The 72,089-nt window shown below is 43.5% G+C and overlaps 1 protein-coding gene across 1 annotated transcript; it reads left to right on the top strand.

The window, feature by feature from the left end:
• Positions 1 to 31,478: 31,478 nt before the first annotated feature.
• Positions 31,479 to 69,759, top strand: alpi.1 (alkaline phosphatase, intestinal, tandem duplicate 1). The gene is made up of 12 exons (XM_064952834.1): positions 31,479 to 31,918; positions 45,269 to 45,321; positions 45,418 to 45,543; positions 47,582 to 47,697; positions 48,365 to 48,539; positions 55,465 to 55,637; positions 56,631 to 56,765; positions 62,648 to 62,723; positions 63,360 to 63,494; positions 65,590 to 65,781; positions 65,971 to 66,087; positions 69,301 to 69,759. The coding sequence occupies exons 1-12, from the start codon at positions 31,479 to 31,481 to the stop codon at positions 69,570 to 69,572; spliced, it is 2,010 nt and encodes a 669-aa protein (XP_064808906.1). The 3' UTR covers positions 69,573 to 69,759.
• The last annotated feature ends 2,330 nt before the right edge of the window (positions 69,760 to 72,089 follow it).

Below are 72,089 nucleotides of genomic sequence, written 5' to 3'. Positions count from 1 at the left end.
ATCGTCTCTAAGCGTTACAAGAATGTGGTTCTTTATATAGACAGCAAAACACTGCCCCCATTGGCATTTCTGTCTTTTCGGTAAATGTTATAGCCATGTATTGCTACCACTGTATCATCAAAGGTATTTTCTAAGTGAGTTTCAGAGATGGTCAGAATATGAATGTCATCTGTTACAAGCAAGTTATTGACTTCATGGACCCTGTTTCCCTCGACTGCATATGTTAAAATGGGATATGTTTGTCTGGGTTGCTTGATTGTTTTTAATGATTTACTGGTAAGCTTATTTATATATATATATTAAGCTTAAATGTTACTTGGTAGTGCACGGAGAGCTGCAGAAAGTGGTCTTCCTTCTACTTCCTACTAGTGTCGTCTATCGTAGTCTAGAGTAGTTTAGTGTAGTTTGGCGTAGTGCACATGAATCTGAAATATCTTCATAACAACACCAGAGGGCGCCACACGAGCTCCTCATGCTTCAAAGCCAGACAAGGAGCTGCATTTCCAGTAAAGCCGGAACTGTGGTCTCTTTAAGGGGCTTTAGTTACAGACAGTGTCAGACCGGCAGAAAGTGTTGCCAGATGTGAAGTCCCCAGACGTGCTCTCATCCTGTCTGTGAATCCGACTCGGTGGGCCCCATGTGCCACCTCCAGTTACCGTGACAAACTGGCTCCTGCAACTCCCTGCGAAAAGGACACACGCACGCACGCAGACAGACAGACACACAGACAGACACACAGACAAACAGACAGACAGACAGACACACAGACAGACACACAGACACACAGACAGACAGACACACAGACACACAGACACATAGACACACACACGCTCACACACACACACACACACACACACACACACACACACACACACACACACACACACACACACACACACACACACACACACACACACACACACACACACACACACACACACAGACATAAAGACAGACACACACACACAGACATAAAGACACACATACACAGATAGACACACATACACAGATAGACACACACACACACACACACACACACACACACACACACACACAGATACAGACAGATAAGCACATACACACAGACAGACAGATAGGCACACACACACACACAAACATAAAGACACACACACAGACAGACAGACAGACAGACAGACACACGGCAACTACCTGGATTACTAGCTAATTAATTAATCATTAAGAAGATTTGATATGGTTAAAGGGACATTTCATTGCTGTTCTTTCACTTTATATGTCCATTAATATGGTATTAACATAAAAACATAAAAATCTAGAATTTTACTCAAATATGAGCGTTTCAGCATCACTGGTAGAAATGGACCATCCACAATATCCAGAATTCATAGCGATTTCAGGGCCCTGTCGAGGTGGATCCGTCAACACGTAGCTAACATTACCCACTGGACCAGCCACTCATTCATAACTTGTGTGTGTGTGTGTGTGTGTCAATAACAACTGTACAGTTTAGTCATAGTGTGGTACCAGGTAAGAAGGTGCCGACAGACATGGCAGCTCTGCTTCCAGCAGTACCTGGTTGTACCAGTACCTGGATGTGAAACCTTCAAGCAAGACAGGCTGCTAATATTCCACCCATAGGAGGCTGCTGAGGGGAGGACGGCTCACACTCTTCTCAGCAAACTGGATGCAGTTTATCACAGTGCCATCCGTTTTGTCACTAAAGCACCTTATACTACCCACCACTGCGACTTGTATGCTCTAGTCGGCTGGCCCTCGCTACATATTCGTCGCAAGACCCACTGGCTCCAGGTCGTCTACAAGGCCATGCTAGGTAAAGCTCCGCCTTATCTCAGTTCACTGGTCACGATGGCAACACCCATCCGTAGCACGAGCTCCAGCAGGTGTATCTCACTGATCATCCCTAAAGCCAACACCTCATTCGGCCGCCTTTCGTTCCAGTACTCTGCTGCCTGTGACTGGAATGAATTGCAAAAATCGCTGAAGTTGGAGACCTTTATCTCCCTCACCAACTTCAAACATCAGCTATCTGAGCAGCTAACCGATCGCTGCAGCTGTACATAATCTATTGGTAAATAGCCCACCCATTTTCACCTACCTCATCCCCACAGTTTTTATTTATTTACTTTTCTGCTCTTTTGCACACCAATATCTCTATCTGTACATGATCATTTATCAATCCAGTGTTAATCTGCAATATTGAAATTTATTCGCCTACCTCCTCATGCCTTTTGCACACATTGTATATATACTCTCCACTATTTTTTTCTACTGTGTTATTGACTTGTTAATTGTTTACTCCATGTGTAACTCTGTGTTGTCTGTTCACACTGCTATGCTTTTTCTTGGCCAGGTCGCAGTTGTAAATGAGAACTTGTTCTCAACTAGCCTACCTGGTTAAATAAAGGTGAAATAAAAAATAAAAAAAATAAAAAAATAGTAATGGCTGGGAACGAGTCAATGGAATGTGTTTGAGTTCAATATCTTTCCATTAATTCCGTTCCAGCCATTACTATGAGCCCGTCCTCCCCAATTAAGGTGCCACCAATCTCCTGTGATTTTCTTGTTTACCTTACTAAGAAGTTGAGCAGAGGTGATCTAGCTATCGAACTACATTTGTTTATCTAAACCAAAATCTATCTAGTTTTCAAAATACGCTGGCTAGACATTCCAAAGCAAATCAATGTAATTAGCCAGCTGTTATCTGGCGATATGATTTGTAACTTTGCAAGCTAACGTTAGCTATGTTATGTTAGCTACAGGCTACCGGACTGGATCTAATCGTTAGCTAGCTAACTATCTACCACCGAGGCTAACATGACTGGCCTTTATGTTCTATTTACAGAGACTGAGCCCATCAACAACTGCAGCAGCGTCAACATCAACCTCAGCACCAGGAGCTAATGTAAGTTACCTACCCATGATGAGCAAATAAATACATTGGAGCTAGGCATAAACATGGTCTGTGTCTTGTTGTCATAGTTGGTGTGCTTACAAGTAGGCTACAACTTCTACTGTTGTTTAGTTGATGATTGTTTATGCAAAGCTTGAAGTCTACATTGGAGGAGCAAGGAGGAGATGGTTGACTGACTGGTGTCTGTTGGGGTATTATGTGTTTTTTACAAGTTTACTGACAAGTAACTAAATGATTCCAGCTGCATCAGAAACCAATAAAGTGTTGACTTCAACTTCTGTGTCAATGTCTTGTGTTATTCATGAAATGTATTTGTAAGTAATTAGCTACAATCTTCCTGCTAAAACAAATCAAATCAAATTTCAAATCAAATGTATTTGTATAGCCCTTGGTACATCAGCTGATATCTCAAAGTGCTGTACAGAAACCCAGCCTAAAACCCCAAACAGCAAGCAATGCAGGTGTAGAAGCACGGTGGCTAGGAAAAACTCCCTAGAAAGGCCAAAACCTAGGAAGAAACCTAGAGAGGAACCAGGCTATGTGGGGTGGCCAGTCCTCTTCTGGCTGTGCCGGGTGGAGATTATAAAAGAACATGGCCAAGATGTTCAAATGTTCATAAATGACCAGCAGGGTCAAATAATAATAATCACAGGCAGAACAGTTGAAATTGGAGCAGCAGCACGGCCAGGTGGACTGGGGACAGCAAGGAGTCATCATGTCAGGTAGTCCTGAGGCATGGTGTGAGGGCTCAGGTCCTCCAAATGACTGCAGGGAGTTGGTATATCATTTCAACTATAATTTGTTGGCAAGTAAACATGTTTCAATAAAACAGTAGGTTTTGTCTGTCAATGTATCTCATATGTAGACATGACTTGTATTCAAGACCAAGTTTATTTGCTCTGGAGACCAAGGTGAGTTTACACAGCAGTATGTAGGAATAGTTATGGCAATGTATGACATGTATACAGTAGTATATTGTTCTTCTACTGTATTATCTTTATACTTGTCATGTTCTGACCTTAGTTCCTTTGCTTTGTCTTTGTTTTAGGATGTGTGTCAGGGTGGGCAGTCTGTTTGTTTTTCTATGTTGGTTTTTTAGTTTGGCCTGGTATGGTTCTCAATCAGAGGCAGGTGTCGATAGTTGTCTCTGATTGAGAATCACACTTCGGTAGCCTTTTTCCACCTGTGTTTCGTGGGTGTTTATTTTCTGTTTTGTGTGTCATCACTAGACAGGACTGTTTCGTTTGTTCGTTCTTCCTAGTTGTTATTTTGTTCAGTGTTCAGTTATGATTATATTAAAAATGTGACGACCCTCCCACTCTGTCTGCCGTATTCTCTCTTTGTTGTTTCCTTATTAGGATGCTGGTGGGCGGAGTTGGGAGGGTCGTCAGCTACATGGGAAACACCTGGGCCCGGTGTCTCCCAGGATAAATACACCACTTCCCCATTCATGGAGGAGACTCTCTCCATGCAGACACCTTTATAGATTTTGCTGTGTTTCTTGGTGGGGTTTTTTTTTGGTTGTTTGCTTTAGCATCTTTCAACACCCTGCATTATCACATTCATGCAAAACACTCACTTACACTACTGATTACTGATTACACACACCATTGTATATTATACTTAGTTACTTATTTAATAAATATGTATTTTGTTTCTCCTTATCTCCACATGGTCTCCCTTTTGTTACGGGCTTTGAGCCGGTTTGTGACAAGTGGGGACTCGTCCAGGATATTTGAACTTTTGATTTGGGAGACCGTGTATGTACGTGTTTGGTTTGCATATTTTGTTTGAGTTTGATAGGCCCAGTATTGGTTGCCGTTGTTGTTTGGTTTGTGTACTGTGTTGGAGCGAGTATAATGGTTAGTTTCCAGGCCCTGCCTAGCCTGGAAACTCTTGTTCTACTTTCTGTTGGGACATCAGTCTGAGGTGAGTAATCGGCTGTGTACCTCAGGGGGGAGATTTGGGTAGGGTAGTGGAACTTGCTACCCGGAGCTATAGCCTTTTTCCCCTGATAGGCTTAGCGACGTGTTTCATTTTCTTGGAATATGTTGGGCATGGTTAATGTTTGTTATGTTTGTGTGGTGTCTGTGGACTGAGCAGTTGTCTCGGGGGCACATCCGTGGCTTGGTGGAATTTGCCAGCATGCTGGGGAGTTTTTCCTTGCCAGCAGACTACAGTGCGTAAATTCCCACTGTAAATCTGCACGAAGACTAGGGTTGAGTTATTGTAGGTTTTGGGGAAGTTTTTGTGTGTGTGTGATTATGGTGTCTTATGTAGATAAGTTAATTCGCTTTCCATCGGAGAAATTGTTAGATTTAGGTACTAAAGAACAGCTGTTGAAGGTCGCTGAACACTACAAGGTTGAGATTAGTGATAAATGTCTAAAGAGTTCTATTAGGTTGATATTGAAGGCCACTCTGATGGAGAGTGGTATTCTTGAAGTTACCACTGGGCCAGCCTCTGCTGAGGATTTGTCGTCTCCCAGTAATGTTACAATGGCCATTCCATCAGTTAGTCCTAGTAGTCTTTTTTTGAACAGCAGAAAGAACTGCTTCTGTTACAGCTGGAGCATGATCGTGAGAAGAGAGAGCATGATCGTGAGAAGAGAGAGCATGATCGTGAGAAGAGAGAGCATGATCGTGAGAAGAGAGAGCATGATCGTGAGAAGAGAGAGCATGATCGTGAGAAGAGAGAGCATGATCGGGAGCATGATCGTGAGAAGAGGGAGCATGATCGGCAGCATGATCGTGAGAAGAGGGAGCATGATCGTGTAAAGTATGAAAAGGAATTGGCATTTAAACACGATATGGATGAGACAAAGGTGTCTCTGAATCATTTGCGTTGGAGTCTGTGTTACCCTTTTCTGCTGAGACTGATTCGGGGAATAGGTTTGAACACTCTGTTAGTTCCATTGCATAAACTGATGTTGGATTGTGGGCTGGTGAAGGGTGAAGTTGTTATGGGGGTGCGTCCTTCGTTGCCTATTGAGGGTATCGACGTGATCCTTGGGAATAACTTGGCTGGTGAGCGTGTATGGCCTGTCGTGTTTCCATCTCTAGTGGTTTCCACTAAGCCGTCATTTGTTGGGATTCCTGATGAGAGTGTACAGAGTTTCCCAGAGGTGTTCTCTGCGTGTGCAGTGACACGTTCTATGAGCCGTGGCAAACTGGTCACTGCGCCGACTAATGATTATAATACAAAGTATGTCACTGTTTTCCCTGTTATCCCGTTATCTGTAACCCGTTCAGATCTAATCAATGCACAACGGAATGACCCCAGGTCGGAAGAGTTGCGTGACCAAATTGTGCCTGTGGAACAGTTGGGAGATGTCGCCCATGGCTATTTTCTCCAAGAGGATGTCCTGATGAGAAAGTGGGTGTCTCAATATAGTTGTTTACTGGGGGAGGCAATTAGTCAGGTTGTTGTACCAGTCAAGCTTTGTGAGTTGGTGTTGGAAACTTCTCACAGCGACGTTGCTGGACATATGGGGTGAGGGAAAACCTACAATCGCATATTAAGACATTTATTTTGGCCTAGATTAAAGAGGGATGTTTCTGATTTTATCAAAACTTGTCACACTGTCAATTAACTGGTAAGCCTAATCAAGCTATTAAACCAGTACCATTGTTTCCTATCCCTGTACTCAGCCAACCTTTTGAGTATCTGATTATTGACTGTGTGGGTCCTCTGCCTCGTTCTAAAAAGGGTAGCAGTTACCTGTTCACTGTGATGTGTCAGACCACTAGGTTTCCTGCTGCCTATCCTCTCCGATCTATCACGACTAAATCTGTGTTAAAAGCTTTGACTCAGTTTCTCTCATTGTTTGGAATCCCTAAGGTCATTCAGAGTGATCAAGGATCTAATTTCACCTCTAATCTGTTTAGTCAGGTTCTTCAACAGCTCCATTCCAGTGCTCCAGTCAAGGAGCACTGGAACGTTTCCATCAAACACTTAAGTCTTTGTTGAGAGCTTATTGTACTGAGATGGATAAGGATTGGGAGGAGGTGTTGCCTTGGTTACTGTTAGCCGCTAGGGAGGTTTCACAGGAGAGCACGGGTTTCAGTCCAAATGACCTTGTGTTTGGACATAGGGTGCGTGGACTTTTATCTGTTCTACAGGATGACTGGAAGTCTCCCGAGCCTCCTTAGTCCCTGTTATCGTATGTGTGTGATTTCCGGCGACGGCTGTACGCCGCTGGTGAAATGGCTAAAGAGAAGTATCATCTTCACAGGAGAGGATGAAGGGCATATTTGATCGCCGAACTGAGCCTCGTCACTTTCGTCCGGGTGACCAGGTTCTTGCTCTGCTGCCAATTGTTGGTTCTCCTTTTCAAGCCAAGTTTCAAGGTCCATATACAGTGGTGCGCCAGTACACTGAGCAAAATTATCTAGTTGTCACTCCAGAAAGGAGGAAAGCACACCAGTTGTGCCATGTAAATCTGTTAAAACCCTATTATTCACGTTCCTCTGAGACTGAACAGTGGGATTCTACAGAGGACGGTAAACCTGTTCTTTTGGCTGATACCATTGTTTCCTTGGGTTCTTGTCGTGCTAGATCTGGGCATGAGGAGGAAGATGTTCCTGGTCCTGACGATTGTATATTTCAGGGTAGATTGTCTAAAATATCCAGTGTTTCTGATTTTTTCAGTCTTCTCACTCACCTACCTGTTGATGGGCGGAAAGAGATGGTTGGTCTGATTCAGAGGTTTCCAGGTTTGTTTTCTGATTACACCTACAAACTTAATAGAACATGATATTGGCATTGGAGATGCTGACCCCCTTCGTCAGCGGTTCTATAGAGTTTCTTCAGAGAAACTACATTGTCTGGATGCTGAGGTCCGGTACATGCTGAAGAGTAAGATAGCAGAGCCTTCTTTCTCCAGTTGGGCTTCTCCCTGTATCTTGGGCAGTAAACCGGATGGAACAAACCGATTTTGTACGGACTACCGTAAGGTAAACCGTGTCACAAAGCCAGATTCATTTCCTCTTCCTCGAATGGAGGACTGTGTTGATCAAGTCGGTGCAGCTAAGTTTGTGAGCAAATTTTACCTGTTAAAAGGCTATTGGCAGGTGCCACTGACGACTAGGGCATGTGAAATCTCTGCCTTTATTACACCCTTCGGTCTGTACTCGTATACTCTTATTCGGTTATGAGTTTCGGGGGACTGAACGTGATTGCTGATGTGCTCTCTCGTGTGCACTGTTCCTAAATGTTTACGTGACTGACCATTGTTTCGTATTGTCATGTTCTCTCTGTCCTCTCTGCTCCCTCCTGGTCTTGTTTTCTTCTTTCCTCTTAAATGTTGCTTCCTGTGCGAAGGTTGCTGAGGTCTGGGGAGGAGGTTGGCTGGGGCAAATTGTAAGTGTGAACACGTAAACCCTCATCAATTTGTGGCGCAGAAGCTGTGTCAATTTAGAACTCAGAGGATGGTTTTTGTTCCGGGTCCTTGTTGGTCCCCAGTTTTACGGGGGGGAATGTGATGACCCTCCCACTCGGTCTGCCGTATTCTCTCTTTGTTGTTTCCTTATTAGGATGCTGGTGGGCGGAGTTGGGAGGGTCGTCAGCTACATGGGAAACACCTGGGCCCAGTGTCTCCCAGGATAAATACACCACTTCCCCATTCATGGAGGAGACTCTCTCCATGCAGACACCTTTATAGATTTTGTTGTGTTTCTTGGTGGTTTTTTGGTTGTTTGCTTTAGCATCTTTCAACACCCTGCATTATCACATTCATGCAAAACACTCACACTACTGATTACTGATTACACACACCATTGTATATTATACTCAGTTACTTATTTAATAAATAAATATTTTGTTACTCATCTCCACGTGGTCTCCGTGGTTACGGGCTTTGAGCCGGTTCGTGACAAATCATGAACACTTACCACGCTGCACCTTGGTCCTCACCTTCTTCCACCGACGACGGCCGTTACAATACTATGGTTCTATAAAGAGAATACTTGCATATGGTGGTGTGTTAGGGGGGCGTAAGGTGCAGTGAGGTGTTGGGAGTCACTTTGATACAGGGTGAGATTGTTATGGACCTTTCTAATCTCTTAAATCATCAACATTGTTGTATCCAACATACTGTCCATCGTGTGATACATTTCTTGTATGGTCCCCAACAACACACACACACACACACACACACAGGTAAGGGGATTCTCCCCACATAGAACAAACTCCATAAGTAATCAGTAGGCCACCAAGCGTTATTGTCTGTCACAGAACGGCAAAAACACTGTTAGACATTCATGGGATATCGTTGTGTACTGTCTGTATTCCTACTGTAGCAGCATGGTGTAGAATATTAACACATCTCACAGATGCATGTTAGCTAGTTAGCTACAACACACTGGTACAGTTACTCCAAGACTAATCTGAGTCGTAATGCCAAAGGCATTCATTTGCTCTTCATCATCAAAACATGTATCCAGTTTTACTCCTAATGAGATGCACTGAGGCTAGCTAGCTAACTTTAATTAGCTATAATATGAGCTACAGTACTGTTTACTGTAAAGCTAACAAAGCTAGCTATCTCAACTTGGTGAAAGTGGTACTAGCAAGCCCCGTTGTAGCCAAATCATATAGTACTGAACAACACCGCCTCGTGAAATGAGAGTTTCTATTGCTAGCTAGCTAGTAAAAACAAAACAACTGTTATTTGCCCTCCTGGTCCAGCTTGTATCGGCTGCCCCCGCCAGTTGATCTCTGAGGAACATCTCCAGACCCCCTCTACACCTACGTGCGTCAACTCTTATTGTCTGTCACACATGTTCCATAGAGTCTGCAGCGACCCTCCACTAAGAACGGTCCGTAATCTAATTCTTTGCAGCACAGACAATCCTATTCTTCTGTCTGCATGGCTGGACAGCACCCGCATAGACACCACCAGTCAGAGTCTGACCGTGGCTCCCCGTCACTGCTTGCTGCTTTCGCAATTCTTGTTCTCGCTGTCAACTCATCTTCAATGTTTTCCTGCTCAAATGAATAGTGCAGTATGTCCTTTATGTTAGCATGTAAAAGAACATAAAAAAAACAGTTATGCCGTCCAGCTCTTCTTGGAAAGAGGGATCATCAGAAGTAACCATTATAATTATTTGGCAATCTTGGATAGACAGTACATAGTGACAAACAGTAGCTCCCATGAACCTGTATAATCGTTGAGACAAGTTCAATTACTCGATTGAAAAAGGAGCGTGATCTTGCAATCGGTGTAACACAAAGGCCACAATAATTGCTACAAACATGACTCCAATGTAGTTTTTAGATCAGACAGCAGGCTCAATCAACCAATGACATCATTGGTTGGAATCTCCCGGTGCGAAAATGTAAAAATACCGCTATAGTGTATAATTTATGTCGGAAACACCTCTCATCCCTCATAATTCATAGGAAGCCTGGAAGAATAACCCAAATAATGTCCAGCGATGAGGTTTTCCTTTAAGATTATGTGACAATGTACATAAACGCTTCCTGAGGATTTCCCCACTTCCCCTTTGACTGATGCAGCACCACGAATGCACACAGAGGTTTAAGTACGGTGATTAATAACTTGACAAAGAAGTCACTTTGCGTCAATGAGATCATACAGTATATTCACAATGTGATGATGGTAACGACGGGAGATTTTAGTCATATTGGTAACTATCAAAGCCACCTGCTCTTCAGACTCTTCAGTCATTTCAAAGAATCCACTCAAGTTAAGGACTTTGCTCTGCCACTTTCAGTCTTACCCTGTCCGCCTGTAAAGTCATCCCGCTGAAACGCATTGTGCCGTCACCCGGAGAAGTGAACTCACATTACTCCCCTCTGCACATGTGCAATGTGAGCGTGACCAAGTGAACACAGATCACACGGTTAATGTTTACATGTGCGGAGGAGATGTCCTTTGGCCCTGCCACGGTGGCCGACAATTCCCCTTCTGATCATACACAATTACAACAGTCTTCTATTCCTATGCTTCTGAATCCAAAACAATGTGGATTCAAAAAAGGGTGGGCATTATGTCAAATCAAGGCAAACAGCATGTAAATACATTGCACACAGAGTATCAATCAATCAAATGTATTTATTAAGCCCTTTTTACATCAGCCGATGTCACAAAGTGCTGCACAGAAACCCAGCCTAAAACCCCAAACAGCAAGCAATGCAGATGTAGAAGCACATAGAAGAGTAATAATGCAAACTCCAGTTTTACAATCTGTTTTTGTTCAATTGGCATGCCCTCCTTGCTAGAAAGGTTCTGGTTTTATTTAGAAGTGGAAAATGTTCTCCTCTATGCATGAGTCTGCCATAACCTTTTTTTTCATCAAGTAAGACACTAAATGCACCCAAAAGTATCCATGATAATCCATGCAGATTAAAAGCTTCCTCGTATCATACTACCTCATGCTCCAGTCATGTGGTGTCAAATTACAGTGTGAGTCATGATGCCAACGGTACAAACGACAAACATGTCTGAAAACAAAATACAATTATAAAACAATTACACAAAATACAATCATAAAACAATTACACATAAATACCTTTGTCAAATAATATAATGGCCAGCGTAGCCTAGTGGTTAGAGCGTTGGACTAGTAACTGAAAGGTTGCAAGTTCAAATCCCTGAGCTGACAAGGTATAATTCTGTCGTTCTCCCCCTCATCAAGGCAGTTAACCCACTTTTCCTAGTCTGTCATTGAAAATAATAATTTGTTCTTAACTGACCTGCCTAGTTTAAAAAAAGACTGAAATGTAATATCAGGTTACAAAGAACATCTGGTGAGGCTTGTTTCATTAAAAAGGCAACGTAACTCAAGCAATCATCTTTCTTCCATATAGTATCCATTTTCTTTCTTCTTCTGCAAAACGCTTCCCTTGAAAATCCCCCTTGTTGTCTAGTAACCTTTATAACAACATTGATTATTGATTGCACTTCCCGAAAGGTGTCAGATGTGCACTTGAACAATCCATACTTATATTAAAGGGAAGAGTACAAGCATGCCTCGTTTCACAACACACTGAGGATACGTCACGAATGCCCCCTATTCCCTATAGATCGTGGTCAAAAGTAGTACACTATATAGGGAATAGGGGGCCATGTGGGACTCAGACTCTTAGATTGTCACGGTCCAACCAACATTGGGTCAGAATAATAGCAAAAGCCAAAGTAATCAACTAAAACATACTTCGCATTTTACTCATTATAATATTTGTTTTCATACACACAGTACCAGTCAAAAGTATTGTACAGTACCAGTCAAGAGTATTATAAATAAATATATATTTTTATTTTTTTATTTCACCTTTATTTAACAAGGTAGGCTAGTTGAGAACAAGTTCTCATTTACAACTGCGACCTGGCCAAGAAAAAGCATAGCAGTGTGAACAGACAACACAGAGTTACACATGGAGTAAACAATTAACAAGTCAATAACACAGTAGAAAAAAAGGGGAGTCTATATACAATGTGTGCAAAAGGCATGAGGAGGTAGGCGAATAATTACAATATTGCAGATTAACACTGGATTGATAAATGATCATGTACAGGTAGAGATATTGGTGTGCAAAAGAGCAGAAAAGTAAATAAATAAAAACTGTGGGGATGAGGTAGGTGAAAATGGGTGGGCTATTTACCAATAGTTTATGTACAGCTGCAGCGATCGGTTAGTTGCTCAGATAGCTGATGTTTGAAGTTGGTGAGGAGATAAAGGTCTCCAACTTCAGCGATTTTTGCAATTCGTTCCAGTCACAGGCAGCAGAGTACTGGAACGAAAGGCGGCCGAATGAGGTGTTGGCTTTAGGATGATCAGTGAGATACACCTGCTGGAGCGCGTGCTACGGATGGGTGTTGCCATCGTGACCAGTGAACTGAGATAAGGTGGAGCTTTACCTAGCATGGCCTTGTAGACGACCTGGAGCCAGTGGGTCTTGCGACGAATATGTAGCGAGGGCCAGCCGACTAGAGCATACAAGTCGCAGTGGTGGGTAGTATAAGGTGCTTTAGTGACAAAACGGATGGCACTGTGATAAACTGCATCCAGTTTGCTGAGAAGAGTGTTGGAAGCAATTTTGTAGATGACATCGCCAAAGTCGAGGATTGGTAGGATAGTCAGTTTTACTAGGGTAAGCTTGGCAGCGTGAGTGAAGGAGGCTTTGTTACAGAATAGAAAGCCGACTCTTGATTTGATTTTCGATTGGAGATGTTTGATATGGGTCTGGAAGGAGAGTTTGCAGTCTAGCCAGACACCTAGGTACTTATAGGTGTCCACATATTCAAGGTCGGAACCATCCAGTGTGGTGATGCTAGTCGGGCATGCGGGTGCAGGCAGCGATCGGTTGAAAAGCATGCATTTGGTTTTACTAGCGTTTAAGAGCAGTTGGAGGCCACGGAAGGAGTGTTGTATGGCATTGAAGCTCGTTTGGAGGTTAGATAGCACAGTGTCCAATGACGGGCCGAAAGTATATAGAATGGTGTCGTCTGCGTAGAGGTGGATCAGGGAATCGCCCGCAGCAAGAGCAACATCATTGATATATACAGAGAAAAGATTCGGCCCGAGAATTGAACCCTGTGGCACCTCCATAGAGACTGCCAGAGGACCGGACAGCATGCCCTCCGATTTGACACACTGAACCATGTCTGCAAAGTAATTGGTGAACCAGGCAAGGCAGTCATCCGAAAAACCGAGGCTACTGAGTCTGCCGATAAGAATATGGTGATTGACAGAGTCGAAAGCCTTGGCAAGGTCGATGAAGACGGCTGCACAGTACTGTCTTTTATCGATGGCAGTTATGATGTCGTTTAGTACCTTGAGTGTGGCTGAGGTGCACCCGTGACCGGCTCGGAAACCAGATTGCATAGCGGAGAAGGTACGGTGGGATTCGAGATGGTCAGTGACCTGTTTGTTGACTTGGCTTTCGAAGACCTTAGATAGGCAAGGCAGAATGGATATAGGTCTGTAACAGTTTGGGTCCAGGGTGTCACCCCCTTTGAAGAGGGGGATGACTGCGGCAGCTTTCCAATCCTTGGGGATCTCAGACGATATGAAAGAGAGAGGTTGAACAGGCTGGTAATAGGGGTTGCGACAATGGCGGCGGATAGTTTCAGAAATAGAGGGTCCAGATTGTCAAGCCCAGCTGATTTATACGGGTCCAGGTTTTGCAGCTCTTTCAGAACATCTGCTATCTGGATTTGGGTAAAGGAGAACCTGGAGAGGCTTGGGTGAGGAGCTGCGGGGGGCCTGAGCTGTTGGTCGAGGTTGGAGTAGCCAGGCGGAAGGCATGGCCAGCCGTTGAGAAATGCTTGTTGAAGTTTTCAATAATCATGGATTTGTCGGTGGTGACCGTGTTCCCTAGCCTCAGTGCAGTGGGCAGCTGGGAGGAGGTGCTCTTGTTCTCCATGGACTTCACAGTGTCCCAGAACTTTTTGGAGTTGGAGCTACAGGATGCAAACTTCTGCCTGAAGAAGCTGGCCTTAGCTTTCCTGACTGACTGCGTGTATTGGTTCCTGACTTCCCTGAACAGTTGCATATCGCGGGGACTGTTCGATGCTATTGCAGTCCGGCACAGGATGTTTTTGTGCTGGTCGAGGGCAGTCAGGTCTGGAGTGAACCAAGGGCTGTATCTGTTCTTAGTTCTGCATTTTTTGAACGGAGCATGCTTATCTAAAATGGTGAGGAAGTTACTCTTAAAGAATGACCAGGCATCCTCAACTGACGGGATGAGGTCAATGTCCTTCCAGGGTACCCGGGCCAGGTCGATTTGAAAGGCCTGCTCACAGAAGTGTTTTAGGGAGCGTTTGACAGTGATGAGGGGTGGTCGTTTGACTGCGGCACCGTAGCGGATACAGGCAATGAGGCAGTGGTCGCTGAGATCCTGATTGAAGACAGCGGAGGTGTATTTGGAGGGCCAGTTGGTCAGGATGACATCTATGAGGGTGCCCTTGCTTACAGAGTTAGGGTTGTACCTGGTGGGTTCCTTGATGATTTGTGTGAGATTGAGGGCATCTAGCTTAGATTGTAGGACTGCCGGGGTGTTAAGCATATCCCAGTTTAGGTCACCTAACAGAACAAACTCTGAAGCTAGATGGGGGCAATCAATTCACAAATGGTGTCCAGGGCACAGCTGGGAGCTGAGGGGGGGTCGGTAGCAGGCGGCAACAGTGAGCGACTTATTTCTGGAGAGAGTAATTTTCAGAATTAGTAGTTCGAACTGTTTGGGTATGGACCTGGAAAGTATGACATTACTTTGCAGGCTATCTCTGCAGTAGACTGCAACTCCTCCCCCTTTGGCAGTTCTATCTTGACGGAAGATGTTATAGTTGGGTATGGAAATCTCTGAATTTTTGGTGGCCTTCCTGAGCCAGGATTCAGACATGGCAAGGACATCAGGGTTAGCAGAGTGTGCTAAAGCAGTGAGTAAAACAAACTTAGGGAGAAGGCTTCTGATGTTGACATGCATGAAACCAAGGCTTTTTCGATCACAGAAGTCAACAAATGAGGGTGCCTGGGGACATGCAGGGCCTGGGATTACCTCCACATCACCCGCGGAACAGAGAAGGAGTAGTATGAGGGTGCGGATAAAGGCTATCAAAACTGGTCGCCTAGAGCGTTGGGGACAGAGAATAAGAGGAGCAGGTATCTGGGCATGGTAGAATATATTCAGGGCATAATGCGCAGACAGGGGTATGGTGGGGTGCGGGTACGGCGGAGGTAAGCCCAGGCACTTGGTGATGATGAGAGAGGTTTTATCTCTAGACATGCTGGTTGTAATGGGTGAGGTCACCGCATATGTGGGAGGTGGGTCAAAGGAGGTATCAGGGGTATGAGGAGTGGGACAAGGGGCTCCATTGTAAACTAAAACAATGATAACTAACCTGAGCAACAGTATACAAGGCATATTGACAATTGAGAGAGACATACAGCGAGGCATACAGTAATCACAGGTGTTGAACTGGGAAAGCTAGCTAAAACAGTGGGTGAAACAACAGCTAATCAGCTAGCATAACAACAGCAGGTAAAATGGCATTGACTAGGCAATGAGGCCGACAGATAAAACAAACAAGCAGAATGGAGTACCGTGATTAATGGACAGTCCAGCGTGCATCAGCTATGTAGCCAAGTGATCAGAGTCCATGGGGCAGGGGGGCTGGACTGGCGAGTGTTATCCAGGTTAAAAAACTAACAATGACTAAATAGCTTGTAGCTAGTTAGCTGGTTAGCTTCTGGAGGTTCTTGAGTGTGTTCTAAAAATTAAAAATAATAGCGATTCCGTATCACATTGGTCAGTGTATTACCTACACTGTGAATATATATATATGTATATACAGTACCAGTCAAGAGTATTATAAATAAATATATATTTATATGTATATACAGTACCAGTCAAGAGTATTATAAATAAATATATATATATGTATATACAGTACCAGTCAAGAGTATTATAAATAAATATATATATATATGTATATACAGTACCAGTCAAGAGTATTATACATAAATATATATATGTATATACAGTACCAGTCAAGAGTATTATAAATAAATAAATAAATAAATAAATATATATATATTTATTTATTTATTTATTTATAATACTCTATGTATATATATATATATATGTGTATATACAGTACCAGTCAAGAGTATTGTAAATAAATATGTATATGTATATACAGTACCAGTCACGAGTATTGTAAATAAATATATATATGTATATACAGTACCAGTCAAGAGTATTATAAATAAATATATATATGCATATACAGTACCAGTCAAGAGTATTATAAATAAATATGTATATGTATATACAGTACCAGTCAAGAGTATTATAAATAAATATATATATGCATATACAGTACCAGTCAAGAGTATTATACATAAATATATATATGTATATGCAGTACCAGTCAAGAGTATAATATATATACAGTACCAGTCAGAAGTTTGGACACACCTACTCATTCCAATGTTTTTTATATTTTTATTTCAAAACTATGAAATAACACATGTGGAATCAAGTAGTAATCAAAAAAGTGTTAAACAAATCAAAATATATTTTATAATTTAGATTCTTCAAAGTAACAACCCTTTGCCTTGATGACAGCTTTACACACTCCAGACATTCTCTTATCCAGCTTCATGAAGTGTTGAAGGTGTTCCCACATATGCTGAACACTTGTTGGCTGCTTTTCCTTCACTCTGCGGCCCTACTCATTCCAAACCATCTCAATTCGTTTGAGGTCAGGGTGTTGTGGAGGTCAAGTCATCTGAAGTCTATTTAACAAGTGACATCAATGAGGGATCATAGCTTTCACCTGGATTCACCTGGGCAGTCTATGTCCTGGAAAGAGCAGGTGTTCTTCATGTCTTGCACAGTCAGTGTATTACCTACACTGTGACTTGTAGACTAAGCTACTGTTATACCCAGATGTTCTCAGAAGAAGCAGACCATTGTTGACAAACTCATGTTTTCCCACAAAGATGCCACTGTTAAATATAATTAGTCTGGTAAAAAAAAAACTCCAGTTTTTTAAAACTTGTCTTATTGCACGGTGTGGAAATGCCAGCTGAAAGCTTGGTCTACTCTAAAATCTACACTGGTAGCTAATGGCATTGAAATACTGTACCTTTTAGTTGCCTATGGTGATCCGATACTATGCACAAATCGAGAGTGAAACTTTGCCAAAAATATCCTCCCGTACGTAGCTTTTGTAAATAATACCTAGTTATGCAGTAGAGGTCACCTCTGGTTTTTCTCTGTTTTCTTTTGGCCTTGTCTTGGGAACACTTCTTTGTGGCTTTTCAATGGTCATTTCCATTAGTAGGCCTACATACATATATATATCTCCATTTATTAATTTAGACAGGCCACAACCGACAAGGGACTCTTGCATTTACAGTATGTTCGTCATAGACCATGTTCGCCATCTGCAGCCCACGGTTATGGTGTCCTGTGTTACTTCCAGTGAAAACCAATGCAGAAAACTGACTCATACATAACTGTGTTTGATATCTAGCGAGACCATTGTATAAAATCCTTAGCAACGCAATAAAACAGATGTTTTATTGAGAAGAAATCCATTACCCAGTTAATAAACTGGAAACAAGAACAATCATGGGTGAATCTCGCTAGTCTTCAGCGCCTTCCTCTATTTGCCTCCTCTCATTTGAGATAATAGCAAAGGCAAAGCAGAAAGGTCCACTAGTAGAAACAAAGGATTTGATATCAAATCAGAGAAGTTGAAGGGAAGGAGACAAGGAGAGGATATCCATTTAGACTATTGAGATGCACCCTTCACCGGTTGAACGATAGAAGCACCATGATCCAGAGCTCCAGTGGTAAGCTTCTCTCCAGCTAATAGGCTATGTCTGGTCAACACCTGTTTGACATGGAGGTCACCGCAAGAGGATGTTTTTGGACTGGGGCCTTCCTGGATACATGCACACCCCCCTGAGTAAATAAACCAGGGTCTGACCTCAAACCCCATTGGTGGAACTGTTGACCTCCTTGTTGGGTAACATGTTCCCTCGTGCGGTAACTGGAACGTCACGCCCCGGTGACCGTGCAGGAAAGATTACCCTCGGTGCCTGAGCAGGCAGGCGTCCTTTAGGAAAAGAAACCACTCGCACCGTCAAGTCAGCAGGACACACACAGCCTCTCCTTAATGGTGAAACTGCCGTGTCTGTCAGGAAAAGAAAACACCAGCATGGTCAAGTCAGCAGACATACACACACAAACAGACGTTGACCACCATGCACAACCACACAGACTCTCCACGTTAATAAAGGAGACAGGTTTAGACAACGTTGACCACCATAAAATGCTGACAGTCTCTTTCTCATTTCACTATCTGGCATCGGGTATCTATGCATGTGTATGTGCCCGGTCGATGCAGGGTTACTATATGGTGAAAATAAATGAAACAGCTGGAGGTAATTTGGTTTCAATGGAGTTTGAATGTGATTAAATAGGTTAGCTCTTTCCTGGTATTTTTATGTGAATATACTATATCTAGGACAACATGACATTTTTAATTTCAATTTTGATTTATGTTGTTACTACCATCACTTCGTAATTGAGATGTCTTTGAAGTAAAGAAAATAAAGGTTAGATTGAGAGTTGACTAAAGAGTACAGTTTTTTGTCTCACTAGGATCGCCATCAAATCCTTCTTGGATACTACTGCCTTCTCGTCCCCTTTTGTATCAGTATATCTATTATATCAGTATCTATTACATCAGTATATCTGTCAAGGCTGTGAGTAACTGGTGAAAGGAGTCAGGCGCAGGAGAGCTGAGATGCATGGACAAGGTATTTAATACAAGAAAACACCAGTATAAACACAATACTATGCGGGTGCGGGAAGAATACCGGTACCATGAAACAAACAGGTATGATAACAAAACCCGGCAACAATAATACCAACAATAATACCAGCCGTCAGTAACAGCCTGAACAATAAAACAAACACGCACACAAACATGGGGGAAACCAGAGGGTTAAATAATGAACATGTAATGGGGGAATTGAAACCAGGTGTGTAGAAAACAAAGACAAAACAAATGGACAATGAAAAGTGGTTCGATGATGGCTAGAAGGCTGGTGACGTCGACCGCCGAAAGCCGCTCGAACAAGGAGAGGGACCGACTGGAAGTCGTGACAATATCTATTATATCAGTATCAAATATTAGTATCTCTATTATATCAGTATATCTATTATATCTGAATATCTATTATCTCAAAATATATTATATCAATATATATATATCAGTATATCTATTATATCAGAATATCTTTTAAATCAATATATATTATATCAACATCTATTATATCAGTATCAATTATATCAGTATCTCTATTATATCAGTATCTATTATATCCGAATATCTATTATATCCATATTTATTATATCAGTATATCTATTATATCAGTATTTCTATTATCTCAAAATATATTATGTCAGTATATATATATATCAGTGTATCTATTATAGCAGTATATATTTTAAATCAATATCTATTATAATCAATATCTATTATATCAATATCTATTATGCCAGTATATATATTATGTCAGTATATATATTACATCAGTATATCTATTATATCAGTATATATATATATATTATATCAGTATATCTATTATATCAGTATATCTATTATATCAGTATATCTATTATATCAGTATCTATTATATCAGTATCTATTATATCAGTATATCTATTATATCAGTATCTATTATATCAGTATATCTATTATATCAGTATATATATTATATCAGTATATCTATTATATCAGTATATATATTATATCAGTATATCTATTATATCAGTATATCTATTATATCAGTACATCTATTACATCAGTATCTATCATATCAGTTCCTATTATATAAATTATAATTATATCAGTTTATCTATTATATCAACATATATTATATCAGTATATCTATACATCTATTATATCAGTATATCTATATATCTATTATACCGGTATATATATTATGCCAGTATATCTAATATATCAGTATATCTATTATATCAGTATATCTATATATCTATTATATCAGCATTTTTATATCAGCGTATCTATTACATCAGTATCTATCAAATCAGTATCTATTATGTAAATAGATACTCTGGATCCCACTGCACACCCCTGCAGTAGAACCAGTACTGGCAGAAGTCACAGTACATACCTGCAGTAGAACCAGTACTGGCAGAAGTCACAGTACACCCCTGCAGTAGAACCAGTACTGGCAGAAGTCACAGTACAGACCTGCAGTAGAACCAGTACTGGCAGAAGTCACAGTACACCCCTGCAGTAGAACCAGTGCTGCCAGAAGTCACAGTACAGACCTGCAGTAGAACCAGTGCTGGCAGAAGTCACAGTACACCCCTGCAGTAGAACCAGTGCTGGCAGAAGTCACAGTACACCCCTGCAGTAGCACCAGTGCTGCCAGAAGTCACAGTACACCCCTGCAGTAGAACCAGTGCTGGCAGAAGTCACAGTACACCCCTGCAGTAGAAACAGTGCTGCCAGAAGTCACAGTACACCCCTGCAGTAGAACCAGTGCTGGCAGAAGTCACAGTACACCCCTGCAGTAGAACCAGTGCTGCCAGAAGTCACAGTACACCCCTGCAGTAGAACCAGTGCTGCCAGAAGTCACAGTACACCCCTGCAGTAGAACCAGTGCTGCCAGAAGTCACAGTACACCCCTGCAGTAGAACCAGTGCTGCCAGAAGTCACAGTAGACCCCTGCAGTAGAACCAGTGCTGCCAGAAGTCACAGTACACCCCTGCAGTAGAACCAGTACTGGCAGAAGTCACAGTACATACCTGCAGTAGAACCAGTGCTGCCAGAAGTCACAGTACACCCCTGCAGTAGAACCAGTGCTGCCAGAAGTCACAGTACACCCCTGCAGTAGAACCAGTGCTGCCAGAAGTCACAGTACACCCCTGCAGTAGAGCCAGTGCTGCCAGAAGTCACAGTACACCCCTGCAGTAGAACCAGTGCTGCCAGAAGTCACAGTACACCCCTGCAGTAGAACCAGTGCTGCTAGAAGTCACAGTACACCCCTGCAGTAGAGCCAGTGCTGCCAGAAGTCACAGTACACCCCTGCAGTAGAACCAGTGCTGCTAGAAGTCACACTACACCCCTGCAGTAGAACCAGTGCTGCCAGAAGTCACAGTACATACCTGCAGTAGAACCAGTACTGGCAGAAGTCACAGTACACCCCTGCAGTAGCACCAGTGCAGCCAGAAGTCACAGTACACCCCTGCAGTAGAACCAGTACTGGCTCTCAGTACATACCTGCAGTAGAACCAGTGCTGCCAGAAGTCACACCCCTGCAGTAGAACCAGTGCTGCCAGAAGTCACAGTACACCCCTGCAGTAGAACCAGTGCAGAAGTCACAGTACATACCTGCAGTAGAACCAGTGCTGCCAGAAGTCACAGTACACACCTGCAGTAGAACCAGTGCTGCCAGAAGTCACAGTACACCCCTGCAGTAGAACCAGTGCTGCCAGAAGTCACAGTACACCCCTGCAGTAGAACCAGTGCTGGCAGAAGTCACAGTACATACCTGCAGTAGAACCAGTACTGGCAGAAGTCACAGTACACCCCTGCAGTAGAACCAGTGCTGGCAGAAGTCACAGTACACCCCTGCAGTAGAACCAGTGCTGGCAGAAGTCACAGTACACCCCTGCAGTAGAACCAGTGCTGGCAGAAGTCACAGTACACCCCTGCAGTAGAACCAGTGCTGCCAGAAGTCACAGTACACCCCTGCAGTAGAACCAGTGCTGCCAGAAGTCACAGTACACCCCTGCAGTAGAACCAGTGCTGCCAGAAGTCACAGTACACCCCTGCAGTAGAACCAGTACTGCAGAAGTCACAGTACATACCTGCAGTAGAACCAGTGCTGCCAGAAGTCACAGTACGCCCCTGCAGTAGAACCAGTGCTGCCAGAAGTCACAGTACACCCCTGCAGTAGAACCAGTGCTGCCAGAAGTCACAGTACACCCCTGCAGTAGAACCAGTGCTGCCAGAAGTCACAGTACACCCCTGCAGTAGAACCAGTGCTGCCAGAAGTCACAGTACACCCCTGCAGTAGAACCAGTGCTGCCAGAAGTCACAGTAGACCCCTGCAGTAGAACCAGTGCTGCCAGAAGTCACAGTACACCCCTGCAGTAGAACCAGTACTGGCAGAAGTCACAGTACATACCTGCAGTAGAACCAGTGCTGCCAGAAGTCACAGTACACCCCTGCAGTAGAGCCAGTGCTGTCAGAAGTCACAGTACACCCCTGCAGTAGAACCAGTGCTGCCAGAAGTCACAGTACACCCCTGCAGTAGAGCCAGTGCTGCCAGAAGTCACAGTACACCCCTGCAGTAGAACCAGTGCTGCCAGAAGTCACAGTACACCCCTGCAGTAGAACCAGTGCTGCTAGAAGTCACAGTACACCCCTGCAGTAGAGCCAGTGCTGCCAGAAGTCACAGTACACCCCTGCAGTAGAACCAGTGCTGCTAGAAGTCACACTACACCCCTGCAGTAGAACCAGTGCTGCCAGAAGTCACAGTACATACCTGCAGTAGAACCAGTACTGGCAGAAGTCACAGTACACCCCTGCAGTAGCACCAGTGCAGCCAGAAGTCACAGTACACCCCTGCAGTAGAACCAGTACTGGCAGAAGTCTCAGTACATACCTGCAGTAGAACCAGTGCTGCCAGAAGTCACAGTAGACCCCTGCAGTAGAACCAGTGCTGCCAGAAGTCACAGTACACCCCTGCAGTAGAACCAGTACTAGCAGAAGTCACAGTACATACCTGCAGTAGAACCAGTGCTGCCAGAAGTCACAGTACACACCTGCAGTAGAACCAGTGCTGCCAGAAGTCACAGTACACCCCTGCAGTAGAACCAGTGCTGCCAGAAGTCACAGTACACCCCTGCAGTAGAACCAGTGCTGGCAGAAGTCACAGTACATACCTGCAGTAGAACCAGTACTGGCAGAAGTCACAGTACACCCCTGCAGTAGAACCAGTGCTGGCAGAAGTCACAGTACACCCCTGCAGTAGAACCAGTGCTGGCAGAAGTCACAGTACACCCCTGCAGTAGAACCAGTGCTGGCAGAAGTCACAGTACACCCCTGCAGTAGAACCAGTGCTGCCAGAAGTCACAGTACACCCCTGCAGTAGAACCAGTGCTGCCAGAAGTCACAGTACACCCCTGCAGTAGAACCAGTGCTGCCAGAAGTCACAGTACACCCCTGCAGTAGAACCAGTACTAGCAGAAGTCACAGTACATACCTGCAGTAGAACCAGTGCTGCCAGAAGTCACAGTACGCCCCTGCAGTAGAACCAGTGCTGCCAGAAGTCACAGTACACCCCTGCAGTAGAACCAGTGCTGCCAGAAGTCACAGTACATACCTGCAGTAGAACCAGTACTGGCAGAAGTCACAGTACACCCCTGCAGTAGAACCAGTGCTGGCAGAAGTCACTGTACACCCCTGCAGTAGAACCAGTGCTGGCAGAAGTCACAGTACACCCCTGCAGTAGAACCAGTGCTGGCAGAAGTCACAGTACACCCCTGCAGTAGAACCAGTGCTGCCAGAAGTCGCAGTACACCCCTGCAGTAGAACCAGTGCTGCCAGAAGTCACAGTACACCCCTGCAGTAGAACCAGTGCTGCCAGAAGTCACAGTACACCCCTGCAGTAGACACAGTGCTGCCAGAAGTCACAGTACACCCCTGCAGTAGAACCAGTGCTGCCAGAAGTCACAGTACACCCCTGCAGTAGAACCAGTGCTGCCAGAAGTCACAGTACATACCTGCAGTAGAACCAGTACTGGCAGAAGTCACAGTACACCCCTGCAGTAGAACCAGTGCTGGCAGAAGTCACAGTACACCCCTGCAGTAGAACCAGTGCTGGCAGAAGTCACAGTACACCCCTGCAGTAGAACCAGTGCTGCCAGAAGTCACAGTACACCCCTGCAGTAGAACCAGTGCTGGCAGAAGTCACAGTACACCCCTGCAGTAGAACCAGTGCTGCCAGAAGACACAGTACATACCTGCAGTAGAACCAGTGCTGCCAGAAGTCACAGTAGACCCCTGCAGTAGAACCAGTGCTGCCAGAAGTCACAGTACACCCCTGCAGTAGAACCAGTACTGGCAGAAGTCACAGTACATTTTTGCAGTAGAACCAGTGCTGCCAGAAGTCACAGTACAGACCTGCAGTAGAACCAGTGCTGGCAGAAGTCACAGTACACCCCTGCAGTAGAACCAGTGCTGGCAGAAGTCACAGTACACCCCTGCAGTAGCACCAGTGCTGCCAGAAGTCACAGTACACCCCTGCCCCAGTGCTGCCAGAAGTCACAGTACACCCCTGCAGTAGAACCAGTGCTGGCAGAAGTCACAGTACACCCCTGCCCAGTGCTGGCAGAAGTCACAGTACACCCTGCAGTAGAACCAGTGCTGCCAGAAGTCACAGTACACCCCTGCAGTAGAACCAGTGCTGGCAGAAGTCACAGTACACCCCTGCAGTAGAACCAGTGCTGGCAGAAGTCACAGTACACCCCTGCAGTAGAACCAGTGCTGCCAGAAGTCACAGTACACCCCTGCAGTAGAACCAGTGCTGCCAGAAGTCACAGTACACCCCTGCAGTAGAACCAGTGCTGCCAGAAGTCACAGTACACCCCTGCAGTAGAACCAGTGCTGCCAGAAGTCACAGTACATACCTGCAGTAGAACCAGTGCTGCCAGAAGTCACAGTACACCCCTGCAGTAGAACCAGTGCTGCCAGAAGTCACAGTACACCCCTGCAGTAGAACCAGTGCTGCCAGAAGTCACAGTACACCCTGCAGTAGAACCAGTGCTGGCAGAAGTCACAGTACACCCCTGCAGTAGAACCAGTGCTGGCAGAAGTCACAGTACACCCCTGCAGTAGAACCAGTGCTGGCAGAAGTCACAGTAGACCCCTGCCAGAGTCACAGTAGAACCAGTGCTGGCAGAAGTCACAGTACACCCCTGCAGTAGAACCAGTGCTGCCAGAAGTCACAGTACACCCTGCAGTAGAACCAGTGCTGGCAGAAGTCACAGTACACCCCTGCAGTAGAACCAGTGCTGCCAGAAGTCACAGTACACCCCTGCAGTAGAACCAGTACTGCCAGAAGTCACAGTACACCCCTGCAGTAGAACCAGTGCTGCCAGAAGTCACAGTACACCCCTGCAGTAGAACCAGTGCTGGCAGAAGTCACAGTACACCCCTGCAGTAGAACCAGTGCTGCAGAAGTCAGAACCCCTGCAGTCCACAGCAGCAGTAGAACCAGTGCTGCCAGAAGTCACAGTACACCCCTGCAGTAGAACCAGTGCTGGCAGAAGTCACTGCAGTAGAACCAGTGCTGCCAGAAGTACACCTGCAGTAGAACCAGTGCTGCCAGAAGTCACAGTAGAACCAGTGCTGCCAGAAGTCACAGTACACCCCTGCAGTAGAACCAGTACTGGCAGAAGTCACAGTACATTTTGCAGTAGAACCAGTGCTGCCAGAAGTCACAGTACAGACCTGCAGTAGAACCAGTGCTGGCAGAAGTCACAGTACACCCCTGCAGTAGAACCAGTGCTGGCAGAAGTCACAGTACACCCCTGCAGTAGCACCAGTGCTGCCAGAAGTCACAGTACACCCCTGCAGTAGAACCAGTGCTGCCAGAAGTCACAGTACACCCCTGCAGTAGAACCAGTGCTGGCAGAAGTCACAGTACACCCCTGCAGTAGAACCAGTGCTGGCAGAAGTCACAGTACAACCCTGCAGTAGAACCAGTGCTGCCAGAAGTCACAGTACACCCCTGCAGTAGAACCAGTGCTGGCAGAAGTCACAGTACACCCCTGCAGTAGAACCAGTGCTGGCAGAAGTCACAGTACACCCCTGCAGTAGAACCAGTGCTGCCAGAAGTCACAGTACACCCCTGCAGTAGAACCAGTGCTGGCAGAAGTCACAGTACACCCCTGCAGTAGAACCAGTGCTGCCAGAAGTCACAGTACACCCCTGCAGTAGAACCAGTGCTGCCAGAAGTCACAGTACACCCCTGCAGTAGAACCAGTGCTGCCAGAAGTCACAGTACACCCCTGCAGTAGAACCAGTGCTGCCAGAAGTCACAGTACACCCCTGCAGTAGAACCAGTGCTGCCAGAAGTCACAGTACACCCTGCAGTAGAACTGCTGCCAGAAGTCACAGTACACCCCTGCAGTAGAACCAGTGCTGCCAGAAGTCACAGTACATACCTGCAGTAGAACCAGTACTGGCAGAAGTCACAGTACACCCCTGCAGTAGAACCAGTGCTGCCAGAAGTCACAGTACATACCTGCAGTAGAACCAGTACTGGCAGAAGTCACAGTACACCCCTGCAGTAGAACCAGTGCTGCCAGAAGTCACAGTACATACCTGCAGTAGAACCAGTACTGGCAGAAGTCACAGTACACCCCTGCAGTAGAACCAGTGCTGCCAGAAGTACAACATACCTGCAGTAGAACCAGTGCTGGCAGAAGTCACAGTACACCCCTGCAGTAGAACCAGTGCTGGCAGAAGTCACAGTACACCCCTGCAGTAGAACCAGTGCTGCCAGAAGTCACAGTACACCCCTGCAGTAGAACCAGTGCTGGCAGAAGTCACAGTACACCCCTGCAGTAGAACCAGTGCTGCCAGAAGTCACAGTACACCCCTGCAGTAGAACCAGTGCTGCTAGAAGTCACAGTACACCCCAGTAGAACCAGTGCTGCCAGAAGTCAACCAGTGCTGCCAGAAGTCACAGTACACCCCTGCAGTAGAACCAGTGCTGGCAGAAGTCACAGTACACCCCTGCAGTAGAACCAGTGCTGGCAGAAGTCACAGTACACCCCTGCAGTAGAACCAGTGCAGGCAGAAGTCACAGTACACCCCTGGCACCTCGAACCTACACTCCTGTGGGGAGCTTGCTGGCGGATCACGCTCCCCACAGTGTGCACAGCAGGTGGTGTCTTCTTATATATGAAAACGTTTAAATTAAACACATCAAATTGATTAATGTGGTTTTGCAAAATGTCGAGGTACTACAGCAACAATAGCAATTGATACAACTGAGAGAAACAAACAGATTATAAAGTACCTGAGAGTGGTGTCATGGGTGGTGTGACAGAGGTGGCCGGTGAAGCTTTTCACATCCTTTTCTGTGCTGCGTTGTGAGACAGTAAAATAGTGCAGAGCATGAATACCCTTTTTACCTTTTCATATGTCAATACTCCTGGAGGAAGCTGCAGACGTTTTGGAGGAGGTGGACATGCCTTGATGGCTGGTGCTATGGACTGTTGATATGGGCTGTATATAAATCAAATCAAATCAAATTTTATTTGTCACATACACATGGTTAGCAGATGTTAATGCGAGTGTAGCGAAATGCTTGTGCTTCCAGTTCCGACAATGCAGTAATAACCAACAAGTAATCTAACTAACAATTCCAAAACTAATATCTTATACACAGTGTAAGGGGATAAAGAATATGTACATAAAGATATGAATGAGTGATGGTGCAGAGCAGCATAGGCAAGATACAGTAGATGGTATCGAGTACAGTATATAAATATGAGATGAGTATGTAAACAAAGTGGCATAGTTAAAGTGGCTAGTGATACATGTATTACATAAGGATGCAGTAGATGATAGAGTACAGTATGTACTTATACATATGAGATGAATAATGTAGGGTATGTAAACATTATATTAAGTAGCATTGTTTAAAGTGGCTAGTGATATATTTTACATCCTTTCCCATCAATTCCCATTATTGAAGTGGCTGGAGTTGAGTCAGTGTGTTGGCAGCAGCCACTCAATGTTAGTGGTTGCTGTTTAACAGTCTGATGGCCTTGAGATAGAAGCTGTTTTTCAGTCTCTCGGTCCCAGCTTTGATGCACCTGTACTGACCACGCCTTCTGGATGATAGCAGGGTGAACAGGCAGTGGCTCGGGTGGGTGTTGTCCTTGATGATCTTTATGGCCTTCCTGTAACATCGGGTGGTGTAGGTGTCCTGGAGGGCAGGTAGTTTGCCCCCGGTGATACGTTGTGCAGACCTCACTACCCTCTGGAGAGCCTTACGGTTGTGGGCGGAGCAGTTGCCGTACCAGGTGGTGATACAGCCCGCCAGGATGCTCTCGATTGTGCATCTGTAGAAGTTTGTGAGTGTTTTTGGTGACAAGCCGAATTTCTTCAGCCTGCTGAGGTTGAAGAGGCGCTGCTGCGCCTTCTTCACGATGCTGTCTGTGTGAGTGGACCAATTTAGTTTGTCTGTGATGTGTATGCCGAGGAACTTAAAACTTACTATCCTCTCCACTACTGTTCCATCGATGTGGATAGGGGGTGTTCCCTCTGCTGTTTCCTGAAGTCCACAATCATCTCCTTAGTTTTGTTGACGTTGAGTGTGAGGTTATTGTCCTGACACCACACTCCGAGGGCCCTCACCTCCTCCCTGTAGGCCGTCTCGTCGTTGTTGGTAATCAAGCCTACCACTGTTGTGTCGTCCGCAAACTTGATGATTGAGTTGGAGGCGTGCGTTGCCGCGCAGTCGTGGGTGAACAGGGAGTACAGGAGAGGGCTCAGAACGCACCGTTGTGGGGCCCCAGTGTTGAGGATCAGCGGGGTGTAGATGTTGTTGCCTACCCTCACCACCTGGGGGCGGCCCGTCAGGAAGTCCAGTACCCAGTTGCACAGGGCGGGGTCGAGACCCAGGGTCTCGAGCTTGATGACGAGCTTGGAGGGTACTATGGTGTTAAATGCCGAGCTGTAGTCAATGAACAGCATTCTCACATAGGTATTCTTCTTGTCCAGATGGGTTAGGGCAGTGTGCAGTGTGGTTGAGATTGCATCGTCTGTGGACCTATTTGGGCGGTAAGCAAATTGGAGTGGGTCTAGGGTGTCAGGTAGGGTGGAGGTGATATGGTCCTTGACTAGTCTCTCAAAGCACTTCATGATGACGGAAGTGAGTGCTACGGGGCGGTAGTCGTTTAGCTCAGTTACCTTAGCTTTCTTGGGAACAGGAACAATGGTGGCCCTCTTGAAGCATGTGGGAACAGCAGACTGGTATAGGGATTGATTGAATATGTCCGTAAACACACCAGCCAGCTGGTCTGCGCATGCTCTGAGGGCGTGGCTGGGGATGCCGTCTGGGCCTGCAGCCTTGCGAGGGTTAACACGTTTAAATGTTTTACTCACCTCGGCTGCAGTGAAGGAGAGGCCGCACGTTTCCGTTGTAGGCCGTGTCAGTGGCACTGTATTGTCCTCAAAGCGGGCAAAAAAGTTATTTAGTCTGCCTGGGAGCAAGACATCCTGGTCTGTGACAGAGCTGGATTTCATCTTGTAGTCCGTGATTGACTGTAGACCCTGCCACATACCTCTTGTGTCTGAGCCGTTGAATTGAGATTCTACTTTGTCTCTATACTGACGCTTAGCTTGTTTGATAGCCTTACGGAGGGAATAGCTGCACTGTTTGTATTCGTTCATGTTACCAGTCACCTTGCTCTGATTAAAAGCAGTGGTTCGCGCTTTCAGTTTCACGCGAATGCTGCCATCAATCCACAGTTTCTGGTTAGGGAATGTTTTAATCATTGCTATGGGAACGACATCTTCAACGCACGTTCTAATGAACTCGCACACCGAATCAGCGTATTCGTCAATGTTGTTGCCTGACGCAATACGAAACATGTCCCAGTCCACGTGATGGAAGCAGTCTTGGAGTGTGGAATCAGCTTGGTCAGACCAGCGTTGGACAGACCTCAGCGTGGGAGCTTCTTGTTTTAGTTTCTGTCTGTAGGCAGGGATCAGCAAAATGGAGTCGTGGTCAGCTTTTCCAAAAGGGGGCGGGGCAGGGCCTTATATGCGTCGCGGAAGTTAGAATAACAGTGATCCAAGGTTTTGCCAGCCCTGGTGGCGCAATCGATATGCTGATACATTTTAGGGAGTCTTGTTTTCAGATTAGCCTTGTTAAAATCCCCAGCAACAATGAATGCAGCCTCAGGATGTATGGATTCCAGTTTGCAAAGAGTCAAATAAAGTTCGTTCAGAGCCATCGATGTGTCTGCTTGGGGGGGAATATATACGGCTGTGATTATAATCGAAGAGAATTCTCTTGGTAGATAATGCGATTGTGAGGAATTCTAAATCAGGTGAACAGAAGGATTTGAGTTCCTGTATGTTTCTGTGATCACACCACGTCTCGTTAGCCATAAGGCATACGCCCCCGCCCCTCTTCTTACCAGAAAGGTGTTTGTTTCTGTCGGCGCGATGTGTGGAGAAACCCGCTGGCTGCACCGCATCCGAGAGCGTCTCTCCAGTGAGCCATGTTTCCGTGAAGCAAAGAACGTTACAGTATCTGATGACCCCCGGGAATGCTACCCTTGCTCGGATTTCATCTACCTTGTTGTCAAGAGACTGGACATTGGCGAGAAGAATGCTAGGAAGTGGGGCACGATGTGCCCGTCTCCGTAGTCTGACCAGAAGACCGCCTCGTGGCTTCTTATATGGACTGTAGATATGGACTGGTGCTATGGATTGGTGCTATGGACTGTTGATATGGACTGTATATATGGACGGTAGATATGGACTGGTGCTATGGACTGTTGATATGGACTGTAGATATTTAAAGAGAGAAAAAAAGTTTGAACATTTAAAGATGTATTAAAACATAAACAGTCATATATTTTTTTATTTGTTTACCTGTGGAGGTGGCTATATTCAATTTGCAGAGGGCAGGGAAACCAGACGAGGTTGCTAAGGTGGTGTAACCAGGGGAGACGAAGGAGGCAGTCGGTCCAGAGGAGGCCGCGTTGGTGGTGACAGACAAGGGGGAGTGGTGTGCATCGTGGTGGTGGTGGACGAAACCGCAGAGGATGGGTTGGAGGAGCTGGTGTTTGTAATGGTTGGGTTGAGGGGACGACGATGGTGTGCCCGGGAGAGTAGGCATGTGGCCTTCTTCTGCAGCTGGGGGCTCTGGCGGCTCTTACAGGTGTTACACTGGCGGTGGTGATGCGGCTTTCAGGAGTGGTTGCAGCGGGTGGTCCAGCAGAGGCGATGGCGTCAACGGTCTCATCCATGGCAGCCCTCTCCTGTTCCCTCTGTATTCTGAAGGGCTGCTCGATGCTCTTTCTCCTCTGCCTCGGCCCTCTCCTTCTCACCCCTCTCCTGGGACTGGAGCTGGGACTGGGGCTAGAGCTGGGACTGGGACTGGGACTAGAGCTGCGACCGGAGCAGGGACTAGGACTGGAGCTAGGACTGGGACTGGGACTAGAGCTGGGACTGGAGCTGGGACTGGAGCTGGGACTGGAGCAGGGACTGGGACTGGAGCTGGGACTGGAGCTGGGACTGGAGCAGGGACTGGGACTGGAGCTGGGACTGGTGCAGGGACTAGGACTGGAGCTGGGTCTGCGACTGGAGCCGGGACTGGGACTGGAGCTGGGACTGGAGCTGGGACTGGAGCAGGGACTAGGACTGGAGCTGGGACATGGACTGGAGCAGGGACTGGGACTGGAGCTGGGACTGGAGCAGGGACTACGACTGGAGCTGGGACTGGGACTGGTGCTGGGACTGGAGCTGGGACTGGGACTAGAGCTGGGACTAGGAGCTGGGACTAGGAGCTGGGACTAGGACTGGAGCTGGGTAATGGACTGGAACAGGGACTGGGACTGGAGCTGGGTAATGGACTGGAGCAGGGACTAGGACTGGAGCGGGGACTGGGACTGGAGCTGGGACTGGGACTGGAGCTGGGACTGGAGCTGGGACTGGAGCTGGGACTGGAACTGGGACTAGGACTGGAGCTGGGTGATGGACTGGAACAGGGACTGGGACTGGAGCTGGGACTGAGGGTCCTTCTGTGGTTGCTGGGGAGGAAGTGTTGCTGGAAAGCACAGTGCTGCTGGTTCCAGGAGAGGTGGTGGTGGGACCCGGTAGGGACCGAGACGGCATTAAATGGGACCTTTCAATGGCTGAAGGGGAACAGGCCAAACTTCTTAAACCCTTCCACCACATGTCTTTGTAGCGCTAGTACGGGTAGCGGAATACTCTGACAAATTCTGATTTGTTGACCAGGTATGAGTGGTTAAATTGGCTGAGGTCTCCAGCTACCTTGGATAACTATGCCAACTATGCCAAAGTATGCCAAGTCCAGAGGCTGAAGGACATGGTTGAAACCACTTCCTGAACAGGTCCCTGTCAATGTAGCCACTGGTTGACCGTCCATACAAGGCTTGTGTCACAGTATCTATCATATAAGTATATATATTATCTGTATATCATTCATATCTATTATATCAGTTTATTTTATATCAGTATCTATTATATCAGTATATCTATTATATCAGTATATATATTATATCAGTATATATATTATATCAGTATATCTATTATATCAGTATATCTATTATATCAGTATATCTATTATATCAGTATATATATTATATCAGTATATATATTATATCAGTATCTATTATATCAGCTTCTATTATATCAGTATATCTATATATCAGTATCTATTATATCAGTATATCTATATATCTATATAAGTATATCTATTGTATCTGTATCTATTATATTAGTATATATATTATATCAGTATATCTATATATCAGTATCTATTATATCAGTATATCTATATATCTATATAAGTATATCTATTGTATCTGTATCTGTTATATTAGTATATATATTATATCAGTATATCTATATATCGATTATATCAGTATCTATTATATCAGTATCTATTATATCAGTATCTATTATGTCAGTATACCTATATATATTATATCAGTTTATCTGTTATATCAATATATATTATATCAGTATATCTATTATATCAGTATCTATTATATCAGTATCTATTATATCAGTATCTATTATATCAGTATATCTATTATATCAGTATATATATTATATCAGTATATATATTATATCAGTATCTATTATATCAGTATCTATTATATCAGTATATCTATTATATCAGTATCTATTATATCAGTATCTATTATATCAGTATATCTATTATATCAGTATATATATTATATCAGTATATATATTATATCAGTATCTATTATATCAGTATCTATTATATCAGTATATCTATTATATCAGTATCTATTATATCAGTATCTATTATATCAGTATCTATTATATCAGTATCTATTATATCAGTATATCTATTATATCAGTATCTATTATATCAGTATCTATTATATCAGTATCTATTATATCAGTATCTATTATATCAGTATATCTATTATATCAGTATATCTATTATAGCATTATCTATTAAATCAGTATGTTTACATATAACTCCTTTGCCAGCTGCAGTTGTGTCTCTTTGTGACTGTTTCTAATTGTGTGTGTGTGTGTGTGTGTGTGTGCGTGCGTGCGTGCGTGTGCGCGTGTGTGTACAGTATGTGCGCCTGTGCCTATTTCTTTCTCTCCTTCTCATGAACCCTGGTCAAAAACCAAAAGGTGAGTGGTGTTTCTAGTTTGTTTTTCTCCTTCCCCCTCTCTTGAACACAATAAAATGAGGAGCTACCCTGTGGAAGTAGGGGGATGGAAGCTAGCTAGTGTTTACGTCCATAATTTATGACTTCTGTAATTCCCAGAGGTGACAAACTTTGCCAGCCATTGTTGTGGAAGGCGTTTTACGAGGCAGAATGCAGATCTGGTGTTAACGGTCACATTTATCTGTATTTAACTAGGCAAGTCAGTTAAGAACAAATTCTTATTTTCAATGGCGGCCTAGGAACAGTGGGTTAACTGCCTGTTCAGGGGCAGAACGACAGATTTGTACCTCGTCAGCTTGGGGATTTAAACTTGCAACCTTCCAGTTGCTAGTCCAACGCTCTAACCACTAGGCTACCCTTGGGGGATACAAGACTTACATAGAAAGTCTCATTGTCAGAGATTCTGAGGATCAAGACACTGTCCAGACCAAGATACTGTATGTACCAAGATACTGTACGGACCAAGATGCTGTACTGTCCTAGGGCACAAGGGGCAAGATGAGGCTTGTGGCGCTGTACCTGCTAGTCTTTTCTGTGGATGCTGCTGCTCTGCAGATGTATATTCAGGTGTTGTATCTTGGTTGACAATTTAATGGGCACACGTCCATAATGAGGAGTAAACATGAATAGCAGAGTGGTGACACGTGAAATTCTAATGTGATTATAAATACCGTAGAACAGTTGTCACCAACCTTTTTCTGAGTCAAAATGCAGGCCGAGATCTACCGCTCAGATTTTTTTCTAAATGACTTGCAACATGAACTAATTAAAAACAGTTCTGTAAGCAATGAGGTTTGTGCAGTAAGCTGTAGGCCCACTACATTATTACTGCATTCTGGCTAGGCTTAAATTGAAAATAACATAGATATTTGATTACACTGATCATGTGTTGTATTACTTGTGAGGCACAGCTCCCTCCACTCTCCCTCCCTCCACTCTCCCTCCACTTGCCCTGCCTCCACTGTCACTCCCTCCACTCTCCCTCCCTCCACTCACCGTCGCTCCTCTCTCACTCCCTCCATTATCCCTCCACACTCCCTCCCTCCATTCACCGTCAATCCTCTCTCACTCCCTCCACTCTCCCTCCCTCCACTCACCATCGCTCCTCTCTCCCTCCCTCCACTCTCCCTCCCTCCACTCAACGTCAATCCTCTCTCACTCCCTCCATTCTCCCTCCACTCACCGTCCCTCCATTCTACCTCCTCTCTCACTCCCTCCACTCTCCCTCCCTCCACTCACCGTCGCTCCTCTCTCACTCCCTCCAATCTCCCTCCACTCTCCCTCCCTCCACTCACCGTCGCTCCTCTCTCACTCCCTCCATTCTCCCTCCACTCTCCCTCCCTTCACTCACCGTCGCTCCTCTCTCACTCCCTCCAATCTCCCTCTCTCCACTCACCGTCGCTCCTCTCTCACTCCCTCCACTCTCCCTCCACTCACCATCCCTCCATTCTACCTCCTCTCTCACTCCCCCCACTCACCGTCCCTCCACTCACTGTCCCTCCTCTCTCACTCCCTCCAATCTCCCTCCCTCCACTCACCATCGCTCCTCTCTCACTCCCTCCACCGTCCCTCCATTCTACCTCCTCTCTCACACCCTCCACTCTCCCTCCCTCCACTCACCATTCCTCCTCTCTCACTCACTCCTCTCTCACTCCCTCCACTCTCCCTCCCTCCACTCACCATTCCTCCTCTCTCACTCACTCCTCTCTCACTCCCTCCTCTCTCACTCACTCCACTCACCATCCATCCACTCACTGTCCCTCCTCTCTCACTCCCTCCACTCACTGTCCCTCCTCTCTCACTCCCTCCACTCACCGTCCCTCCACTTCTCCTCCATCCACTCGATTCAATTCAATTCAAGGGCTTTATTGGAATGGGAAACACATTTTAACATTGCCAAAGCAAGTGAAGTAGATAAACAAAAGTGATATAAACAATAAAATTCAACAGTAAACAATACACTCACAAAAGTTCCAAAAGAATAAAAACATTTCAAATGTTATATTATGTATATATACAATGTTGGAACGATGTGGAAATAGTGAAAGTACAAAAGGGAAAATAAATAAACATAAATATGGGTTGTATTTACAATGGTGTTCTTCTTCACTGGTTGCCCTTTTCTTATGGCAACAGGTCACAAATCTTGCTGCTGTGATGGAACACTGGTACTTCACCCAGTAGAAATACCCAGGGAGTTTATCAAAATTGGGTTTGTTTTTTAATTATTTGTGGATCTGTGTAATCTGAGGGAAATAAGTGTCTTTATAAACTCCCTCCTCCCTCCCTCCACTCAACGTCCCTCCAATCTCCCTCCCTCCACTCAACGTCCCTCCTCCCTCCCTCCCTCCACTCAACGTCCCTCCTCTCTCCCTCCCTCCACTCAACGTCCCTCCTCCCTCCCTCCCTCCACTCAACGTCCCTCCTCTCTCCCTCCCTCCACTCAACGTCCCTCCTCTCTCCCTCCCTCCCTCCCTCCACTCAACGTCCCTCCTCTCTCCCTCCCTCCACTCAACGTCCCTCCTCTCTCTCTCCCTCCCTCCACTCAACGTCCCTCCTCTCTCCCTCCCTCCCTCCACTCAACGTCCCTCCTCTCTCCCTACCTCCACTCAACGTCCCTCCTCCCTACCTCCCTCCACTCAACGTCCCTCCTTTCTCCCTCCACTCTCCCTCCCTCCACTCAACGTCCCTCCTCTCTCCCTCCCTCCACTCTCGCTCCCTCCACTCAACGTCCCTCCTCTCTCCCTCCCTCCCTCCCTCCACTCAACGTCCCTCCTCTCTCCCTCCCTCCACTCTCGCTCCCTCCACTCAACGTCCCTCCTCTCTCCCTCCCTCCACTCTCCCTCCCTCCACTCAATGTCCCTCCTCTCTCCCTCCCTCCACTCTCGCTCCCTCCACTCAACGTCCCTCCTCTCTCCGTCCCTCCACTCTCGCTCCCTCCTATCACCGTCCCTCCACTCTCCCTCCCTCAACTCTCCATCCCTCCCTCAGTTGAGAAAAGTGGACACACTCTTCCAGCTGATGGCGAAACTCAAGTCGCACTGCTTTATCTCTGTCTCATGCACCAATTGATGTTGTTACTCCTATGACCAGAGAATGTATTGATATTAAAAAAGACACAAGCCGCTAATATTAACAAGCATATTGGAAACCCTTTGCTCATTCATTACAGCTGCAGTGCTGGTTGTAGAGTGAGTGGAAGTAGGGAGAATGTACATTGTATGATCTATAAAACTGTTGAACAAAGTGTTGACGGTACTGAATAACAACTTAAACATGAACTTACTCATAAAAAAACAAAAGCTCTTTATTGTAATCGTTAATAAGTCTCCCTGGTCATGGTGTTATATTTTGAAATCTCACAGTATCAACTTTGCTGTGCGTTCGATACTTCTTTTTACAGTCTGATTGGCCAGCGGAAAGCCTATACGTGCACTTGATTTGCTCTCTGGGCCGGCCAGGTACGCGGAATTCTATTTTTCAGACACATTAAATAGTAAAAAAAGGGAAGGCAGGGCTTTATCGTTGGGTTTTTTACAGAAATGTTTGGTGATTGACTAGGATTGACTCAGAGATCGGCCAGTCGACTGCGGTCGAAAACGGAGAAAATAGTTTTGTGCACGTTATGAAAACATATAGGACAAATAAAGATACTGGGCACTGCCTTCATGTCAAAGACACAACTTATGTATTTGTAGTAACATCTGCTCTAACACTTGACTATTCCCATGTCATAGTATGTTAGTATAGTATTTGGTATAGTATAGTATAGTATATTGGAACCAAAACAAACTAATCAGCATGACCACTCACATCAACTGTAACCTTTGTAGGATATTTAACTTTTCACTTTAACTTCTGTAAAAGTCCTCCTCTGTTTTACAAGCAAGAAAACTGCAGTATGGTCATGAGAGCTGCAGCTCTACACATAAACGTCATTACGTCATTTACAGCCTCGTTTAATTCATCTTATTGATTTGGACTTATGGCATCAGTCAATTTAGGTAGATATGAGCGACACCCCCATGCCGTGTACTTAACTGAGTCAAAGTAGATCACAGACATCTAGGACTGGGGTTTGACTAATCATTCCAACAACACTATGTTTCACTCTTTCTCTTTCATTCACTGTATTTTTGTTTATCTCTGATTTCTCTCCATATACGGCGCCTTCGGGAAAGTATTCAGACCCCTTGAGTTCTTCCACATTTTGTTATGTTACAGCCATATTCTAAAATGTATTAAATTGTCGTCGTCGCCCCCCTACTTTGTTGAAGCACCTTTAGCAGCGATAACAGCATTGAGCCTTCTTGGGTATGATGCTACAAGCTTGGCACACCTTTATTTGTGGAGTTTATCCCATTCTTCTCTGCAGATCCACTCAAGCTCTGTCTGGTTGGATGGGGGGCATTGCTGCACAGCTAATTTCATGTCTCTCCAGAGATGTTCGATCAGGATAAAGTCCAGGCTCTGGCTGGGCCACTCAAAGACATTCAGAGACTTGTCCTGAAGCCACTCCTGCGTTGTCTTGGTTGTGTGCTTAGGGTTGTTGTTCTTTTGATAGGTGAACCTTCGCTCCAGTCTGAGGTCCTGAACGCTCTGGAGCAGGTTTTCATCATGGATCTCTTTGCTCTGTTCATATTTCCCTCAGTCCTGACTAGTCTCCCAGTCCCACAACATAATGCTGCCGCCACCATGCTTCATCGTAGGGATGGTGCCACGTTTCCTCCAGACGTGCCGCTTGGCTTTCAGGCCAAAGCGTTCAATCTTGATTTCATTTGACCAGAGAATATCATTTCTCATGGTCTCAGAGACTTTAGGTGCCTTTTGGCAAACTCCAAGTAGGCTGTCATGTGCCTTTTACTGAAGAGTGGCTTCCATTTGGCCACTCTACCATAAAGGTCTAATTGGTGGAGTGCGGCAGAAATGGCTGTCCTTTTGGAAGGTTCTCCCATCTCTACAGAGGAACTCTAAAGCTCTGTCAGAGTGACCATCAGGTTCTTGGTCACTTTCCTGACCAAGGCCCTTCTCCCCCGATTGCTAAGTTTGGCTGGGTGGCCAGCTCTAGGAAGAGTCTTGGTGGTTCCAAACTTCTTCCATTTAAGAATGATGGAGGCCACTGTGTTCTTGGAGACCTTCAATGCCGCAGACTTTTTTGGTACCCTTCCCCAGATCTGTGCCTCGACACAATCCTGTCTCAGAGCTCTACGGACAATTCCTTCAACCTCATGGCTTGGTTTTTACCCTGACAGGCAGTGTCAACTGCGGGACCTTATATAGACAGGTGTGTGCCTTTCCAAATCATGTCTAATCAATTGAATTTACCACAGGTGGACTCCAATAAAGTTAACGAAACAGCTCAAGGATGATCATTTGAAACAGGATGCACTTAAGTTCAACTTCGAGTCTCATAGCAAAGGGTCTGAATACTTCTGTAAATAAGGTATTTTTTATTTTAATTTTAATACATTTTCATAACAACCTGTATTAACTTTGTCATTATGGGGTATTGTATGTAGATTGCTAAGGATAACAAAACAAAAATAATACATTTTAGAAAAAGGCTGTAACGGTGTAAAATCTGAAAATGTCAAGGCGTCAGAACACTTTCCGAATGCACTGTAGCTCTCCATTACTCTCTCTCTCTCCTCTCTTCCTATATCTCTCCATTACTCTCTCTCTCCCTCTCTTCACATATCTCTCCATTACTCTCTCTCTCCCTCTCTTCATATATCTCTCCATTACTCTCTCTCTCCCTCTCTTCATATATCTCTCCATTACTCTCTCTCTCCCTCCCTCTCTTCATATATCTCTCCATTACTCTCTCTCTCTCTCTCTTCATATATCTCTCCATTACTCTCTCTCTCCCTCTCTTCATATATCTCTCCATTACTCTCTCTCTCCCTCTCTTCATACATCTCTCCATTACTCTCTCTCTCTCTCTCTTCATATATCTCTCCATTACTCTCTCTCACCCTCTCTTCATATATCTCTCCATTACTCTCTCTCTCCCTCTCTTCATATATCTCTCCATTGCTATCTCTCTCCCTCTCTTCATATGTCTCTCCATTACTCTCTCTCTCCCTCTCTTCAAATATCTCTCCATCAATTCATATATCTCTCCATTACTCTCTTCAAATATCTCTCCATTACTCTCTCTCTCCCTCTCTTCAAATATCTCTCCATTACTCTCTCTCTCCCTCTCTTCATATATCTCTCCATTACTCTCTCCCTCTCTTCATATATCTCTCCATTACTCTCTCTCCCTCTCTTCATATATCTCTCCATTGCTCTCTCTCTCCCTCTCTTCATATATCTCTCCATTGCTCTCTCTCTCCCTCTCTTCAAATATCTCTCCATTGCTCTCTCTCTCCCTCTCTTCATATATCTCTCCATTGCTCTCTCTCTCCCTCTCTTCATATATCTCTCCATTACTCTCTCTCTCCCTCTCTTCATATATCTCTCCATTACTCTCTCTCTCCCTCTCTCCATTACTCTCTCTCCCTCTCTTCATATATCTCTCCATTACTCTCTCTCTCCCTCTCTTCATATATCTCTCCATTGCTATCTCTCTCCCTCTCTTCATATGTCTCTGCATTGTTCTCTCTCTCCCTCTCACCATTGCTCTCTCTCTCTCTCTCCCTCTCTTCAAATATCTCTCCATTACTCTCTCTCTCCCTCTCTCCATTACTCTCTCTCCCTCTCTTCATATATCTCTCCATTGCTCTCTCTCTCCCTCTCTTCATATATCTCTCCATTACTCTCTCTCTCCCTCTCTTCAAATATCTCTCCATTGCTCTCTCTCTCCCTCTCTTCATATATCTCTCCGTTGCTCTCTCTCTTTCTCTCTCACATACACACAATCTTGAAAAATGAAAGAAATCTAGTGACATTTTATTTTTATTTTTTTTATGTGAAATTTTGACAAGTCTCAGACAGGTGGTTTTCGGACACATGTGAAGTTTCACATGTACATCTTTCCCTCGTGAAAAATATGTATGATGATAACTTTTCTCCACATTCACCTATAGCTAGTCTCCGACCCTGCTTAGCTTCAGAGGTAAACACTAACCCTGTATATACAATTAAACACATAACCAGTTTGGTTATGGACTCGGCATGATGTGGGTCTTTTGCATCTATGCTTCACTCCTGCTGTGTAGTCACTCGTGTGTTCTTCTCTTTTATTTCTTTATTTTACCACCAAGCCACCCAAGCAGGGTTGGTCCTGGTCGGTCCCTGGATGGGAGACTAGCTATAGTGTTTAATGGTGTATACAGGGTTAGTGTTTAATGTTGTATACAGGGTTAGTGTTTAATGGTGTATACAGGGTTAGTGTTTAATGTTGTATACAGGGTTAGTGTTTAATGGTGTATACAGGGTTAGTGTTTAATGTTGTATACAGGGTTAGTGTTTATGGTGTATACATGGTTAGTGTTTACCTCTGAAGCTAAGCAGAGTCGGTCCCTAGATGGGAGACTAGCTATAGTGTTTAATGGTGTATACAGGGTTAGTGTTTAATGTTGTATACAGGGTTAGTGTTTAATGGTGTATACAGGGTTAGTGTTTAATGTTGTATACAGGGTTAGTGTTTATGGTGTATACATGGTTAGTGTTTACCTCTGAAGCTAAGCAGAGTCGGTCCCTAGATGGGAGACTAGCTATAAGTGAATGTGGGAAAAAGTTATCATGTGAAACATACATATTTTTCACGAGGGGAATAATGTATATGTGGAAATTCACACATGTATACAAGGTTAGTGTTTAATGGTGTATACAGGGTTAGTGTTTAATGGTGTATACAGGGCTAGTATTTAATGGTGTATACAGGGTTAGTGTTTAATGGTGTGTACAGGGTTAGTGTTTAATGGTGTATACAGGGTTAGTGTTTAATGGTGTGTACAGGGTTAGTGTTTAATGGTGTGTACAGGGTTAGTGTTTAATGGTGTATACAGGGTTAGTGTTTGATGGTGTATACAGGGTTAGTGTTTAATGGTGTATACAGGGTTAGTGTTTAATGGTGTGTACAGGGTTAGTGTTTAATGGTGTATACAGGGTTAGTGTTTAATGGTGTGTACAGGGTTAGTGTTTAGTGGTGTATACAGGGTTAGTGTTTAATGGTTTGTACAGGGTTAGTGTTTAATGGTGTATACAGGGTTAGTGTTTAATGGTGTGTACAGGGTTTGTGTTTAATGGTGTATACAGGGTTGGTGTTTAATGGTGTGTACAGGGTTAGTGTTTAGTGGTGTATACAGGGTTAGTGTTTAATGGTTTGTACAGGGTTAGTGTTTAATGGTGTGTACAGGTTTAGGGTTATAATAAAGTGAGTTTCCATGACATTCCACTCTGTCTCTCTCCACAGTAATAGAGTCTTGGAGCATGAGCATGTTGACAAGTTCATCATGCTAGAATTATCACAGTAAGTCGTCAGTCATCTGCTGAAGAAGTCAGTTTTGGTGACTGCCGTACCCTTCTGTGCTTTAGGAGGGAAAACTCAGCCTGTTAAAACACGCTTTTTTAAGTAAGTAATTAACTTACGGACGTGAGTTGTTGGTGGAAGAGAAGCTGTGTTAAGACCGGCAGATCTTGTGGTATTTCCACTTGTCTTGATGGAAACTCAGCAACTCTCTCTAAATAAACCAGCCTTCCTTTTAGAGTCTAGAGACAGATCCCTCATTATAATAGACAGACGTGCCTCCACAAGCTCAGAGGCTCCCGTTTCTGCTCTGGTATTTTGGTTGGTGTTGGTGCACGTAGAAATAGAATGGCTTGAACGCAGTGGTGGAAAAAAGTACCCAATTGTCATACTGTAGTAAAAGTAAAGATACCTTAATAGAAAATGACTCAAGTAATAGAGTACAAGTCACTCAGTGAAATACTACTTGTGTAAAAAGCCTAAAAGTATTTGGTTCTAAATATACTTAAAGTATCAAAAGTAAATGTAATTGCTCAAATATACTAGAAGTGTAAATCACTTTAAATGAGAGAAAAGCAGACGGCACCATTTTCTTATTTTTACACTCAAACGTAATTTACAAAAGATGCATGTGTGTTTAGTGAGTCAGGTAGATCAGAGGCAGGAGGGATGACCATGTGTTGTCTCGAGAAGTGCCGTGAATTGGACAATTTTCCTGTCTTGCTAAGCATTCAAAATGTAACGAGTACTTTTGGGTGTCACGTAAAATATATGGAGTAAAAAGTACATTATTTCCTTTAGGAATGTAATGAAGTAAAAGTAAAAGTTGTCAAAAATGCAAATAGTAGATTAAAAAAACATGAGCTGGCGCACACGCAGAGAAAATAGTTTGTGTGGAGGTGCCGACCAACGACGCATCAACTATAAACTATCAAAATAAAGAAATATAAAAAAGAAATGTAAAATATAAACAGTAAAGTACTGATACCCCACAAAATTACTTAAGTAGTACTTTAAAGTATTTTTACTTAAGTACTTTATACCACTGCTTGAGCACACAACCCCCCTCCCATTCAAGTCAATGTTCTGTGATGGAGCTTTGACTTGCCTAGTTAAATAAAGGTTAAACATTTCCCCCCCCCATTCTAGTTATTCTGTTTCCATGGTGGTATATGTGCTGTTAGCCAAATCATGTGACGCCCCTCTGCTCTGATTCCTCTTTTTGATTAGGCTTGATTAGGCACACTGTACACGTGACTAACCACAATCTGCTACTCGGCGTGTGAGTCACTGGCGAAATGGCAGAGGTTTCTCATGGCAACAGGGATAACAGGATACAGGCCCCTCTTACAAGCCTTTTGGGTTTTTGTTCACATCAACATTCGACATTCAACATCAAGACCCAAACTTAAGAGTCAGTCAGTGGTTGTAGGAGGAACAATGTTGGCTCCCGTCACCTCGTTTCACACTCTAACTGTTGTCTTTGTGTGATATTTTAAAATGTATTAACACCAGAGGCAGTCTCCACTACCTCACGGAAGAAAAATGCAACCCACTTTATATCCCATTTACTTCCCATCAAAACAGCCAACATTTCTGGATGATATTCTACCGCACGGTAGAAGGTCTCTTACATGAAAAGAACACATTTCACATTGTTTTGGAAATGAATTTCCCCTTTAAAGCAAAAGGAAATTTGAAATTTGAACCTTTTCCAACATGAAAAGCACAGCTCAGATCATGACTCAATAAATTATCTCCAAGAATAGGAATATGGGGAATTGTACATTCTCACATTTTTAAGAAATGAAAAGAGTCATTTGTGATTTGCACTACAGTACGTCAATGCCAACACACATTGGGCAGCCATTTTTCCTTTCTGTTAAATTAACTGCCATATAAAAATACACATTAGAGCATTTCCCACATCAAAGAAACAATTCCATTTTAAATAATACACATTTTTAGAGAGTGAGCTGGAGGGAAGAGAGAGAGAGGGGGGGGGGGCAAGCCTTTTAAGAGAAAGGGGCTCCTCTGAGTGTGGAACGATACTGGAGGAGTTTGGTCTTGTGTGGTCCCTGCTTCCCCTTTCTCTCTCTCTCTCACTCTGCCTAAGCCTATGAGCTGGCTAGGGCCCTTAGCTTACAGCACACCCTGAGCTTTTAAAAGGCTGGGCTGGAGGTCTGAGGAGGTACACTCTCCTCCTGAGTGCTGTGTGGGTCGGAGGGACAGCTTTTCCATCCTCCAGGCCAGTGATGCAGGCATCACCACAACGCTGGGCCTTCAGGCTGCTCACTCTCCTCCTGGCCTCTCTCCTGCTTGCCGTTACCGGGAGTACTGTCGCAGCTGAAGGTGAGGATTCAGGACCCAGCAGTGGCTTTGTCCCTGCCGGTAATATTACCAGTGGTCTGGGTGGACGGGCGGATGGGGCTCACAGCTAACCTCAGCCGTGGTTTGTCTCACAGGTATTTTACCCTGATGACGACAGCTTGCCTGTCGAAACGGTGGTTATTCAATTATTGCATCTGAGCTCCTAGACTATGACGCTCTCCTTTTCTTTTTACATTTTTAAAGTCATCTCACATGTAAGCTTAGGCTTGGTTCGTCTCACAGGTAACCTCAGCTGTGGTTTGTAAGTAATTGTGGTCAGGTGTGTGAGTGGAGAGAAAGAAAGTGTGTGTGTGTGTGTGTGTGTGTGTGTGTGTGTGTGTGTGTGTGTGTGTGTGTGTGTGTGTGTGTGTGTGTGTGTGTGTGTGTGTGTGTGTGTGTGTGTGTGTGTGTGTGTGTGTGTGTCTGTGTGTCTGTGTGTGTGTCTGTGTGTGTGTGTGTGTGTGTGTGTGTCAGATCCAGCTTATGTAAATTGTTATGGCACAACGGGATGGATGGACTGTTTGTCTTTCCGTTGTTTTTGTGTGCAGTCTTCCTCACACCATCAGGACTGCTGCCACTATTCTGAGACTGGGGCATCAAGGTGTTTCTTAGCAGGTTTTGTCCTTTTTGATGCATCCTCAGAACCCAAGTCCCCTAGGAAACTGTAACGTGCTTTTGTGTTTTTGTTTTCATATAGAGGAGCTGGAGAAAGAGAGGGACCCAGCCTATTGGAATGCTCAGGCCAAGGAGACACTCCAAGCCGCGCTGAGACTCCGCCCCCGAGTGCATCGCGCCAAGAACATCATCCTCTTCCTGGGGGACGGTAAAGAGGCAGAACCATAGACATACGATAACCAGATGGTGTTTATGTAAAGCATGGCATTATCTGGCACTACAGAGCACAGCCACTTTACTATCTAGCACAGGGATTTCTTTGTCAATTACAGGAGTTAAACTGGAGGAATACTGTTGGATAAATAATTGGAATTGTAGTTATTGAGGCTCAGGCGTGCATCCAACGAATGTGGTTTAAAGAGAGTAGAGCGGCTTTGGGATGCACGCTTCGAGGGACACAACGTCTCAGTGTTTTTGTCATTGGCTGACTGAATTTCTACTCTGCATGAAAGGTCTATTTTGTGATATTGATGGGGAAGTTCTTCTCCTTCTTCTCCTTCTTCTTCTCCTCTTCCTTCTTCTTCTTCTCCTTCTCCTTCTTCTCCTTCTTCTTTTCCTTCTTCTTCTCCTTCTTCTCCTTCTTCTTTTTCTCCTTCTTCTCCTTCTCCTTCTTCTTCTCCTTCTTCTTTTTCTCCTTCTTCTCCTTCTCCTTCTTCTTCTTCTCCTCTTCCTTCTTCTTCTTCTTCTTCTTCTTCTCCTCTTCCTTCTTCTTCTTCTCCTTCTCCTTCTTCTCCTTCTTCTTTTCCTTCTTCTTCTCCTTCTTCTCCTTCTTCTTTTTCTCCTTCTTCTCCTTCTCCTTCTTCTCCTTCTTCTTCTCCTTCTTCTTTTTCTCCTTCTTCTCCTTCTCCTCCTTCTTCTTCTTCTTCTCCTTCTTCTCCTTCTTCTTCTCCTTCTTCTCCTTCTTCTTCTCCTTCTTCTTCTCCTTCTTCTTCTTCTTCGTCTTCTCCTTCTTCTTCTCCTTCTTCTCCTTCTTCTTCTCCTTCTCCTTCTTCTTCTTCTCCTTCTTCTTCTCCTTCTTCTCCTTCTTCTCCTTCTCCTTCTTCTCCTCCTTCTTCTTCTTCTTCTTCTTCGTCTTCTTCTTCTTCTTCTTGAGTCATTTACATTGCGAATTGAGTCATTTAGCAGACGCTCTTATCCAGAGTTAGTGCATTCATCTTAATTAAAACAGCTAAGTGAGACATCCACATATCACAAGCACATTACAAGCACATTATTTGAAGAGGTTTCAGATGTTTTCAGAAGATGGGCAGGGACTCTGTTGTACTAGCTTCAGGGGAAGCTGGTTCCACCATTAAGGGTGACAGGACAGAGAAGAGCTTGGACTGGGCTGAGCGGGAGGGCCAAGAGACCAGAGGTGGCAGAACGGAATGCTCGGGCTGGGGTGTAGGGTTTGAGCATAGCCTGAAGTTAGGGAGGGGCAGTTCCTCATGCTGTTCCGTAGGCAAGTACCATGGTCTTATAGTGTATGCAAGCTTTGACTGGAAGCCAGTGGAGTGTGCGGAGAAGCGGGGTGACATGGGAAGGTTGAACACCAGGCGGGCTGCAGAGTTCTGGATAAGTCGCAGGGGTTTGATGGCACACGCAGGGAGCCCAGTCAACAGCGAGTTGCAGTAGTCCGGATGGGAGATGGCAAGTGACTGAAATAGGACCTGATCCGTTTCTTGTCTGACGTAGGGTCGTACTCTACGAACGTCGTAGAGCATGAACCTGCAGGAGCGAGTCACTGTTTTGATGTTTTCAGAGAATGACAGTGTGTTGTCCAGGGTCACGCCAAGGTTCTTAGTAAAACCCTTTTGCAAGGAAAAACTAATTATGATTGGCTGGGACTGGCTCCCCAGTGGGTCGGTCTGGCTTCCAAGTGGGTGGGCCTATGCCCTCCCAGACCGACATATGGTTGCGCCCCTGCCCAGTCATGTGAAATCTGTGAATTAGGGCCTAATTTATGTATTTATGTCTTGTGAAATCCATTAATTAAGGCCTAATTTATATATTTATGTCTTTATATGAACTGTAATTCAGATATTTTAAATTGTTGTATGTTGCGTCTATATTTTTGTTCAGTATAAATATAATTGTATCAATATAAGAGGCTTCTCAATTAAAACCATGAGAAAATACGTTGTGTTCGGTCTTAGAACACATAAATGAGGGTGAATGACATCATTGTCATCTCATTTGTCACTCAGGAATGGGTGTGTCCACTGTGTCTGCGGCTCGCATCCTGAGAGGCCAGATGGAAGGACGGTCGGGAGAGGAGACAGTGCTCGCCATGGATACCTTTCCATACCTCGCGCTCTCCAAGGTCGGATGGAACCCTGCTCTATTTCACCCTAAACCTCTCACTATGCATCCATTCAATTCACTTGGTCCTTGGTTTCATTTCAGGAAGATGCTTTGCATGCTCTGTTCTCTTGACGTGTTGTATCTTGTCGTTTTTCACCCTACTACAGCTCAGCTCTTGGTGTTGTTGTAAGAAAATGTTACGCAGCTTAAGTTGAATTTTACATTTAAAATTAAAATGCAACCATAACCATTGTGGTAAAAGCAGGAAACACAGAAGTTAGCCAAACATAATTCCAGAATCTTTTCATTCTCCATTGAATTCTACACATTTGGATAAGAATTTCCGGTCTCTTCGATGTCCATTCCAACTTAGCTCACATTCATCAGATAAGGTGCACTGAATGGCAACCAAAAGAATGTAGTTTACAGGGACTCAATGACCCTTCCTTTTTTTCCTAAGATTCCAACCCAAGACACACTGCAAAGTTGTACGTTATCTTATAAACTAGTGTTTAAGAGTCAAGAAGAGACTTCGGACTTTGGACTTTAGTAGCTATTGCAGCTTAGCTGTTACGCAAAGAGCTCCAAGCCTCTTGGCGAGGTTCCTAGGTGTTGGGGAAAGGTTGTTCCAGTACTTATGTATCGCTATCATTTGAGTGTGTATGTGTTTGTTTTGTGCCATACAGACATACAGTGTTGATAAGCAGGTAGCAGACAGCGCTAGCACAGCTACAGCGTACCACTGCGGAGTGAAGGCTAACGCTAAGACAGTGGGCCTTAGCGCCAATGCAGTGGCCTACGAGTGCAACACCACGTTTGGGAATGAAGTGTACTCCGTGCTACATCGCGCCAAAGCACAAGGTATGGTGTACCGCAACACATACACACTCATTTTATACAGACAAGCAAAAACAAAAACACACACACACAAATGCTCACTTACACAACCCATTCACAGCCACCCCATACACATTCCATTGCACAATTGACCATTCACTAAGTCCCGCCCCAACATTTTGGAAAACCAATCGCAACGCTCCGGTGGATAGCAACTGTCGTTAACCTGTTTTGTGTTTGTAGTATCGGAGTCGTTGGAGTCAACACTCTCAATTCTGACTCCAATTTGACAAGACTAGACCAACATGAGATAAAAAGCTGCAATGTCAGCATAGGCATGGCAAACCTGTTTAGACGATGTCTGGTATATCATCAAAAGTAATTAATCTCAGCACATTTTTGGACTCATTCAGCAGTTTTTACCTGATTAAGTTGAATCCTATTGAAAACATCAGTTGAAAATGATGCTGTCGCTGCTTCCTGTCAGTCCCTTTTGATAAATAGACAGATGTACAGTTTTAAAGTTTCCAAATCACTAACCAATATGCAGAAACAGTTTGTGATATATTGAAACCTCAACATAATAATATAATAAATATATCCCATTTAGCAGACGCTTTTGTCCAAAGCGACTTACAAGTTGGCTGGGACCACTCCTTTTTACATATGGGTGGCCCCAGCGGGAATCGAACCCACGACGCTTGGCCACGACGCAAGCGCCATGCTCTACCGACTGAGCCACACATAAAATGTTCTATCTACATATACACTCCCCTACATACATTTATTTACTTGGACAGTGAAGCAACATCTTTCACTTTGGCTCTATACTCCAGCATTTTGGATTTCAGATGTTTTAATATGAGGCGACGGTACAGAATGTCACCTTTTATTTGAGGGAATTTTCATACATATCTGTGCGACCTTTAGAATTGAATGCACTTGATATATCTGGTCCCCCCATTTGAAGGTCTCATAAGTATGTGGACAAATTCACTTACAGTGCATCAAAGTAGTCAAAAGTTTATTTGGTCGAAAGTTTATTTGGTCCTAAATTCTTGGCAATGATCACATCAAGCTTGTGATTTTACAAACTCGTTTGGATGCATTTGCTGTTTGTTTTGTTTGTGTTTCAGATTATTTTATGCCCAATAAGAATGAATGGTAAATAATGTACTGTGTCATTACGGAGTCACTTTTATTGTAAATAGGAATATGTGTTTCTGAACACTTCTACATTCATGTGGATGCTACCACGGTTACGGAAATGTGAATAATGATGAGTGAAAAAGTTACTGATATTTATACCTAACATTCAATTTAACCTTTTATTGCGGTGGGCAAAATGCAGTGGAAAGAAAGGAGAATATCTAGTCAGTTGTACAACTGAATGCATTCAACTGAAATGTGTCTTCTGCATTTAACCCAAAGCCTCTGAATCAGAGAGCGGCAGAAGGCTGCCTTAATCGACATTCACATCTTTGGCGCGTGGGGAACAGGGGGCTAATTGCCTTGCTCAGGAGTAGAACAACAGAGTTTTAACTTGTCAGCTTGGGGCTTTGATCCAGCATCCTTTTGATTACTGGCTCAACACACCTAACCACAGGGCTACCTGCCACCAGGGTCACACGGAGTGTTTCTTGGGAGTCTTAAACGAATCTACTTTGAAACAAAAGTATCCACCTCACACACACGGTTATGGGCTTTAATAAAATAAGACACCTGTAACCATGTCAGATATAGAGTCCCAATACTCCCTTTCATGTACATCACAGAAGACTGAAATATAACAAAACTGTTTGACATAGAAACAAACAATTTTCGCAGTAAAAAATAATAATTGTATCTTTATTAATTATGAATTTCTAAAATATAATCATAACATTTCACACATGAGGCTGAAGGGGCCGAGTTTGGTCATTGACATCAGGAAAGGGCTATGAAGACAGTATACAGATAACTGCCCAAAAAAAGGAAGCACTTGAGTAAATGAGAGATACCAAGTACAATATACTGAAAGCAAGGGCTTCCACACAAGGTCAAGTAAAAAAAATGCTGGGCAGGACATTATTTTGTCTACCATGGCTATGCCACTATAGGATGACAATGTCCCCATCCATAGGCACGAGAGGTTCCTGAATGCTTTGATGAGCATGTAAACAATGCAAACCATACGCCATTGCTGTCTCAGTCACCAGATCTCAACCCGATTTAACACTGATGGGAGATTCTGGAACGGTGCCTGAGACAGCGTTTTCCACCACCGTTTAAAAAATACATTCAAATGATGGAATTTATTGTGGAAGAATGGTGTCGCATTCCTCCAATAGAGTTCCAGACACTTGTAGAACCTATGCCAAGGTGCATTGACGCTGTTCTGGCTTGTGGTTGCCCAAGACCCTATAAGGACACTTTATGTTGGTGTTTCCTTTATTTTGGCAGTTACCTGTATGTTAACCACAAATTATTGACACAATTACGGTAACAGTCAAATGTTCTACATTGTAGAATAATAGTGAAGACATCAAAACTATGAAATAACACATATGGAATCATGTAGTAACCAAAAAGGTGTTAAACAAATCAAAATGTATTCTGTAAATGAAAATATTCAAAGTAGCCACTCCTTGCCTTGATGACAGCTTTGCACACTCTTGGCATTATCTCAACCAGCTTAATGAGGTGTGCCTTGTTAAAAGTTAAGTTGTGGAATTTTTCCCTCTTAATGCATTTGAGCCAATCAGTTGTGTTGTGACAAGGTAGGGGTGTTATATAGAAGATAGCCCTATTTGGTAAAAGATAGTAACGGTTTTCATGCGGTGAAAGAGAGTCGGACCAAAATGCAGCGTGTAGATTGCGATCCATGTTTAATGAACAAAACGTAACACAAATCTACATTTAAACACTACAAAACAAAGAACGTAACGAAAACCGAAACAGCCTATACTAGTGTAAACTAACACAGATACAGGAACAAGGACACTAAGGACAATCACCCACGAAACACACAAAGAATATGGCTGCCTAAATATGGTTCCCAATCAGAGACAACGATAATCACCTGACTCTGATTGAGAACCGCCTCAGGCAGCCATAGACTAACTCTAGACATCCCACAAAACCCCAAGACAAAAACACACCACAATAACCCATGTCACACCCTGGCCTGACCGAATAAATGAAGAATAAACATAATATATTTCGACCAGGGCGTGACAAAGATCAAGTCCATATTATGGCAAGAACAGCTCAAAAAAGCAAAGAGAATTGACAGTACATCATTACTTTAAGACATGAAGGTCAGTCAATATGGAAAATTTGTGCAGTTCGCAAAAACCATCAAGCGCAATGATAAAACTGGCACTCATGAGGACCGCCACAGAAAAGGACGACCCATAGTTACCTCTGCTGCAGAGGATAAGTTCACATCTCAACATCAACTGTTCAGAGGAGACGGTGTGAATCAGGCCTTCATGGTCAGATTGCGGCAAAGAAACCACTACTAAAGGAACCAATAAGAAGAAGAGACTAGAAACAAGAGCAATGAATATTAGACCGGTGGAACTCTGTCCTTTGGTCTGATGAGTCCAAATTTGTGATTTTTGTTTCCAACTGCTTTTCACTGTGAGACACAGAGTAGGTGAACGGATGATCTCCGCATGTGTGGTTCCCACCGTAAAGCATGGAGGAGGAGGTGTGATGGTGTGCGGGTGCTTTGCTGTTTACACTGTCAGTGATTTATTTAGAATTCAAGGCACACTTAACCAGCATGGATACCACAGCGTTCTGCAGCGATACGTCATCCCATCTGGTTTGCGCTTAGTGGGACTATCATTTGTTTTTCAACATGACCCAAAACCCACTTTCAGGCTGTGTAAGGGCGATTTGACCAAGAAGGAGGGTGATGGAGTGCTACATCAGATGACCTGGCCTCCACAATCACCCGACCTCAACCCAAGTGAGATGATTTGGGATGAGTTGGACTGCAGAGTGAAGGAAAAGAAGCCAACAAGTACTCAGCATATGTGGGAATTGGACTGCAGAGTGAAGGAAAAAGAGGCAGTGGTTTAAAGTACTTAAGTAAAAATACTTCAAAGTACTGCTTAACTAGGTTTTCGGGGTATCTGTACTTTACTATTTATATTGTTGACAACTTTTACTTCACTACATTTCTAATGAAAATAATGTACTTTTTACTCCATACATTTTCCATGACACCTAAAAGTTATCATTACATTTTGAATGCTTAGAGGGAAATATATATTTTTCACATTTAAAAATAGATGGGCCGTCTGGTTTGCTTAATATAAGGAATTGGAAATGATTTATACTTTGACTTTGGTACACAACTGTTTTTAGCAATTACATTTACTTTTCATACTTAAGTATATTTAAAACTAAATACTTTTATACTTTTACACAAGTAATATTTTACTGGGTGACTTTCACTTTTACTTGTGTCATTTTCTATTAAGGTATGTTTACTTTTACTTAAGTTTGACAATTGAGGACTTTGTTTACTACTGAAATGCAGCCAACAAAGCATATGTGGGAACTCCTTCGAGACTGTTAGAAAAGCATTCCAGGTGAAGCTGGTTGAGAGAATGTCAAGAGTGTGCAAAGCTGTCATCAAGACAAGAAAGTGGCTACTTTAAAGAATCTAAAATATATTTTAAATTGTTTTTCACTTTCTTGGATACTACATGATCCCATAAGTGTTGATGTCTTTCGTAGTGTTGATGTTCTACAATGTAGAAAATTGTAAAAACAAAGAAAAACCCTTGAATTTTTTATTTTACCTTTATTTAACAGTTAAGAACAAATGCTTATTTTCAATGACAGCCTAGGAACAGTGGGTGAGGAGGTTCAGGGGCAGAAAGACAGATTTGTACATTGTCAGCGCTGGGGTTTGAACTTGCAACCTTCCTGTTACTAGTCCAACACTCTAACCACTAGGCTACCCTGCCGAATGACTATGTGTGTCCAAACTTTGACTAGTACTTTATATATACTGTGTGTCTCACTAGCTTAATTACCATTTAAAGAATAAATGTTAAAAAATGCTATTAAAAAATTAAATTTTAAATTGAATTAAAAAATGCTATTTTGCACAATTTAACTGGGCGAGCTCTCATAGTGACTGTGCAGCAGCCCATTCATTCCACTTCCCTAGTTAGTGTGTGCCTGCACCCTAATGACCTGGGTAATTGATTAGCAATACACATGGAGCCTTCTTACAATCTCTACTTACCAAAATATTCAAGGATAATCAGTAACCTACGCCTAGCTGCCTAGACAGGGCTTTTGGAGTCGACTCCGACTCTCGGTTGTCCAGAAAATGATGCGAAGTTGCATTGTTTGGTAGCTGGTTAGCTAGCTCTCAGTCTTGGTCTTGTCTTAGTCTCAGTGTCTCATTGACCACCATTGCTAACACTACCTAGTCAGTTAATATAACTTGTTTTCTCCAAATGCCTGTTAGCTAGCTAAGTTAGCCAACGTTATATTATAAATACAACTCTCATCTACTGTTGACAGCAGGATATGATTTTCGATTACTAATTAGTTCCAAAATTGGTTAGTAGCTTTGACTGCATGCTGACAATGCATTCAGAGCCCCTTAAGACCCATAGCCAGACGACAAACTTCATTTTACCAGGTTTATTTGACCAATCAAGCCATCAAGCAGTTGTAATGACAGTTCAACAAAAGTGAGTCTCCAGATTAGCAAGGGGTAGTTTGTTGTTTGATTTCGTTGTCAAAAGCAGTTTGAGTTCATCGAGAGGGTTTTTCTCCAGTCATTTCAAAGGGTAATTGAAACGGTTGATTGAGGTAGCAGCAGTAACAAAACGGGCAGGGCTTACACATGGTCAAGGTTCACTATCATTATATTTATCTTGCATCCACACCCTCACACACTCCACCATAGATAGATAGATGAGGATGATAGGATTGCAAGGTTATCTAAAGTGCAATGTTCTCAACTCATTATCTACTGTGTCTGGGAGTAAAACGATCATCTGATATTAAGTGACCCTTAAAGGCCCAGTGCAGTCAAAATTATATTTTTTCCTGTGTTTTATATTATATTTTACAACAGTGGATGAAACTAACACTGTAAAACTGTGAACAAATTCCCCATGGTTGCTGTTTGAAAATAAAATCGACACAGGACCTTCTAATCAGCAGGTTAACTTGGGTGGGAGTTCCGGCTTTCCATGGTGACATCACCATGTGGTAAATTGGTTAATAGACCAATAACAAAAAGAGTTCCAAACCTCTCTGCCAATAACAGCTAGTTTTCCCTTTCCCGTCCCCACTCAGACCACTCCCAGGCAGTTGTAGCACATTTCTTACTTGAGAAATAGTTTTTTGCTAAAAAGCATTTTTTTGACCATTTTAATGGAAATCTATTACTGTAAGGTACTTAATTGTTACACAGAAAAGTATTTGATATTGATATAAAATGGCTGCATTGGGCCTTTAAGACCCATAACCCTTAGACTTGTTAATCATTGATTCTTATATTTACGGCCAGGATTAATTCCAAAACAGATTAAGAACCTGCACACAATAAAATACTTTTAAAACGCAATTTCCCAGACATCTGTGGACATTGAGTTGACAGTAACCATGCTGTAGATGTAGACTCAAGAAGAAATCAGTTTGTGAGCGGCAGGTAGCCTCGTGGTTGGCTAGTAACCAAAGGTTGCTAGTTCCAAACCCTTAGCCGACTATGAGAAAATTCTGTTGCTCCTCTTAGTCAGTAAGAATAAGAGTGTCTATTTAAAATGTTTGTATGCCTCAATATAATTTCATAGATGAGTACCATTGTAGAATCAGTTGTTTTTGTGTCTATCAGTGAATAGTGTGTGCATGTCTAGGGTGTGGAAGTGTGTCCTAATATGGACAATGTACACCTCTATGTTTATCAATGGGATATGTGTTCCAGGGAAGTCAGTGGGCATCGTGACCACCACTCGTGTACAGCATGCCTCTCCTGCTGCCGCCTATGCCCACTCAGTGAGCCGCAGCTGGTACAGCGATGCTGACATTCCCTCTAGTGCCCGCCGACAGGGCTGTGTCGATATTGCCACACAGCTGGTGACCAACGTTGACATTGATGTAAGTCTCCATGAAGGCCTTTCATTGATATCACAGTCTATAATAACTATCATCTCATTGCTTTTCACTGCAGTAAACCTGGTCCTAACCCACTGGGCACAGATGTCAGTTTAACGTCTATTTTTGATTTGGTTCAGTTGTCAACTAAACTGAATTTAACGCGAAATTGACAAAATAATTCACCCATGTCAATGTATTTAGGTTAAATGTTTGAGTGAAAATAAAACACAATTCCCTTACGTAGATGTTTCTTTTAATTAAACACAAAAATGTTTCCATGTTGATTCAATGTCATCACATTGGCTTGTTTTGGTTGAAATGATGTAGAAACATAAATTAAACCCAACCAATACTTTGCCCAGTGGGAAGAGTCCCAAAGGCATGCAGATTTTAGTTTTGGGCTCTAGCACTCAAACAAGGACAGATTTTAGTTTTGGGCCCTAGCACTCAACAAGGACAGATTTTAGTTTTGGGCCCTAGCACTCAAACAAGGACAGATTTTAGTTTTGGGCCCTAGCACTCAACAAGGACAGATTTTAGTTTTGGGCCCTAGCACTCAACAAGGACAGATTTTAGTTTTGGGCCCTAGCACTCAACAAGGACAGATTTTAGTTTTGGGCCCTAGCACTCAACAAGGACAGAGAGAGTATTTTTTTGAAACTGCACTGTCGGTTAGAGGCTCGTAAGTAAGCATTTCACTGTAAGGTGAAACACCTGTTGTATTCGGCGCATGTGCCTAATACAATTTGATTTGATTTGGGAGGGGGGAGGAGGAGAGTAAATAGAGAAAACACAATCTGGGGAAAGCAGTTCCCCCTGTGGTAACAGTAATCAACATCAGGTATTTGACCTGATTTAGGTGTGTTAGTTCAAGGGCAAAAAAACTGAAATATGCACACCTTTAGGTCCCCAGGACCAGGATTGGGACATACTGTACTACTTACTGTGTGTGGAATGTACAGAGTAATATGAAGTATCTTTCTGGTGCATCAGGTTATCCTGGGTGGGGGGCGGATGTATATGACACCAAAGGGAACTCCAGACCCTGAGTACCCCACTTCCTCGTCCCGGAAAGGGGATCGGAAAGATAAGAGGAACCTCATTGACGTCTGGATGAAGGCCAAGCAGGTACATATTGATCATGTCTGTTGTTGGTCACATTGAGGGGATATTTTATGAGCTTTTACACCTAAGGATGTGTTAGTGTTCTGGAACCTGTTGTCTGCTAGAACCCCACAGAACTGTGTTAGTGTTCTGGAAGCTGTTGTCTGTTAGAACCCCACAGAACTGTGTTAGTGTTCTAGAACCTGTTGTCTGTTAGAACCCCACAGAACTGTGTTAGTGTTCTGGAAGCTGTTGTCTGTTAGAACCCCACAGAACTGTGTTAGTGTTCTGGAAGCTGTTGTCTGTTAGAACCCCACAGAACTGTGTTAGTGTTCTAGAACCTGTTGTCTGTTAGAACCCCACAGAACTGTGTTAGTGTTCTGGAACCTGTTGTCTGTTAGAACCCCACAGAACTGTGTTAGTGTTCTGGAACCTGTTGTCTGTTAGAACCCCACAGAACTGTGTTAGTGTTCTGGAAGCTGTTGTCTGTTAGAACCCCACATAACTGTGTTAGTGTTCTGGAAGCTGTTGTCTGTTAGAACCCCACAGCACTGTGTTAGTGTTCTGGAAGCTGTTGTCTGTTAGAACCCCACAGAACTGTGTAGTGTTCTAGAACCTGTTGTCTGTTAGAACCCCACAGAACTGTGTTAGTGTTCTGGAACCTGTTGTCTGTTAGAACCCCACAGAACTGTGTTAGTGTTCTGGAACCTGTTGTCTGTTAGAACCCCACAGAACTGTGTTAGGGTTCTGGAAGCTGTTGTCTGTTAGAACCCCACAGAACTGTGTTAGTGTTCTGGAAGCTGTTGTCTGTTAGAACCCCACAGAACTGTGTTAGTGTTCTGGAAGCTGTTGTCTGTTAGAACCCCACAGAACTGTGTTAGTGTTCTGGAACCTGTTGTCTGTTAGAACCCCACAGAACTGTGTTAGTGTTCTGGAACCTGTTGTCTGTTAGAACCCCACAGAACTGTGTTAGTGTTCTAGAACCTGTTGTCTGTTAGAACCCCACATAACTGTGTTAGTGTTCTGGAACCTGTTGTCTGTTAGAACCCCACAGAACTGTGTTAGTGTTCTGGAACCTGTTGTCTGTTAGAACCCCACAGAACTGTGTTAGTGTTCTGGAACCTGTTGTCTGTTAGAACCCCACAGAACTGTGTTAGTGTTCTGGAACCTGTTGTCGGTTAGAACCCCACAGAACTGTGTTAGTGTTCTGGAACCTGTTGTCTGTTAGAACCCCACAGAACTGTGTTAGTGTTCTGGAACCTGTTGTCTGTTAGAACCCCACAGAACTGTGTTAGTGTTCTGGAAGCTGTTGTCTGTTAGAACCCCACAGAACTGTGTTAGTGTTCTGGAAGCTGTTGTCTGTTAGAACCCCACAGAACTGTGTTAGTGTTCTGGAAGCTGTTGTCTGTTAGAACCCCACAGAACTGTGTTAGTGTTCTAGAACCTGTTGTCTGTTAGAACCCCACAGAACTGTGTTAGTGTTCTGGAACCTGTTGTCTGTTAGAACCCCACAGAACTGTGTTAGTGTTCTGGAACCTGTTGTCTGTTAGAACCCCACAGAACTGTGTTAGTGTTCTGGAAGCTGTTGTCTGTTAGAACCCCACATAACTGTGTTAGTGTTCTGGAAGCTGTTGTCTGTTAGAACCCCACAGCACTGTGTTAGTGTTCTGGAAGCTGTTGTCTGTTAGAACCCCACAGAACTGTGTAGTGTTCTAGAACCTGTTGTCTGTTAGAACCCCACAGAACTGTGTTAGTGTTCTGGAACCTGTTGTCTGTTAGAACCCCACAGAACTGTGTTAGTGTTCTGGAACCTGTTGTCTGTTAGAACCCCACAGAACTGTGTTAGGGTTCTGGAAGCTGTTGTCTGTTAGAACCCCACAGAACTGTGTTAGTGTTCTGGAAGCTGTTGTCTGTTAGAACCCCACAGAACTGTGTTCGTGTTCTGGAAGCTGTTGTCTGTTAGAACCCCACAGAACTGTGTTAGTGTTCTGGAAGCTGTTGTCTGTTAGAACCCCACAGAACTGTGTTAGTGTTCTGGAACCTGTTGTCTGTTAGAACCCCACAGAACTGTGTTAGTGTTCTAGAACCTGTTGTCTGTTAGAACCCCACATAACTGTGTTAGTGTTCTGGAACCTGTTGTCTGTTAGAACCCCACAGAACTGTGTTAGTGTTCTGGAACCTGTTGTCTGTTAGAACCCCACAGAACTGTGTTAGTGTTCTGGAACCTGTTGTCTGTTAGAACCCCACAGAACTGTGTTAGTGTTCTGGAACCTGTTGTCTGTTAGAACCCCACAGAACTGTGTTAGTGTTCTGGAACCTGTTGTCTGTTAGAACCCCACAGAACTGTGTTAGTGTTCTGGAACCTGTTGTCTGTTAGAACCCCACAGAAATGTGTTAGTGTTCTGGAAGCTGTTGTCTGTTAGAACCCCACAGAAATGCGTTAGTGTTCTGGAAGCTGTTGTCTGCTAGAACCCCACAGAACTGTGTTAGTGTTCTAGAACCTGTTGTCTGTTAGAACCCCACAGAACTGTGTTAGTGTTCTGGAACCTGTTGTCTGCTAGAATCCCACAGAAATGTGTTAGTGTTCTGGAAGCTGTTGTCTGTTAGAACCCCACAGAAATGCGTTAGTGTTCTGGAAGCTGTTGTCTGCTAGAACCCCACAGAACTGTGTTAGTGTTCTAGAACCTGTTGTCTGTTAGAACCCCATAGAACTGTGTTAGTGTTCTGGAACCTGTTGTCTGCTAGAATCCCACAGAAATGTGTTAGTGTTCTGGAAGCTGTTGTCTGTTAGAACCCCACAGAAATGTGTTAGTGTTCTGGAAGCTGTGTTCTGCTAGAACCCCACAGAACTGTGTTAGTGTTCTAGAACCTGTTGTCTGTTAGAACCCCACATAACTGTGTTAGTGTTCTGGAACCTGTTGTCTGTTAGAACCCCACAGAACTGTGTTAGTGTTCTGGAACCTGTTGTCTGTTAGAACCCCACAGAACAGTGTTAGTGTTCTGGAAGCTGAACCCAACAGAACTTCAGCCAGTTCCGTTATAAAAGTGGCAAAATAACTTTCATGGTCATGTTCATTCGGGCACACAACAAAAAAAATTTTTTTTGCAATGGAAAACTTAAATGAGCATTACTAATTTTATTGGTCACGTACACATATTTTGCAGATGTTATCGCAGGTGCAGGGAAATGCTTGTGTGTTTTTTTTTTGTTTTTTTATCTCCAACAGTGCAGTAATACCTAACAATGCAAAATAATACACGCAAATCCCAAAAATGTAAATAAAGACATTAATAAATATCAGAACGAGCAATTTCAGAGTCGGGAATATCAATATATAGTGCATTCTGAAAGTATTCACACCCTTGACCTTTTCCACCTTTTGCTGTATTACAGCCTGCATTTAAAATTGGTTAAATTGAGATTTTGTGACATTGGCCTACCTACAATACCCCATAAGGCCAAAGTGGAATTATGTTTTCAGAATTTTCTTACAATTAATTAAAAATGAAAAGCTGAAATGTCTTGAGTCAATCAGTATTCAACCCCTTTGTTATGGTAAGCCTAAATAGGTTCAGGAGAAAACGTGTTTAAGCCTTTGAGCATGGTGGAGTTATTAATTACAATTTCGATGGTGTATCAATCACTACAAAGATACAGGCATCCTTCCTAACTCAGTTGCCAGAGAGGAAGGAAACCACTCAGGGATTTCACCATGGTGACTTTAAAACAGAGGTTATTGGCTGCGACAGGATAAAACTGAGGATGGATCAACAACATTGTAGTTACTCCACAATACTAACCTTATTGACAGAGTGAAAAGAAGGAATATTATAAAACTTGCAGCCTTCTTGCAACAAGGCAATAAAGTGATACTGCAAAAAAGGTGGCAAAGAAATGAACTTAATGTCCTGAATACAAAGCTTTATGTTGGGGCAAATTCAACACAACTCATCACACCACTCTTCGTATTGTCAAGCATGGTGGTGGCTGCATCATGTTATGGGTATGCTTGTCATCGGCAAATGGAGGGAGTTTTTTAGGATAAAAAGAAAATGAATAGAGCTGAGCACAGGAAAATCATAGAGGAAAACTTGGTCCAGTCTGCTTTCCAACAAACACTGGGAGACAAACTCACCTTTCATCAGGACAATAACCTAAAACACAAGGCCAAATATACACTGGAGTTCCTTACCATGACGAAATTGAAAGTTCTTAGAGGCCCAGTTACAGTTTTGACTTAAATCTGCTTGAAAACCTATGGCAAGACTTGAAAATGGCTGTCTAGCAATGATCAACAACTGACTTGACAGAGCATGCAAATATTGTTCAATCCAGATGTGCAAAGCTCTTACAGACTTACCCTGAAAGACTCAGCTGTATTCACTGCCAAATGGGATTCATGGATGTATTGACTCAGTGGTAGTGAATACTGATGTAAATGAGATATTTATGTATGTTTCACTTTGTAATTACGGGATATATATATCTATGGGTGAGAAGAAATTGTATTTAATCAATTTTGAATTCAGCCTGTAACACAACAAAATATGGAGTAAGTCAAGGGGTATAGATATTTTCTGAAGGCATGGTGTGTATAGAGAGTATGAACAGTATATGAATAGAAAGGGTGTGTACAGCAGTAGTTAAATAGGATGATCCATGACTAGAATACAGTATCATACATATGGAATGGGTAAAACAGTAAGTAAACATTATTAGTGACAAGTGTTCCATTATTAAAGGGACCAGTGTTCCATTATTAAAGGGACCAGTGTTCAATTATTAAAGGGACCAGTGCTCCATTATTAAAGGGACCAGTGTTCCATTAATAAAGTGACCAGTGTTCCGTTATTAAAGTGACCAGTGTTCCCTTATTAAAGTGACCAGTGTTCCATTATTAAAGTGACCAGTGTTCCATTATTAAAGTGACCAGTGTTCCATTATTAAAGTGACCAGTGTTCCATTATTAAAGTGACCAGTGTTCCAATATTAAAGTGACCAGTGTTCCATTATTAAAGGGACCAGTGTTCCATTATTAAAGTGACCAGTGTTCCATTATTAAAGTGACCAGTGTTCCATTATTAAAGGGACCAGTGTTCCATTATTAAAGTGACCAGTGTTCCATTATTAAAAGGGACCAGTGTTCCATTATTAAAAGTGACCAGTGTTCCATTATTAAAAGGGACAAGTGTTCCGTTATTAAAAGGGACCAGTGTTCCATTATTAAAGTGACCAGTGTTCCATTATTAAAGTGACCAGTGTTCCATTATTAAAGTGACCAGTGTTCCATTATTAAAGTGACCAGTGTTCCGTTATTAAAAGGGACAAGTGTTCCATTATTAAAGTGACCAGTGTTCCGTTATTAAAAGGGACCAGTGTTCCGTTATTAAAAGGGACAAGTGTTCCATTATTAAAGTGACCAGTGTTCCGTTATTAAAAGGGACCAGTGTTCCGTTATTAAAAGGGACAAGTGTTCCATTATTAAAGTGACCAGTGTTCCGTTATTAAAAGGGACCAGTGTTCCATTATTAAAAGGGACCAGTGTTCCCTTATTAAAGTGACCAGTGTTCCATTATTAAAAAGGGCCAGTGTTCCGTTATTAAAGTGACCAGTGTTCCATGTCTATGTACATAGGGCAGCAGTCTCTAAGGTGCAGGTTTGAGTACCAGGTGGTAGCCGGCTAGTAACAGTGACTAAGTCCAGGTTGATATTCTGTTTCCAGTCTTTTTTTCTTCCATTTGTGACCCGCTGAACATGAGACAGGCGTAATTTACAGCTCAGGGCTGTTTTTATTTACTACTTAATTGCCAGTAAAATTGTTAGGTGTAATTGATGTTGGGTTAACGCATGGCGTCAATGTAAAGCTATGAATCAAACTGTGTCCTCTGTGATGTCTGTGTTTCAGCACAAGAGTTCCCAGTATGTTTGGCACAGGAAGCAGTTTGACGAGATTAATGTAAAGACTACTGACCGTCTCCTGGGTAGGTTGTTTTAAAAGAAAAAATCAACATTCTGCATAAATGGGCACACAGATACACACACACACACACACACACACACACACACACACACACACACACACAGAGGCGGCTGGTGGGGGGAGCTGTAGGAGGATGTAACGTCTGGAATGGAATAAATGGAACGGAGTCAAACGTGGTTTCCATGGTTTCCATATGTTTGATATGTTTTATACCGTTATGTCTTTTTTCTCTCCATTCCAGCCATTACAATGAGCCCGTCTTCCTATAGCTCCTCCCACCAGCCTCCTCTACGTCACACACATATGCGCACACCCTACACACAGCCACACGTACAAACATTCCCTTAGCCGCTAGTGTATATGAATGTTATCAGGTGTTAGTGTTATATACTGTATACTGTATACCATGCCATTCTATTGACTAAGTAATGAATGACAAGACTGTCACTGAAGTTTTGTCTGAGAATGGATGATTTCCTAATATGGATGACGTATTTATTTATTTTTTTTCTTCACCAGGAAAAACGTACTTCTGTCATTAACTGTTACCAAAAGGTGAACTGCGTTCCCAACATTGTGTTCTCTCTTTTATTACTTTCTTTCTTCCTCCCTCTCTCTTTCCTTCTTGTGGCGGCAGGTCTCTTTGAGCCAAAGGACATGCGGTTTGAGGTTTTCCGGAATGCCACACGTGACCCGTCCATCGTCGAGATGACAGAGAAAGCCATTCAGATCCTCAGCAAGAACCCCAAAGGCTACTTCCTCTTTGTAGAAGATGAGTACCTTTATTTAAAACCCAAAGGCTACTTCCTCTTTGTAGAAGATGAGTACCTTTATTTAAAACCCAAAGGCTACTTCCTCTTTGTACAAGATTCTTTGTAAAAGATGAGTACCTTTATTTAAAACCCAAAGGCTACTTCCTCTTTGTAAAATATTCTTTGTAAAAGATGAGTACCTTTATTTAAAACCCAAAGGCTACTTCCTCTTTGTAGAAGATGAGTACCTTTATTTAAAACCCAAAGGCTACTTCCTCTTTGTAGAAGATGAGTACCTTTATTTAAAACCCAAAGGCTACTTCCTCTTTGTAGAAGATGAGTACCTTTATTTAAAACCCAAAGGCTACTTCCTCTTTGTAGAAGATGAGTACCTTTATTTAAAACCCAAAGGCTACTTCCTCTTTGTAAAAGATTCTTTGTAAAAGATGAGTACCTTTATTTAAAACCCAAAGGCTACTTCCTCTTTGTAGAAGATGAGTACCTTTATTTAAAACCCAAGGGCTACTTCCTCTTTGTAAAATATTATTTGTAAAAGATGAGTACCTTTATTTTAAACCCAAAGGCTACTTCCTCTTTGTAGAAGCTGAGTACCTTTATTTAAAACCCAAAGGCTACTTCCTCTTTGTAGAAGATGAGTACCTTTATTTAAAACCCAAAGGCTACTTCCTCTTTGTAGAAGATGAGTACCTTTATTTAAAACCCAAAGGCTACTTCCTCTTTGTAGAAGATGAGTACCTTTATTTAAAACCCAAAGGCTACTTCCTCTTTGTAGAAGATGAGTACCTTTATTTAAAACCCAAAGGCTACTTCCTCTTTGTAGAAGATGAGTACCTTTATTTAAAACCCAAAGGCTACTTCCTCTTTGTAGAAGATGAGTACCTTTATTTAAAACCCAAAGGCTACTTCCTCTTTGTAGAAGATGAGTACCTTTATTTAAAACCTAAAGGCTACTTCCTCTTTGTAGAAGATGAGTACCTTTATTTAAAACCCAAAGGCTACTTCCTCTTTGTAGAAGATTCTTTGTAAAAGATGAGTACTTTTATTTAAACACATACTGTAGCATGTGCTACTATTACATATACAACAAGAACTGCGAAGATATTATTTTTTTACCCAGGCTGCATCCTGTTTTGCATTTATGATATTGTAATTTTTGACAGCAATTACTGACAGCATGTATTGACAGCTGTGGTTGTATTGACAGCTGTGGTTGTATTGACAGCTGTGGTTGTATTGACAGCTGTGGTTGTATTGACAGCTGTGGTTGTATTGACAGCTGTGGTTGTATTGACAGCTGTGGTTGTATTGGCAGCTGTGGTTGTATTGGCAGCTGTGGTTGTATTGGCAGCTGTGGTAGTAATGACAGCTGTGGTTGTATTGACAGCTGTCATTGTATTGACAGCTGTGGTTGTATTGACAGCTGTGGTTGTAATGACAGCTGTGGTTGTATTGACAGCTGTCGTTGTATTGACAGCTGTGGGTGTAATGGCAGCTGTGGTTGTATTGGCAGCTGTGGTTGTATTGGCAGCTGTGGTAGTAATGACAGCTGTGGTTGTATTGACAGCTGTCATTGTATTGACAGCTGTCGTTGTATTGGCAGCTGTGGTTGTATTGGCAGCTGTGGTTGTATTGACAGCTGTGGGTGTAATGGCAGCTGTGGTAGTAATGACAGCTGTGGTTGTATTGGCAGCTGTGGTTGTATTGACAGCTGTGGCTGTGCGTTTGTAACAGCAGCTGTGGTTGTATTGACAGCTGTGGTTGCATTGTCAGCTGTGATTGTAATGACAGCTGTAGTTGTAATGGTAGCTGTGGTTGTATTAACAGCTGTGGTTGTAGTGGCAGCAGAATTGCTTTTTGTTAGTTAACAAAGTGAAATTCTACTTGATTTTGAAACAATATTGTTCAAGAGGGGTCAAGTCCTAAATTGAGATCACACAATTTTCACATTTAATGAGTGAGGATCTCAAGTTAGGATTCAATGATAAAGGAGTAGAAATATGTCAATTTTTAGGACACCCTCAGTCTTAAGGTCCCCCCCTTTCTTGAGTCGATCATCAACTCGGTCTGAGTTGTGTTGTGTTGTTCTTGTTTTACGAGGGAGAATTGACCATGGGCACCATGATGGCATTGCCAAGCTGGCGCTGACTGAGGCTGTGATGTTTGACCGGGCGGTGCAACGAGCCTCCCGGCTCACCAGAGAATCAGACACCCTCACTGTCGTAACTGCAGACCACTCCCACGTCTTCACCTTCGGAGGAAACACCCCCCGCGGAAACCCCATTTTTGGTACGACCCAAAACAGTCGTAGTCCCATGTGTGTTACAGATAGTACGATGTATATTATAGGAGATCCTCAAGGATCGCAAGGATGTCCTACAATGTACACTGTCCTGTAAGGGTGCAATCTCATATATTTTTGTGTCCAGCACATAATGTAATGTTCACCCTCATGTTATGTCAACCATTTTGTGTCAGGTTTGGCACACAAGAAGGCAGAGGATAAGATGCCATTCACTAGCATCCTGTATGCCAACGGTCCTGGTTATGTACATGTGAATGGAACGAGAGGAAACATCTCACTGGTGGATTACTGTAAGTGTACTACAACTATTAAAGTAATACGCATATGAATAGTTTGTGTGTGTGTGTGTGTGTGTGTGTGTGTGTGTGTGTGTGTGTGTGTGTGTGTGTGTGTGTGTTTGCCTGTGTATGTACATACAGTTGAAGTCGGAAGTTTACATACACCTTAGCCAAATACATTTAAACTCAGTTTTTCACAATTCCTGACATTTAATCCAAGTAAACATTCCCTGTCTTAGGTCAGTTACAATCACCACTTTATTTTAAGAATGTGAAATGTCAGAATAATAGTAGAGATAATGATTTATTTCTGTTTTCATTTCTTTCATCACATTCCCAGTGGGTCAGACGTCTACATACACTCAATTAGTATTTGGTAGCATTGGCTTTAAATTGCTTAACTTGGGTCAAACGTTTTGGGTAGCCTTCCACAAGCTTCAATAAATTGGGTGAATTTTGGCCCATTCCTCCTGACAGAGCTGGTGTAACTGAGTCAGGTTTGTAGGCCTCCTTGCTCGCACACGCTTCTTCAGTTCTGCCCACCAATTTTCTATAGGACTGAGGTCAGGGCTTTGTGATCACCACTCCAATACCTTTGTTGTCCTTAAGCCATGTTGCCACAACTTTGGAAGTGTGCTTGGGGTCATTGTCCATTTGGAAGACCTATTTGCAACCAAGCTTTAACTGATGTCTTGAGATTTTGCTTCAATATATCCACATAATTTTCCTGCCTCATGATGCCATCCATTTTGTGAAGTGCAACAGTCACTCCTACAGCAAAGCACCCACACAACATCATGCAGCCACCCCCAGTGCTTCACGTTTGGGATGGTGTTCTTCGGCTTGAAAGACTCCCACTTGTTCCTCTAAACATAACAATGGTCATTATGGCCAAACAGTTCTATTTTTGTTTCATCAGACCAGAGGACATTTCTCCAAAATGTATGATATTTTCCCCATGAGCAGTTGCAAACCGTAGTCTGGCTTTTTAATGGCGGATTTGGAAAAGTGGCTTCTTCCTTGCTGAGCGGCCTTTCAGGTTATGTCGATATAGGACTCGTTTTACTGTATACTTTTATATATACTTTTGTACCTGTTTCCTCCAGCATCTTCACAAGGTCCTTTGCTGTTGTTCTGGGATTGATTTGCACCAAAGTATGTTCATCTCTTGGAGACGTCTTCTTCCTGAGCAGTCTGACAGCTGCGTGGTCCCAAGGTGTTTATACTTGCGTACTATTATTTGTACAGATGGAAATTGCTCCCAAGGATGAACCTGACTTGGGCTAACAGACAAACACACATGCAACCAACATTCTATCCCTGCCAGGGAACCAACATTATATCCCTGCCAGGGGACCAACATTCTAACCCTGCCAGGGGACCAACAGTCTATCCCTACCGGGGGACCAACATTCTATCCCTGCCACGCGACCAACATTCTCTCCCTGCCAGGGGACCAACATTCTATCGCTGCCAGGGGACCAACATTCTATCCCTGCCACACGACCAACATTTTATCCCTGCCAGGGGACCAACATTCTATCCCTGCCAGGGGACCAACATTCTATCGCTGCCAGGGGACCAACATTCTATCCCTGCCACGCGACCAACATTTTATCCCTGCCAGGGAACCAACATTCTATCCCTACCACGCAACCAACATTTTATCCCTGCCAGGGAACCAACATTCTATCCCTGCCATGGGACCAACATTCTATCCCTGCCATGGGACCAACATTCTATCCCTGCCATGGGACCAACATTCTATCTCTGCCATGCGACCAACATTTTATCCCTGCCAGGGAACCAACTTTCTATCCCTGCCAGGGAACCAACATTCTATCCCTGCCACGCGACCAAGATTCTATCTCTGCCATGCAACCAACATTCTATCCCTGCCATGCAACCAACATTCTATCCCTGCCATGCAACCAACATTCTATCCCTGCCATGCAACCAACATTCTATCCCTGCCACGCGACCAAGATTTTATCCCTGCCAGGGAACCAACATTCTATCCCTGCCGTGGGACCAACATTTTATCCCTGCCAGGGAACCAACATTCTATCTCTGCCATGCGACCAACATTTTATCCCTGCCAGGGAACCAACATTCTATCTCTGCCACGCGACCAACATTTTATCCCTGCCAGGGAACCAACATTCTATCTCTGCCACGCGACCAACATTTTATCCCTGCCAGGGAACCAACATTCTATCTCTGCCACGCGACCAACATTTTATCCCTGCCAGGGAGCCAACATTCTATCTCTGCCATGCGACCAACATTTTATCCCTGCCAGGGAACCAACTTTCTATCCCTGCCACGCGACCAAGATTCTATCTCTGCCATGCAACCAACATTCTATCCCTGCCACGCGACCAAGATTCTATCCCTGCCACGCGACCAAGATTCTATCTCTGCCATGCAACCAACATTCTATCCCTGCCACACGACCAAGATTCTATCTCTGCCATGCAACCAACATTCTATCCCTGCCACACGACCAAGATTCTATCTCTGCCATGCAACCAACATTCTATCCCTGCCACGCAACCAACATTTTATCCCTGCCAGGGAACCAACATTCTATCCCTGCCACGCGACCAACATTTTATCCCTGGCAGGGGACCAACATTCTATCCCTGCCACACGACCAACATTCTATCCCTGCCAAGGGACCAACTTTAGCTTTAGTTGGCTACATGAGAAGATGTTAGCCAGCCTGCATTGCAACCATTTTTTGTTAGGCATATCAAACGATGATTTTGCATTGATGAAAGTATTGTTTTTTTGTCCTAGAAGAATGAAATAGTATGGACTTACTTATAAAAAATAAAATACCGAACACATTACAGGCATCACCAGCATATGTACATTAAGTGACAGTGCAGCTTTTGTGATTGGACAGTCAGCAGTCTAGGCGTGGTTATTGTCCCCGTTTCACACGGGCTATTTTGGCACTGTGTTTCTGGGGCTAACTTCAAAAAGTCGATGCTAACCCTGCTCCAGAGAAGGGCCAGCTAGCCCTGGGCTAATGTTGGTTCTAGCCCACTTACAATATTCAAGTGTGAACACTCGCTTAGCCCCGGGCTAAAATCTCCCTTAGCTAAGGCTCTCAGGAGGCTCTTAGCCCAGGGCTAAGGTGCAGCGTGAACGCGCCTTGTATGTGTTTATAAACATGTAGACAAATTGGGCTTTAACCACTACCCCTCTGGTTCTCAGACGATGAAGAGTACATGCAGCAGGCTGCAGTCCCTCTGGACTCTGAGACCCACGGCGGGGAGGACGTGGCCATCTACGCCAAGGGCCCCATGGCCCACCTCTTTCACGGGGTCAAAGAGCAGAATTATATCGCCCACGTCATGGCCTACGCAGCCTGTATCCCACCCTACACGGACTGCCCACCACATCCGCCCGCCTCAACCGGACACACACACACCCTCTCTGGGCTGCTTCTCTGTCTGGCTAGTCTCCTCTGGATCCTGTTCAGATGACGACACACAATCCGACCATCATGGGTACAGTGTCCATATTAGCACAGTTACCGGTCCATAAAAGTTGTGTCAGAGATGGTGGAAACGGGATAGTCTAGGTTGTCTATTTTGGAGAAGTGTCTAGATTGCTACGTCATATTGCACTGCAGCAATTTCTAACCATCCTCATAAGGTTCTAAATGGAACATGTAAGGTGCTATAAAGATAATTTTCTTAAGGTTCTATAAAGAGCCGTTAAGAAAGATTCTATATAGCACCAAAACAGGGTTCCGCTATGCTTACAACCCTGTTTGGGACTATAAAGAACCCTTTTTTATGGTACTTTATAGAACCTTTATGGAGAATGGTTCTATAACTAACCTTTCACAATCTGAAAGGTTCTTTGTAGATCCTTTTGAAAAAACATAAAGGGTCTCTTAATCTATTCAGCCATATTATATTGTTAAAATTCCATCTGTGTCATTTTTTGTGTTACTTGAGAAGTAGAATCAAGTGAGCGACCTCTGGAACAACCGGGAGTAGTCAACCGTTCACAACTGACACAAGGTCATACGCAAGTCTTTCACAAGACACCGTCACCGACAAACAGTCATATATATAATATGTAACGGAATAACACGACACATTAGATAAACTGGAATTACACTCTTACTCACAGTACAAAATATTCACACAAGCCACTAAAGGAGCAAAGAATCCTGTGAAGGACCATTGAAGAGCTCAAAGGGTTATTGGACTCATTATGATTCCACTTGTAACCATCACAAATCCCAAAGAACCCCTTGAGGAACCCTCATGTTTTAGTGTGTACACTATTCATGTGGTTTGTAGTGAAACTGGAAAAAGGGAAACCTGGAATGTCACCAAGATGTATTTCCTAGTAGAAGTAGGCCTTACTATAAACTCCAAAGAGATGGGGTCTGTATATTTTATTTGCAATCACTATAGCTGGACTAAGACAATAAGATGACTGGTAACTAAAGAAGATGTAGTGGCTTAAGTAGTATGGTCACGTATCTAAATTGTTACTACGACAATTGAAAATGGAGCTGACCATAGCTCAAATAAACCTAAATACTAAATATAGAGATGTTTTTATGTTAAATGCACATGTTTAGTATTAGTGGATTAAATACATGTCTTTGCCTCGATGTATTTCCTAAAGTGTTTCCATTCCCCTTTAAGCAGTATGGTCAGGTGTCCCAGACACAGGTCAAGCCTGGACTTCCTGCTGGGGGACAACTTCCGGTGAAACTGAAGGGCGCACAATTCAAATAAATAATCATACAAATCATGGATATTTAACATTGAGGCACATACAAGTGTCTTATATCGGTTGAAAGCTTATATTATTGTTAATGTAACTGCACTGTCCGGTTTACAGTAGCTATTAAAGAGAAAGCATGCCATGCAATTGTTTGACCACCGGCACAGGTTTCATAAATTCACAAATGGAGATGAAATATTCACTTACTTTTTGAAAATCTTCCTCTGATTTGTCATCCAAAGGGTCCCGGCAGGGACGTCACTAGAGATTCATGGATAGGGGGGCTAAGCCTCTTTTAGGGGGGTCTGGGCATACTCCCCCAGGATTTGTTTTAAAGCCCCCAAAATCATCATGTATTTTTAGAGTAACAACGGGTGTAAAATCGATCAAAAAAATGTTATTTTTGGTTGGCTAAAAGTATACATGTCTCGTAGTTTGTGTTAGACACTGATCTAATATGACTTACTTAAATTCTAACCAAATAAAGAAATTAAAGTCCCCTCTGTCCTCATCCATCCAACACCAACAAAAGGCACAAACATGGCTAGCCAGAATACTAGCCAGAATACTAGCCAGAATACTTTCTGGGAGTTATTTTGAAAGAGAGAGAGAGAGAGCGAAATGTGAAGACATGCAGGTCATATTATACCATTAGAAAAAAATCTTAATTTAAATTTGCTGCACAAAATTAACCCAATAATTCAGACACATGGAACCTCTTAAACAGTATCATGCACTATGGGGCAAAACGGGGCACAATGGGGCAAAACGGAGCACAACGGGGCACTATGGAGCAAAACTACATTCAACTAATGAGCTAAATACGATTTTAAAAACTGGAAAATAATTAGGAATCAAATCTGATCAAGTAAGATCCCAAACAAATATTACAACCTATATTACAGAACTTGTCTTCCTGTTTCTCTCTTTTGATGCTTATTTTGTGGTTGGACACATCAAAGTGCACCTCCTATTTTTAAAGATGGCAAAGTGGTCCATAACACTACTGTGGCTTAGTGCCCCAAACATTTCACCCTCAATGGACATGGCTGCAAGACTTGCAAGCCTTTTCTGACCCAGTGTCTTACGCAACCAGGAGTACAGCCGGCACAGTGCGCTAAAAGACCTTTCACAGGAGCAGCTGCTCACTGGAACTGTGAGGGCAACCTGAATGATTTCCTTCAGAGAAGGAGGTTATGCCCAGCAAGCATATCTTTGGGAGGACATCCAGCCTCTCTTTTCCAGGCAAG

Source organism: Oncorhynchus masou, chromosome 31 (genome assembly GCF_036934945.1).
Source record: "Oncorhynchus masou masou isolate Uvic2021 chromosome 31, UVic_Omas_1.1, whole genome shotgun sequence".
Classification (NCBI taxonomy): Eukaryota; Metazoa; Chordata; class Actinopteri; order Salmoniformes; family Salmonidae; genus Oncorhynchus; species Oncorhynchus masou.
The sequence above is the reverse complement of the archived record's forward strand: the minus strand, read 5'-3'. Positions and strand labels throughout refer to the sequence as shown.

Excerpts from the sequence above, each read along its gene's own strand:
- alpi.1 (XM_064952834.1), top strand. The coding sequence starts at position 31,479 with ATGGCGTCAACGGTCTCATCCATGGCAGCCCTCTCCTGTTCCCTCTGT. Across the intron at positions 31,919-45,268 it reads GAGCTGGGACATGGACTGGA|TCTTCCTCACACCATCAGGA; the intron begins GCAGGGACTGGG and ends TTTTGTGTGCAG. Across the intron at positions 47,698-48,364 it reads CATACCTCGCGCTCTCCAAG|ACATACAGTGTTGATAAGCA; the intron begins GTCGGATGGAAC and ends TGTGCCATACAG.